The 55,442-nt window shown below is 46.4% G+C and overlaps 1 protein-coding gene and 1 pseudogene across 1 annotated transcript; one reads left to right on the top strand and one right to left on the bottom strand.

Annotated features, from left to right (window-relative positions):
* Window positions 1–14,680: 14,680 nt before the first annotated feature.
* LOC144100381 (uncharacterized) lies at window positions 14,681–20,022 on the bottom strand (annotated as a pseudogene).
* Window positions 20,023–27,659: 7,637 nt separating this feature from the next.
* LOC144100380 (uncharacterized) lies at window positions 27,660–41,133 on the top strand. The gene is made up of 5 exons (XM_077633348.1): window positions 27,660–27,794; window positions 35,196–35,353; window positions 37,756–37,829; window positions 39,925–40,008; window positions 40,999–41,133. Exons 2-5 carry the CDS (start codon window positions 35,226–35,228, stop codon window positions 41,118–41,120), a joined length of 408 nt encoding a protein of 135 aa, XP_077489474.1. The 5' UTR covers window positions 27,660–27,794; window positions 35,196–35,225; the 3' UTR covers window positions 41,121–41,133.
* Window positions 41,134–55,442: the final 14,309 nt, after the last annotated feature.

Raw genomic sequence — 55,442 nt, 5'->3', positions numbered from 1 at the left:
CAGCTCATACACGAGAATGTGTCGGAAGAATCATTACCGTAGACATAATCCTACCACAAAATGTTGGTGAAGAAGCGTGTGCCTGCCTCCAGAAGACACTGAACTATGCTACACTTTTCAACTCGCTTGATTGGTTTCCATTACAGGATAAAACTAAAGCGGTGCACATGTTCAATCGCCTTCTGTGCAACTCGCACAGCAATATTAGCTATGATTTTGAGAACGTAAAGCGTACAAGGGAGATAGGGCTCGTCTGGTTGCAGCCGAATCAGTGCAGCACTCCGCGGCAGGCAGCCGATTCAAACCGGCAGAAGCCGAACCAGCTCAGGAACAGCGTGGTCAAAGTTGGTTGCGCTTCCGTTGAACAAACGAAAGGAACCTCACCGAGTTGCAGCTTCGGATATTTAGAGCACATTTGGCACGCCCTCCGCCTGTATAACGTGACGCTCGTGGTGAACTTCTACGAAGATGAGAAACTTCTTTTCGCTGATCTCTTAAGGGGTCACGTGGACATAACGGGAACATTGACTGCAGCAACACAGTCGCAATCACGACATTTCTCGATTCCGTTCGTCCTGGATTACTTGTACGAAACGTTCTACGTGAAAGACACAGACCCGCTGCCTGTTTCCTTCATTGAGATCTTCACAGAGTCGAAGGTAGGACTCTCACTGCTTGCCATTGCAATGGCTTGCGTTTTAGCCGTGTTGACAGTAGCCGACATCAGTGACCGAGATCTCTGGTCACCGAGTGCCGTGGTCAAATATTTCATGTTCCTTCTTGCATCTTTCTTCGCCAACTCGACTCCGATTCCTGGCGGGAGGCGCTTATTGGGAGCACGTGCTATCTTGTATTCGGTTTGGATCATGGCCATCCTTCCCCTTTCCAGCTATTACCGAAGCGAGCTAGTATCCAGGCTAAGTCTCCAGACGTCCTCAAATGTCACTGACACTCTCTCAGAGCTTGAGGAAGCCATCGACCGCCATACCGTCACTCCGTGCATCATTAGAGGCACTCTCCTTGACTATGCTATTTGGAGCGAGGCTAGTAGCAGCGTCGTTTACCGGAAACTGCGATCAGTGTACAGGCGGAGCCCGAAGCGAACAGGTCTAGTGGTGGCAGACGTGAGGCAGTGCCTTTCATGCGCTGAAAAGAAAGGCCACATCTGCTTTACGCACAGTTTGGAAGAGTGTTTTGCAAAAGCCATCACACGTGGTTTTCGGCAGTCGAAAGATTGATTGAGTCCTGCTTGGATTACAGCGGTTGTTCGGAAAGATTTCCCTTCCTTAAGCGGCTACCGTGAAGTGGTGAGGAGGCTTAGCGAAGCGTCGCTTCACCCTCCAAGGAGCGCTAAGTGGTTCCAGAAGTGTGAAAGCGACGCTGGTGATGCTGAAAACGCCGCTGTCCGCTTGAATAAAATTGCCGAGCTTAAGTTTTTTTTCCTGGTTTTCGCAGTGTTCCTTGGAATAGCAGCCATCGTCTTCGTTCTTGAACTCATGTCTGGTTGGCTCTAGAGGTTTCTTAGAGCTCGGACCAGTTGTATATGAGAACATGGATTCCCTCGGTCCATGTTTGTGACAGGAGAAATTATCTATATTTTCAGATTTGGCGATTTATTCTAATTTCGTTGGAGAAGATAGAAAGTTTGTCCTACGTGGGAATAGCTCACAGTAATTAGGCCCATTGGTGTTTTGATGCAACTGGTAAGACCTGTCGTGTCCACTGGCGCACCAAATTGTGCCCATTCGAAATGGATAGCTGAGTTGAATGTTTTTCCGGCTATTTGGTGTGTGGTGTAATATAAATATTTGTATTTTTCTTTTTTTTTTTGATGGCAGGTTGTACAGAGCAGTTATAGTGGAGGACTGGAACAGATGAATGCCAGTGATGATCCATGCTGTAACTGGAAATTCTTCTAGTTCGACACAATAGGCTCTTTTTCAGGACCCATTGCCGTGCAGAAGCTTGAAAACTTTGGAAATCTGGAAAAGTGAGACAGTTTAGTTTCTCTAGATCTCTGAAATTACACCGCCGCTGTGGCTTAGTGGTTATGGCGCTCGTCTTCTGACCCGAAGGACGCGAGTTCGGTCCCTGCCGCGGTGTTCACATTTCGATGGAGGCAAAATGCTATAGGCTCGTGTACTGTGCGATGTCAGTGCAGGTGAAAGAATCCAATGTGTGAGCGAAATTTCCAGAACGCTCCCTTACGACGTTCCTCACAAGCTTAGTCGCTTTGGGACATTAATCCCTATAAACCAAACAAAATCATTTCTGAAATTAGGTAAGAATTCTCTTTTGGTGAAATTTTACTCCACAATTTCTCTGAAAAAAAGGAAGTTTACTGAATGGAATATCCTTAGTTGGAGCGCACGAAGGGGTAATGATGATTCTGTTTTCTTCATTCCGGCAGCTGCCCTCTGGCGTAAAGTAATGTCTACAGATATAAGGTGCACAATGGACTCCCGAAGGTAGTCCAGTAACGTTCGGTGGCGGGGCCCGGAAATCCAGGCTTCTACATCCGGCGGTCGTCCTGCGGCGTCTGCACCGGAGCAAGTGTTTCTGCCGGATGGTGTGCAAAAAGGGGCAGGTGCAAAGCAAGTGTTTAGTGTCGGCCCCGCAGACAGGTGCGGGGCCGAAGGGGCAGCAGTCACAGACAGGGGCATGATACTGTGTCGGCGATTACCAGGTTACCGCTGAAGTGAGGGCGACACGGAGGCGTAACCTTCGAAGCAAAACCTCTTCACATCGCGCAAGTCCGCCAGGCAGGTTGGTGCCACACGGTGGAAAAAGTGCTCGCGTGGTGCGCAGGATGTTTTTGTTTTCTTCAAGGAGTATTGCCTCCAGAGAGGCTTCGGCCTATTCAAGGGGACCTGGATGAGCTGATTCGTCACTTGCTCGACAATCCAAGGCTTGTGTGGCTTGGGCATCTTTACGGATAAGCCAAACACGTAAAGTGAGGAACTAAGCTTGCTCGCGTGACTGCAGAACTGCTCTGCGAGCTTGCCCTCTCCTGAAAGATGCAGTCCAAGTCCTTGAGCACCTGTGTTGTGGTTACTGATCTCACCCCAAGAATTCCTCGTTGCCTTGTGGTTCTGCTACTTCAAAGATGATCAAAGGAGGCATTGATACGTTGTGACTTAAGAAGGCCAGCGAGGAGAGTCCAAAAGGGGCGAGCCCATGCCGTAAAAGAAATCTTCGAGCAGCAGTTGAATTGGCTCACTGCACCAGGCAGACCTTTTTTTCTCTAGAGCGGGGCTTATACTAAGGTGAATACTTTATAGAAGGGGATGGAAGGTGAGGGCAGACACAGAGGGGGGGGGGGGGGGAAGGGGCGGGGCGAGAGAGGCGAATAAAAAAGTTCTTGCCATGGAATACGTAGGGTTGAATTCTGCTCGTAGATGCGTAAATTTTAACATGGCGAAAAAATGCAGGTGGTTGGCATGGCATGACCCGTTTTCACAGGAGTATGTAAGACGTGGACACAGTGATCACGCATTTCTAATACAAGCCTCACGAAATGGGGTCCAAAACAAAGCTTGTCTCCAAGTTCCGTAACTGTGTAAAAAGTGGGGTCTACAAGGTCCCCATTCGTTGTGGCCAGGCATATATCGACGCGACGGGAAGATTCATTAAGGACCCCACAGGTGAGCACTCCGCCTTTGTAAGGTCTGCTTAAGGCGGTAGGGTGCGTTTACTTAGACGCAGTGTAACTGAACCCCGCTGTGTCGTTATGTAGAGATTTTCAATATATCATCTCCCGTTTGCTGTGTGACATAGTGTGTTCTTTTTTTTCAGCCATACTTTTAAACCTGTAGGTGGTTGTGGTGTTCTTTTTTATGGGGGATCATGCTTAACGTTTGAGGCACAACACTTGCACTTCGTTTAAATGCTTGCTCTAGCATCGTTTGTTCTGTAGGGGTGAATGTTCCTTCAATAAACGTTGCTTCTTGTTCAACTGTAATCCTGTGTGGTTATTCCACATTTGATTTTTTTTGCTGGTTTATGCATAAATATACACTGACTGTTTTAGAAGAGAGTATTCAGAAGCGAAGCAAAACGCAACTTGGTATCTTGTGGAAAGGTCTATGTTACAAGAAATTTAGTTTGGGCTAGATCATTCTAAGAAACGGCAAGCCAGAGTGGATTCCAAGTGACGGTAAGAGTAGCGGGGGTGGCAGAAAGTTAGGTGAGCAGATGAGATTAAGAAGTTTGCGGGCATACGGTGGCCGCAGCTGCCAAAGGACAAGGTTAATTCGAGAGACATGGGAGAGGCGCTTTTCCTGCGGTGGGCGTAGTCAGGCTGATGATGATGATGATGTAGAAGCAGTGATTACATTACATTTTTCCATGCCTCACGTGAACTATAAGAAATCTTTTGCCGTTAACACTCATCGTTCGGCTTTCGGCCGTTGAAACCGAAACCGCATGAAAAAAAATTGGGTTACAAATTGTTAACGGTCGTAGGTGAATACCACAAGGTGATTAACGTATAGTAGTGTTTTCCGCATTATTGTAGCGAAGAAAACATGCCATCAAATTTAGGTGTCCCTCCTCTTTTAACGCTATCGCGTTAAATGCCCGCTCTCTCCCTGATGCGCGAAGGCGCCTTTCAGAGGACAGAAGGAAAACGCTGCAGAGCGGAGGCAGCGCGCTGCTCTGCCAACACCTGCGAGGCGCGAGGGAAGGAGGACTCTCGCTCTAGCTCGCTCGGGATTTTTCCGGTGAATGAGCAAGACCACCGCTTTTCAGCCATCGCCCCTATCCTCAATCTTTTATTACAATTATAATTTAACTGCCATGGAAAACGGAATATGCATTCGCCTACACCGACCGGCATCTGTAACGAGTGAATCTTTTTCGGTGTGTCGTGACTGTCATAACGTCACAAAGAATATAAATGTACTAAAACGGGCTGTATTGTTGCGGGAACCTCGACGTAGACGGCTTGACAGGGCTGGGAATAGCACGTACACATATTCAGCTTGAACACGTTGCGCTGCGGTCTCGTGCTGTGCACTTCCCGTGTTGGTGCGGTTGCTACCGATGTTCTTCCTTGCAGTGACCCACCTGAAAAAGGACAGCCATCCTGGCGAATCATATAACACAACAAGACACATCGGACGTAGTGCGGCTTCAAACGAGATGCATAAACAGTCTAGCCTTGTTGGAGATCCGTTCAGGTTGTGAGGTGCTCGAAGATATAACTGCGGCAATAGCCTTGAGGACATGGTAGGATCCGTTGGAAAAACGGCCTGATGTGGCAGAAAGCCCACGCAGCCAAACAAAGGAGTGTGAAAAGAGCCTGCCTTAGACATGGGAGCCATCTAAGCGGTATTTTCTGACGTTCCTTTGGAGGATGCAGAAGTGAACGAGCGATTGGGTTGACAGCACTCCTCAGGGTTTTTGGAGCCTTCAGAAGTGGTTGTGGACTTGGATGAACGGTGCCGGTCAGGAAAAATGGTATCAAGTTCTAGCCTCGAATGGTGAGAATGTGACAAATATTGGGCATTTCTGTGTAGTTGAGAGACAGCCTTGACGATGGGTACGCTCAGTTTCCTTGCAATTTAGAGTCTCCAGGGTCTCGTCAAGTAAAGGGCGAATCACAATCCGGTATTTCTGGGCGAACGTCTGCAATGGCGAGGTACAAGAGAATCCGTAGTGCATTGTTGCGCCATAAGCGATTTTCAGCACCTTCTAGGTCGATAAACTTCTATTCTTAATGGATAAAAATTCTACAGGAGAAGAAGAATTTAGTGGTTGGGGAAGTAATATCTGCGCAAAAGAGAACAAAGAGGGTGTGTGAAATGGCAGAAAGTTTGTTGAAAAATAAAGTAATTCATAAATTGTGCATGAAATTTTTAAAAATAGATATGGAAGCTTGTATAAAAACGACATATGGAGAAATATCTGTGTTAGTGAGGTTTTCAGGGAGGGCATCAGGAGGGCCCACGTGCCCGAACTGTTACTTTTTCAGCCTCCTTCTTCCCACGTGCAGCTAAGGATTGGAACGGCCTTCCCCAGCACATCGTCGACATCACCTGTCCTTCATCATTTGCAAACAATCTAAACAACATTTTTTGTTCATGATCACTAATGGCATTGTTTTGTGCCTTTTCCTGCTAATCCCACCCCTTATGTAATACCCCGCGAGGGGTCTTTAAGGTAATAAAATGAAATGAAATGAAATGAAATGTGCTTTTTTTAACCTTCAGTACGTTTCCGGCAGTCCGGAACGTGGCAAAGTGAGGAAGCCAGTTGAACTGCATTTGTGGCCTTCATCAGCGTGAAGCTGCACCAGCTTTCCTATATTTATACCTAAATCGCCACCTAAAGATTTTGCTTCTGACCACATTCCTAACTTTACAATAACAATAGAATGCGCCAGGAAACCTAATGGTCCTGAAGAAACCCTGCGGAAATTTATATATTTCCCAATTTTGGTGCTTGGATGAGGCTTGACGTCACGCCACACAGCAAGCTAAAAGGGCCACGTGGTGACTAAATACACTACGTAAACAGTTAAGTTTAATAAATCCGGATGAGATAACTTTTGCTTGAAGAATTACAAACCGCGGAAATTCTAAATTTATCAAGTGTGTTCCGAATCGTATGTATCTGCGGGCTTCCTTCTTTTTGTGTTCGCTGCAGCTTTCTATAAACAAGACAGAGCGAGTGACTTTAATCTCGAGGTTTCTATCCCATGCTCCTTAGGTCCAGAGCTATGTCTTATGGCTTACGTCTATTCATATATTAGGTTTACCGCAAAGAAAGAAGTAAACAAGATTAACTGTTTTTGAAACGCCTGCCAACATACTGGACTATCTACTGAGTGGAACCAAACTTCACTGCCCTGAGCACGAGAGTAACAAAAGGCTCTGATAGATGCTAAGGTGTAAGAAAAGGCGATAGAAGAGAACATGCCCTATGAGCTTGCACCATTATCTTCGAGCAATTGTTCAGTTTGTTTCCTGATTTTTGGACCTGGCTTCAACCAAAGAGCCCGAATGGACGCTAATCTAACTCAAGAAGTGCATTTAATCCCCCTTTCAGGAACTGAAATATTGGTGTGACATTCAAGCAAAAGTACGACCCTCGTCACCAAGCAGCCCGCGTAGAACACTACAAGAAAGCTTCGAATATTCAGAGGCTCATCGTCAGGCTTTCCGGTATCAGTGAAGTCCCAGATGTGAGCATCGCAACGACGAATGTCCCAACCAGTTTCGAAAATTCTGTGCAGCAAGGAAATGAGCTCTCGCCTCCAGGGGTAATCATTTCTCACTGGGTATCTTCCGGTTAAGGTGAACAGTGGCTTCCTGCTTCGCGCAATGCTTGATGAAAACAGGGAGAACGTTTTGTCACTCAGCTCTGGAGAAAAGAACAGGTGCGTTCCTCGGCTGGTGCGAGCCAAGCACTCCTCAAAACTGGCCCTGGTTTGAGTCTTGTGTTTAGCATGCCGGGCTGCAGCCGACGCCATGCCACTGAGGACTTCATTCCAGTTCCTAGAAGCTCTGTTCAAGGTGCCCTTGAAAAACTTGCTGCATCTTTTAACACAAAGCAGCAGAGACCCCCTCTTGAGCTCTGGTATTAGCTTCTCCGCCCTGTCACCGGCCTCCCACGTGGGCGGGGACACCAGGCTAGCTGTCAGCAAGCTTTGCATGTAGGCTGCCAACGAGAAGCACGGCAACATCCAAGAAGCCAAGACTATTCGGCTAGTCGAACTCCCCTCGTGGGCAACATGCACAGGAGAAGAAAAGGAGAGGGTAGCTGCTACCAGCCTTATCACCATGCCCCCCAAACCATCACGAGGATGATTCCCGAGGCGCACGTTAAGCAGCCCGTACATGACTGCTGAGATACCCATGGAGAGAAGCATCACGGAGTGTTCAATATAGCACGCTCACGAGGGCATCCGAGTGACTCCGCCACCTCTTCTGGACGCAGTAGGCTGTGCGCCCAAACTTGATGACGGTGTCTTTGAAAACTAGGCAGAGCTGTACAGGAAGCCCCTCTGGATATGAAATAACGTCCACTTGTCCAGTGCGAAGTGCAACATTTAGCGTAGCCCTCTTCGGACGGCCGATATTTTAATGGTGGCATTTAGATTTTTAAGTGCGTGCGTTGGTGTGTTCTTTCCAGAGGAACAGTGGTCAACTTCAAACCTTACGTGAATAATATGCAGCGGATAGAAACACTTCGGCCACCGAGCAGAGACAAGTATACTCTTTTTGACGGCAAAAAAGCAGAGCCATCACTTGGAGAGATCAAGGGATTGAAGAGCATTCGCTGGCGTATTGTGCAGCTTGGTACATTCTGTGATGCCCATGCTTTCAAGCAGCCTTCCGCCACCGAATTGTTGCGAAGAACCCAAGTCACGAAAGGGAACTTACGCAGGTGCAGTTTCCCCGATTTTTGAGACAGGACTGGGAGAGGGCAGGATTTCCTAGAGCCGCCATAACGTGGACGTAACGCAGGCATGTTTGTTCCCGCACTTCGATATAGAGCCTCCAGTTCATGCACCAAACACGACTTTGTGCGGCTCCTCGAGTTTGCGTAGTTGCAGTGTTCTAAAGAAATCTTCAGAGTAGCCATTGCAATCAGGGCGTTATTGAGAGAGGCAGCACTGCAGAGCAATGGCAAATCCCACCAGAAAAAGAAAGAGGAATTAAAGAAAGCCTTAGGAGCATTGCAAAGGGTATCAGGTGACAGCAGATCTGATCAACGAGGTAGAACGGTGGGGACACTATCCGAGAAAAACTAGTCACCCTGTATACGCAAGGCCTTGTGACCTCGAGCGTACCAAAAACTTGGAAGAAAGCTAACATAATATTAATCCATAAAAAAGGAGATATCAATTACTTGAGAAATTAGAGACTGATCAGCTTGCTGTCCGTTGCCCACAAGGTATTTACTAAGGTAGTCGCTAAAAATGTAAAGATAGCCTTAGACTACAATCAACCAAATGATCAAGCAGGCGTTCGTTAAGAATACGCGACAATGACCAAATTCCCATTATTAATCAGATTATACATAAATGCGCAGAATTTATCAGACCCGTTTATAGCCTTCATTGGTTACGAGAAAGCATTTGACTAAGTGGAAACCTCAGCAGTATTTGCAGGCATTGCGGATTCTGGGTGTAGAAGAGCATTATGTGAAAATACTGGAAGATATCTGTATACAACGACTGCACGGTCACCGTAGTGCTTCGTAAAGTCACCAATAAAATTACAATGATAAAAGCTGTCAGGAAGGAAGACCGGATTTCGCCAATGCTGCTCACTGCCTAGTTACAGCAGATGTTCAGAGGCGCTACAATTGGTAGCGGGGCGCTGGAAGTGATAAAGTAAAATCAGTTGCTGGGCGAGTTGGTTTGTCATGCTTTCATTCACAGCGCAAAGACGAACACGGAAAAGAGGGGCGACAGCACAAAGCGCTTTGTGGCTCCTCCCCTCTTGTCCGTGTTCTTCTTGGCGCTGTGAATGAAAGCATGAAGTACCAACTCGTCCAGCAACTGATTTTAAGCAAGTTCAACGGCGCTTTGTGGTGTCTCCCCTCTTGTCCGTGTTCGTCTTTGCGCTGTGAATGAAAGCATGAAGTACCAACTCGTCCAGCAACTGATTTTAAGCAAGTTCAACGGCGCTTTGTGGTGTCTCCCCTCTTGTCCGTGTTCGTCTTTGCGCTGTGAATGAAAGCATGAAGTACCAACTCGTCCAGCAACTGATTTTAAGCAAGTTCAACGGCGCTTTGTGGTGTCTCCCCTCTTATCCGTGTTCGTCTTTGCGCTGTGAATGAAAGCATGAAGTACCAACTCGTCCAGCAACTGATTTTAAGCAAGTTCAACGGCGCTTTGTGGTGTCTCCCCTCTTGTCCGTGTTCGTCTTTGCGCTGTGAATGAAAGCATGAAGTACCAACTCGTCCAGCAACTGATTTTAAGCAAGTTCAACGGCGCTTTGTGGTGTCTCCCCACTTGTCCGTGTTCGTCTTTGCGCTGTGAATGAAAGCATGAAGTACCAACTCGTCCAGCAACTGATTTTAAGCAAGTTCAATGGCGCTTTGTAGTGTCTCCCCTCTTGTCCGTGTTCGTCTTTGCGCTGTGAATGAAAGCATGAAGTACCAACTCGTCCAGCAACTGATTTTAAGCAAGTTCAATGGCGCTTTGTGGTGTCTCCCCTCTTGTTCGTGTTCGTCTTTGCGCTGTGAATGAAAGCATGAAGTACCAACTCGTCCAGCAACTGATTTTAAGCAAGTTCAAAGGCGCTTTGTGGTTCCTCCCCTCTTGTCCGTGTTCTTCTAGGCGCTGTGAATGAAAGCATGATAAAGTAATACGACGGCTTAGGGCAGGTAGTTACGACAGATCCTAAACACGTGAATGAAATAAGTGGTAGGAAATAACTGACGTAGTGCATTTGGCAGGTTCTCAGATCATTAACGTCGGCTAACCAATGTATCTCAAGAGGAATGCATATAAATACACTGTCTTGTTGGTGCTCATTTACGGGGCAGAAACGTGGAGGCTAACGAAAAGGGTTCAGCTCAGGTTAAGGAGAACGCAGCGAGCTATGGGAAGAAGAATGATAGGTGTAACATTAAAAGACCGGAAGCGGGCAGAGTGGGTGACGGAAAAAACGCGGGTGTATGACATCCTGGTCGAAACCAAGAGGAAGAAACGGGCTTGGGAAGGGTATGTAATGTGTAGGCAAGATAACCGCTGACCCTTAAGGGTAACGGAGTGGATGTCAAGAGAAGGCAAGCGTAGCAGGAGGCAGAAGAAAGTTAGGTCGGCGGATGAGATTAAGAAATTTGCGGGATGGGGTAACAGTTGCTGACACATGGCAGGGTTAAATGGAGACAGGTTGAACAGGCCTTTGCCCTGAAGTAGGCGCAGTCAGGCTGTTGATAATGTGTTTTATACTTCGTGATTTCCCCTGACGCGTCCTGCCGTCTGATATAAGCACGTATGCTGTGTGGGTACGCACCGCCAAAAAAATTATTAGTTTTCCTACGTAGTAGGCTAGATAAGGCTGTCAACTTCTGAAACCGGAGAAACCGCTCCATGTACCTACAGTTATTGGTCCCTCTTTTCAGTTGGCTTTGCGTTTTCGTACATCTTTTTTATTCCCATGTTATCCACTTTTGTGCAATTCTCCGAGCCTTAAACTATTTTCATCGCGCGCCTCCAGGAACTTACTAAAAGCAAGGTAGGCTATAGCTCGCACATAAAAGATAGAGCCATTCATTGGATGAACGCTGTCAAGGCAAACTCGACGGCAGAGTCTACATTGTGCAGGCCTGTTCGTACCAGTCTCCCATTCCTAATGCTGCTCACCGACAACACCCGCCTCTTTCCATTACTCTGTCCGTTACCACAACTCAGTACACGCCCGCCCCATTTTTCTTTTAGCGCTACAAGCCGGGGCGGCTTTCACAAAGCACCGCGTCACTTGGGCTTTTCGAATCTCTGCGTAATTTCTTAGCGTTCGCTTCTGTGGACAATGCAAGGCGGGGCTATTGATTCGAGCACTTAGAGCAGAATGATGTGTAGGTCATGCCTACTGTGAAGAGAGTGGTGTCAAAAGACTTCATAGCGTCTGATTTGATGTCTTTTGACACCAGCCCCCCTCTCGGAGGATTTGCTCCTCGGCGCTTGGCCGGGTAGTTCGAAAACTGTACAGGCAACGCGGGGCCTCTCACGTTTTTTTTAAGCGACACGGGCCTTGCTTCGCGTTTGTGATGTTAGAACGTGTGCCTTGTTTTTTGTTTGTCTTTTTCATCTGCCTCTTCCCATCATCATCATCCTCCATCGTGATCCTCTTTTGTTCCTCTTCTTCCCGTTCCCCAGTGCAGAGTAGCAGGTCAGATATTTATTTTTACGGACAACCTCTCTGCATTTCCCGTCAATAAACCCGCTCTTTTGATAAAGAGCACAGGATATGCTGTAAGGGTTCGCACGGCGCATGCAACAGTGAATATTCGGGTTTTTTGCGTGACGACCGCTGCATAAGATGTTCAGTCCAGTGTGACGAAACTAATCAGACTACTGTGCAGCAAAGGAGCATTGAACCTTAAAGAGCAGAAAAATACTGCGCTTAACTAAATTTCACGCGCATGAAAACGTGTCCGGTAATTTATCGAACACACGTTTTCATGCGTGTGCAATTTAGTTAAGCGCAGTATTTTTCTGCTGTTTGAGGTTCAATGCTACTTTGCTGCACAGTAGTCTGACTAACTTCGTCATAATCGACTCAACTGCTTATGCAGAGGTCGTCACGAAAAAGAAAACGTGTCCTGTAATTTATCGAATCTCTCTTCCTGTCCCCTCACCTCTTTCATTTCATTTCCACAATCTGCCTGCTATCCTTTATTTCCCCTGCCCCAGCTCAGGTGCTTCATTATCGATGGTAGCTGCCGGGGCTAGCAAAAATCTTTTCCTTCCTTTTAATATTATTTTATTAAAAAACCACTACCACCACCAATTTATCGAAGTTCTGATGTGTCCCGGCATTTCACGGAACAAGCAGGGAAATACCTTCGCGATAAAATAAATATTGATGCTGGCGCTGATGAATGGATTTCTAACGGCGCAAGAGCACCTCGGATAAACGCACCATGGCTAACGTGCTTGACATCCACAAAGTAGGATGAAAACTCTCAGGAGGCTAGTATTACGACCCAGAGGAAGTTGAGCTCCTTACGACCCAGAGGAAGTTGAGCTCCAGCTCAGGAAAAGCTTGTAGCCACATCAAAAGCGAATGAAGAACTGGTGACTATGGAGATCGAACACCGCACTTTCCGCATTAGAGGCGGATGCTGAAACCACTAGGCAACCTCGGCGGTTATGACAGTTATGACAGAGTGGAAGTCCACAGATACCTTATCATGAACGCCTCAACAGTGCAACGAGAATAAAAATCCCATCTATCCTTACTCCCCTCTTCCTTCTGGAAACACCTGGCTTGCCTTACAACAGCTGGATTATCACGTGGCCCTGGCTAGGCAGGTCCAAGAAATTTTAGGCGTCTGAGTGCTGTACTATGACTTAAGTCTGTTCTCTCCGTCTCTATTCTGTGTACATCTTATAATAAATTTAATTACGATTAGGCAAGTGAAAATGTCTTCCTTCGTTTGCGCAGCTGAAGGAGCATGCTCTGGATTTTCTTTCAGCCTAAGGCACGTTTGAGCTTAGTGATATGAGATACTTCAGAGATTGGCCGAAATTATGATCCCACGAGCTCCTGGATTCTAGAGCCGACAATTTTAGCATATCTTAACGCACTGCAACCCAAAATTAAAACACCACTCTGGAAGGTCCAAGAACGTAATATCCAGCACTGTTGCTGTTTGTAAGTTAAGGCTGCAGAGTAGCAAGGGTTCGCTGAAAGCATTACGTCATTTCGCCCTGCTCCATGCATCCGCGTTCTGACGCAGCAGCCGTTTTTGCTGATGAAGCCAGACGTGAAGAAGGACACGCGTTCCTTTCAGTTGCTACTCGGAAGTCCTGTATTTGTGTGTCCGCTTAGTATTTCTTTTTTGATCAATGTGCCGCATGCAACTGTGGGAATGGCATATTTGTTTTTGTCGCAATTCGTGCTGCGAGAGAGTCCCTTAGGCGGAACTGTGAAGCGCTATCGTTTATTTCATAGGTGCCAGTTACGACCGGCGCAATATGAACGGTATGCTGCTAATCCCATACCTGTGTAGCTATATACAGACGGAGGTCCTGACGCGTAATTTATGTGGCACGAATAAAGAAAATGAAATCCCCTACACGGAAAGCACGAGTCCTATGCATTCGAAAGAGTGGTTGGCGTAAATGGAGCTAGCCCATATTAAAGTAATACGCCCACGCTTTGCTTGTTCGAAACTGAGCCAAATATCTTTCCATTCACATTTGAGCAATACAGCAGCTTGAGTTTACTGAATGTTTAATGGTTAGAGTGGTTAGGTGTCAGCACTTCTTAGCGTTGTTTGCAGTCGCACTGGACATAACCCCTTGGTGCGTACTTATAGGAATTTTTCTTGGAGTATTTCCAAAAAAAATACACAAAATATTTACCCTCAGAAGGGCTTTGAATTCAGCAGAATTGCTGCTGATTGCTTCTCTTGAAGACAAACATCTTTCCTCTGCGTTATTTTGTAAGCGTTGGCGTAAAGATCGCAAACACCTTCATGTCCGGCGGCTATCACCCAGCCTGGGCCAGTATAGGCAACCAGACGGCAAGGACGAGCGAAGAGACGACGTCGAACGCAACGACAGCGTCTTCGTTCACGACGAAAACACGCCGCTCTGGGGAGGTCGCTTCGAGAGTCAAGAGACGACGTCGAACGCAACGACAGCGTCTTCGTTCACGACGAAAACACGCCGCTCTGGGGAGGTCGCTTCGAGAGTCGTTCCAGGAAAGGAGACGACCATTCGCATGCTCAGGAGGCGAAGCCGCGCTCCGTGGCGGACTTACCGACAGCGTCCCGCTCGCACCCGAAGGACGGTGTTGAGCAGCAACCGCCGATGGATCACAACCACTGTGGCCAATCAGAGGGACGAATAGTAGCAAGTCCCTTTATGGTTTTACGGTGAAATACGGCTGCCAGACCCGGCACCTACCATCAGCCGTGAAAAATGGCGGTTGTACACTGGCGCCGTATTTCTGACGCCAGCGTCAATGACAAGACACATCAAAATAAATACTTATTAAGAGGTTTATTGTGGTTTGCACTGCTTTCGCACTCACAACGGTCAGTGCTGACAGCAGACACACGTGAAAAGGCTTAACCGGCCTCCAACACACATCAGAAGGCCGAAGAACAGTCGTGAGGTCCAGAGATGATTTTGCCGACGTAATGATACTGCTCCGCAGTGATAGTTCATATGAAAGCCGCCAGGCACCACTCGTCGACAACAAACTCTCAATGACTGGAATGAATCTGAATGTCACGCGATACGCGACATTTTTGGTTGTAGACATTCTATTTTTACGTTACTTCAAATTTCAGAGCCGGCTTTTTTGGACGAAGAGACGTCAGAGTTCGACGTTGCGCGGCTACTGGTCAGAGGTCTTGGTCTCAAGCTCGTCTGGGCCGAGGAGCACTAGTAGCGATAATCTTTGAACGCGAAGAACAGGTAGGCCCCTTCCAGTCCTAGCAGAACATTCACTATGGAGTCGATTGCAGTAAACTGCAGGAAAGTACCCAGGAAAGCAACGGCCCATGGGGAGCCCATGGTAAGCGCAAGGCGAACGTAAAGTGCAGCGTGATTACGCTGTTGCCTGGCACGGCTTCCGGCATCCCCGCTCAATTCTGTTTCCTCCCGGGTGCACACCGCCGCAGAAGACGTGCTGCGGACATAGGACACCGCGCAGAAGTGGAAGAACAGGCACAGGAGCAGAAGCATAGCCATGGGCGCCAGGAAGTTTACGATGATAGCCCAGAAGGTGCTGATCCAGCAAGCAGGGTTGCCGTAGCTTGGTGACATGGACGACCAGGGCGCCGCGACTTGAACGCCGACAGCCGTTAGTACTAGGACCATAGGCAGACCCCAGGCGACGAGGCCGTAGATGGCCAAGGTCTTCTCACGGGTTGAAGAGAGCTTCACTGCCGTTACACTTCTCCAGATGTCGAACGAAAGCACGGTCGTCCAGAGGAAAGTGCAAAGGAATCCGTAGTGGATCAGAACAGCGCTGGTTGCGCAGGCGACGGGTGGAAGGCCTATGCAACCAGTGATAAGGAAGAGCAGCTGTGTGAACAAAAGTGTCACTGACAAACACAGCGTGCACTTGGATGAGAAGCTCCGTGCTTCTCGGTAGGCACAGAACACTACCATATTCATGGTGAGACAGAGTATGAATAGTGACATGCATACCTCCGTGATGTAGTGCTGTACTTTGTAGTGGATCGTTGGTTCATGCTCTGGTGTCTCTGGCGGGGTCTTCGACGAAGGCGTCTCGTTAAAAACAGCACAAATTCCTGACCTCCCCATCACGGTGTATAGACTTCTCGCGTACCTTATGTAACAGCGACCGTCGTGCTTGGCGTAGCAATTTGGAGTGCTAACCACCGGCTTGAATACGGCGGCCAAATTAGGAGGTCCTCCTGTCTTCCGGCTCGTCACACTGACTTTGCTTAAGTGCAGAAATGGGCTACAGGACAGCTGGGATAAGTTAGCGCCGTTAACATAGCGCAGTTTGCGTTCCTGTATTGAAGGCCATATGGGTCACTGGCGTCTTCTACGGGTGAGTAGTACATCTTGCATCTTCGGGACACATCCTCGGGCACGTCTGTGGAACAGTTGTCGTGCGGCGGCAGTTCGCTGCAAGGCCTGAAGTGAAACGCAGGTTGACCCTCTACGATATCGGGCAGCACAACCCGAACCCGGTCAATTGCTTGGTACCCCGTTGAGTTCCAGGAAGTGGCACTGACAATGTCTTCGTTGCACAGTGCACAGAATCCAGTCCTGCAAAAGACGAAACGTTGAGTGTTGTACATGGACACCATCGCTGCAAATAAGTTTTGGACATATGTTGTTGATCAGCTGTAACTTCTGTGTTCATCTGTTTGCCCCCGGTGCTTTCACTAAACAAAACCAAGGTTTAATATCAGCGAAACCGCTACATAATTTTATCTGTATGAAGAAACGAATTCCGTTCTCTTCTTGGCCACTGGAATCATCCCGAATAGTCAGCCACATGCATAACAGAGTGCGCACGTTTCAAAACAAACTTCATTACTGTGCTTTGCGTTCGTGTGATCATTATGCATTCTTTTTTCACACACTGATTTTCAGTTTGAATTTTCTCAATTGTTAGGTTCATCTCATGCAAATTCACGTGCACTTTTCTACCATTACAGCCTAACATTTTTGTAGCTTGGTTTGCCTGATGACTACGTGACATCCCTTTTCCAGCGCGTTTTACGAAAGCCAATGGTGAAATAAATAAAATGAAAGCGTCATGCTAAATCCTGAGTCTGCTTCGTGGCACTCAAAGCACGTCCCAACGCTGCCACTGATCTCTTTCTATCTAACCTTACCAATGTTTCAGATATCTTTAGAACTTCTTGCTTGAATGGCATTCTTCCAGTGTTTTAATATCACCTCATTATACTCCGATGTATTCATACCAAAATATTCGTGGCTCTAAATGTTAGTATGACGCTGAAGCTAACATGCTATTTACGCACCGTATGTTCGCAAAGTTCCAAACATACTGCAATAAATATTTCATTTCTGATTGCTGTTAATCCCTTGACAAACTTTTTCTTTCCTCTAGCATTGTAAAGCTGCGACGAAGCCTTTTACTAGAGTCTTCTGGTAACCGTTACAGAAAACGTAGTTTCGGAAAACAAATGCGTGTATCTAGGTGGCAATAACGAGAGCTGCAAAAGAACGCGTTCGTACTTTAGGAACCAGCGCATTAGAGACAGGAACAACCGATATTCCATAAACTTACAAAGCTTCGACGATAATGTGGATACATAAGGGGGGAGGAGAAGTTTATTTTACAGCATTGCTATAACATGACAAAGTGTAGTTGAATGTTAAACCGCTATACTGCACACCTTTACAATGTCACAAAACCGCCTATTGTACAAGGGGTTCTTCCTGTTGTACTACACGCGCTTTTGTTAACATGCAATTGATCTGTTTTGTAGCGAAAGCTGCATTGGCCATGAACTCAGTTTCGCGGTACTCGCATTCCTACCGTGGTCGCACCACACCACGTGACCAACCACGTGACTGGTCACGTGACAACTACTAGCCAGACAACCAGACTGACCTGGACTTGCAATCAAGTTTAACAAAGGCTAATCAAGCTATGCCTTAGCTTTCGTTAATTATATCCTGGCATACCCAAGCTAAGCCACTGCCAATTTTTTTACGTCTGCTTTCAGTGCCCCAAAAGAATTCTCTTCCTTGATGCCGTTGTAAACAACTTTCTAAATCCCAGAACGAGCATTTCATGATAAATCAGTTAATAACGTAAGACCTTGCTTGTATTTTAAAGGTAAGGCAGTTGGACGTCAACTGACGACAATAAGCTTTCAGTTTTCGCAACAACTATGGCCACTAGATTGTGTAAATGCCCTTCGGAGCCATGGGCGACACCTGTAAGAATTAAAAGCCTCTGTTCTAAGGACATCGTTTATTCAATGGAAACTCTGTAATTAGAACTGGAAAAACCCACGAGGTTCAAAATATTTACTGCTCAGTCCATGCCTGCAGCTCCCATGCTTGATGGCGCTGCGCTTTCTCCTGGACTTGATTTTAAGCGCCGAAAGACAGCACAGAGAGGAACGAATTGACAGGACAGTTGTCCCGTGAACTTCATTTCTACCTGTGTTTTCTTTCTGCGCCTCCAGTAAACCACGTCCAGTAATGCACAAACTAGCTTTCGAAAACGACCTCGCGTTTTTCGCGTACGCTATCACCGCCCGCTAGCAGCCGCAACATGGAGCGCTTGAGAAATTGCGCGCCCTTAGTACAGGCTTAGCATTGGTCGTTGTGCCTCCAGATTTCCATTTCACGTCCTGAACGCTTATAAGGAGGTTGTTAACGCTATAGAAACAAAGGAGTTAATAAGGCCTTTGCAGAAAGCTGGGCTAGTTGTTAATTTACTTAACGTGCGCCCTTTCTTTTTTCCTTACTTTCCTCCCGCATGCTGCGCTATAGCTTTTTCGGAAAGCGCAGCTATTCAGGAATCAAGGGGGCATAAACTAACGTATAAGTCGCCGCCGATCATAACAGTGTACAAACATGTTCCAAAACCGTTTATATATTATCCCCTATCCTGACTGGAAGCTGTTAAACGGAACTGTCAGCGGTGCGTTACGTAACACACCATGTATACAGTGAACAATTATGTACCGAAACACAGGTGCAGAATTACAGGCTCAATGAAATGCGTACTGCTCATTAATATATGAAGGCTTTCTTGTGCGAGAGAAAGGCGCACGGAAAGTGCATATGCATATTACTCTATTAAACTACGTTCTCTATTAAACTTCGTTATTACAGTAAATACTGGAAGTACAAAGTTAACGAAAAGCTTCCGCCACCCACATTCTTCGATTTTTTTTTAACTTCACGGGACTCTAAAACAGTGGCTGCCGGCCACTTTTAGCAATATTATAAGTCGTTTTTCCTGTGATATCCATAGCGTGATTTGCTCCTCCCACTGGCGCCTTTAATTTTCTTTCTTTTTCTTAAACTTTTTTGAAGCGTCATTGTAACTTTATGTCACTAAGTATAAGCCCATTGTGCTACCCGCCGGCGCGGACTGGGCGCTTTTATTTTTTCTTCCTGTCCATTCTAACTTATTTCGACAAGTTTGTTATTACTTATGCACCTTGTTGTTTAAAGGTACGGCTTGTGCAGGTCCATATTATCGTTTCAGGCCCAAGGAACGCCAGCTTGCAAATGCCGAATTTAGAGTGCAAATACAGCAATCGCAAAACCGTCCGCAATCTAGCCGTCGACGTCGCGCCTCACCTGTAAGTGACGTGGTTTTCGCTAGTCACCGATATCAGGTAGAAGGTGTCGTTGAAGGAGTCCGGCCGTTCGAACCCTTCCCTGACGTAGTCGTCAGGCCACGTCACCGGGCAGCCGACGACCATGTAGATGAACTTCTTCCGCGAAGAACCAATCTGCACTTCAACGCAAGAAATGTCCGGGAAATCGTCCGGCGAGCGTTCGCTGAGGGCGACGTCCCAGCAGCAGTCCCTGTACGTCTTGCAGTTGGGTGCACAGGAGCAGGTGGCCGCGTACGTTGCGGGACTGCAGCTCACGAGCTCGTCGGAGCACCCGTGTAGGCCTACGGGACACTGCATGAGTCTCTCGAAGACGGAGTCTGGGATGTCATCGTACTCGTCCCTCGATACAGCCCAGGGTAATGTGGTGTTGCAGGTGTCATCAACTCCGTCACCGCTTGGAAGCAGCTGTGCGCCCGTCATAGCGCAGGCCAACCATGCGAGGCAGAGGCGGATCGCGTTCATTGTTGAGTGTAGCCCGACGTTCCGGGAAGCCAGCTACATCTGGAAAGTATAGCGTGATACAATGAAACATGGTTGATTGTTCGGGTTGTTAAGACAATACTCACATGCTATGTCGGGAAGGACAACAAAGTACAGAAAACGAATCCCGGAAGATAATGAAAGATTGAACAAGCCAAACAAGAGTGAGTCAGAGCAACGTACAAATAACGATAAGAGGGAATAAAAAGGTTTGGCTGCGTTTTCTAGCCTAGGTTTTCGAGCATAGCCTGAGTATCCAAAGAGACTCAGGCTATGAGGGACACCGTTGTGAAGGGCTCCGGAAATTTCGATCACCTGGGGTTGTTTAACGTGCACTGACATAGGGGAATAAAAAGGTCAACATGTGTGTTTTTTGAAGTTTTCGAATGTCCTGTACTGTTCTAAAATTCTACAATGCGAGGTTAAAAGCTGATGACAGGTCTACAGTACGCAAGATGTTTGAAGGCAATGAAATCATAATTAGCATTGTCCCGAACGTCGATTTTTTGTAGACTAACAAAAAGCTGTGGCATTCCAATCCATTTCTCATAATAAAATTAGAAACAGACCGACAGTTTCAGTATAATTCAGGAAAATGCTTTTTCAAAACCGCAAATTGGGATGGAGGATGATATAAAGGTGTCTACACCTTTTCTGTGTTTTTTATGGCTCCCGAACTACATGCTCAGTTTACACACAAATTTTGCGTTTCTAGTAGAATGTTCGAAGGAATGAAAAATTTCTATTTGTCCACCTTGCAGGATGCTTCGCGGACCCATAAAACAATAACTGAGCACAATTTCCACGCAGAACATTTTGCAGCGAAATCAGTGGTATCTTTCTGGCCAACCTGCCTAGCTGTTTTTCATTATCGGCACAACAAGCTAAGTAAATAGCCTATCGGAAGGCCTAACGCAGCATGTGGTGTCGCTGTGCTTGACTTGAGGTGTGCATGAACCTTGTAGTCAACAAAGGTAGGTAAGACAGACGGGCGGACCTTATAACTTCCACCCTGTGTGGTCCGGCCATGAGATCTGGCTCCGCGCTGGTGACCAGAAATCGTGGCTCCGCAAAATATCAGGTTCCCCCACATCACTGGTTATTAACTGCAAAGGATACCAACATTGCCTTCTTAGTCCGACAGAGGCGCACTTGGCCAAAGCCACCACGGAAATCACAGGTATTTACGAGCACAAATAGGCTCCTATGAACGTTTGGCGGAGACGGTGCTGCTACTGAGATCACCAGCCTGTTCAAGACGAGGGCTTTTTAAGCGGTGGGCTGGATCGTTAAAGGACATGAGGATTGTTTCTCTGTCCACGTGCTGGGAACCAAACGCCATTGATAGGAAGCATCTCAAGAAAACAAAAACAAATGCAAAATGTGGTGGCTCCACCACGGCGAATTGTAAACAGAACTTTGCGTATAAGTACGGCGATGGTAGTATTCGTTTAAAGGAACAAAAAAAAAACACCTATAATTCAAATTGGCCACCCTGCTTCCTAACATTTGTTTTTTTTTTAGTCCTTTATATCGCATGCTATATACTGTTTAACGTAGCGTGCGTAACTAAACGGGCTGCCGACTCTGCACGCCTACGCTTCGTCCGCGTGTTATCTGAAATTAATTTTTTTATTAATTTAGTTGCAGCGCGGCATTAATATGACACTTGAAACCGTCCACCGACTTGCCGTTTTGTTACATACACGTGTAGACATACACATGTAAAAAGAGTGCGCGAGCTTTTCAAAGTCGAATGAATGAGCAAGTCAAACTTCGAAACGTGATTAGGGGTTCTCTTTTCCGTGCGGAGGTGAAATATTTAGCTGAGAAGTACAGTCTTTGCAAAAAAATTAAAGACCAGAGGGTTCGCTTCTAAGCCGTGTAGTAAGCCTCCTGTAGCATTCGTAGAATGCCTACCTATTGGAGGGCGCAGGAACCGAAATCTTCTTACCACACGGTGTTTATCGCAAGCAAACCTCCTGGGCTCGAAACTTTTGACAAAGGCTGTAACTGACGGCGTAACCAACTACTTGCCGAATTTATTTACCGTTTTCGGAAAGTATTCCAGTGCCTCTTAATGTTTATTGGGAGATGTAAGCCTCATTTCATGAAGTTACAGCGTGAGCTAGAAGGAAGTGGTATGACCGTGATTATTACACCTAATTGAGTGTATTTCTTCGCTAAAACTATACGCTGCTGACCCCTACAAAACAGATTGGCGGTCTCTTTAACGTTCCGCATTAAGCATTTCTGACCTTCTGCCATCCACATATAACACTCATAATTAAGGCCACTTTAAGAAAGAGAGGCCATGTACCTAATATGCCCCGAAGTGTCGCTAACAGATTTTTGCGCTTATAAGCAAACCATACGCTTAAAGCCGAACTTCACTTACAGAAAACTCGAGCATAAAACACGTGTAAAGGTGATGAATTTAGTTGAATGTCTGTGACCCTTAAGAGGAATTAAAAAGCAATAGTAGTAAAGAATAAAGAGCACATTAAATGTATTTGAAGCCAAATCGATTTTTATGTTATTTCATCCTTCTGACCGCGAGGAGCTACGACGACTGCTGTCATCCTCCAACCAGCCGCAAGCAGTGACTCTCATAGATGTGGTACGGGAAGAACTGTAATATGCACTTGGCACCCCGACGGCCACAGAACGCCAGGCCATGACCTACGCCGCTGCAGTACGCACTCCTCAGCCTCAACAACATCCCCTACGTACACTCCGAGATGAACTCCTTCTTCCAGAACGCCGCCTCTCTGCCTCCGCCCACCCAGCCTATAAGCCACGCTCAAGCGCCAGGAAACGCGTCGCCTGGAGGACTTCCGTTGACCGCTCACTGTGCTTCCAATACGGTCAGGCCGGCATATTCTTCGTCGCTGCCCGTACCGACGTATCGGTCTTCGTGGATTTGCCGTTGATGCACCACGACCACGTTTCGCCCAACGTCATCCCGTTGCCCTGAGTGTCATGGAGGAACAAGTGAGCGTTCCACCCCGTTCAAGCATTCTCGTCACCGCAGACGCCACCAAAGCCAATAACTTGATTTGGAACGTGGAAATTCTTCTAAGCGAGGAATCGGCATCGCAAGAAGCATCGCAGATTTCCGCAATTGCCGAGCTGAAGTACTGCTGACTAACTTCAGAGAAGGGACCTGATACCTGATTTATTATCTGTTCCTGGTCCGTGAACCCAATATATTAAACATCTTTTGGATTATGGCGGAGTGCTAGACGCACTCTGGCACGGGTCGGCCCGGTATTGCACTGGCTCCGGGATCAGTCCGGGGCCTATGGGCCTATTAGCGCGCGGCGCCTTTTCTTTCGATCCTTCCTCTCCAATCCTTTAACTCTCCTACTTTCAGCACGCGGCAGCGAGCGTGGCTCGGCCTTGAGCCAGTAGGCAGGCCCGTGCACTTTCCTTTCTTTCTTCCTCTCAGCAACAACAGCGACAGCAAGTATACCGGCACAGAAGAACGACGACTGCTTTCTTCGACGAAATATCCGACGTACGAGACTCTTTCGTCCTCTGCGACCCACCCGCTGTAGATTCGCCTGATCAAAAGAACTCGCCCACTTTCAACATCGACCCTTCCCTGCCCCGGAACAGACAAGACCAGATCCGCAATGTGCTGCAAAGCTGTAGCGAGTGTTTTCCGTGGTCGCCGAAGGTCCAACAAAAGCCGTTTGCCAAGCACCGCATTATAACGAAGCAGCTGGGCCAACCACTCCGCCAAAGCCTCTAGCGTGTTTCGCTCCGAGAACGACATGCCATCCGGGAGCAAGTGGAAGAAATGCTTCGCGACGACGTCATCCAGCCTTCAAAGAGTCCCTGAGCGGCATCGGTAGTTCTAGTGAGGAAGAAAGACGGCACACTTCGATTCTGCGTTGATTATCGCCGCTTGAACAACATAACAAAGAAGGAAGTGTACTCCTTCCCGCATCGATGACACACTGGACCGGCTCTGCAAAGTCAAATATTTCTCATCGATGGACCTCAGGAGCGGCTACTGGAAAATCGCAAGACCCGCCGCGGTGGCTCAGTGGTTAGGGCGCTCGACTACTGCTCCGGAGTTCCCGGGTTCGAACCCGACCGCGGCGGCTGCGTTTTTATGGAGGAAAAACGCTAAGGCGCCCGTGTGCTGTGCGATGTCAGTGCACGTTAAAGATCCCCAGGTGGTCGAAATTATTCCGGAGCCCTCCACTACGGCACCCCTTTCTTCCTTTCTTCTTTCACTCCCTCCCTTGTCCCTTCCCTTACGGCGCAGTTCAGGTGTCCAACGATATATGAGACAGATACTGCGCCATTTCTTTTCCTCCGCCCCCCCCCCAAAAAAAAAACAATTATAAATCGCGAGAAGACCGTATTCATCACTCCGGATGTTATCTTTTCAGTTCAAGGTGATGCCATTTGGTCTCTTTTCCGCCCCAGCGACGTTTCAGCGATTAATGGTCACAGTGCTGGCAGGCCGGAAGTGGAAAACGTGTCTGATATATTTAAATGACATCCTTGTCTTCGCCTCGAACTTTGAAGAGCACCTCAAAAGACTTCGAACAGTACTAGACACCATCAGGTCGTCTGGCTTAACCTTGAAAGATGAAAAGCGCCACTTTGCCTACGAAGAGCTGCTGTTTCTGGGCCACATCGTTAACGAGGAGGGATTACGCGCAGACTCGCAGAAAGCAGCTTCTATTGAACAGTTTCGACCCCCGGCCGATAAAGAAGCAGTGCGCAGATTCCTCGGACTATGCGCATATTATCCACGATTTGTGAAAAACTTTTCGCGCATCGCGGAGCCCCTGACAAAACTGACGAAGGCAGATGTGCCATTTAAGTGGGAAGCGCCTCAAGATGAAACCTTCGAAAAAATTCAGCGTCGTTTACAGTCGCCACCGATCTTCGCGCATTTTGATGAAAACGCCGATACTGAAGTTCATACCGACGCAAACAGCGGGGCCCTAGTGGCGCCTTCGTTCGAAAAAGAGATAGGTTGGAAAAAGTTATCGCGTACTCAGCCCTTTCCTTTCCAGGACTGAGGCTAACTATTCGACAACTGAGAAGGAGTGCCTTGCCATCATCTGGGCTACGTCGAAATTCCGCCCCTGCCTGTACGGACGACCGTTCAAGGTGGTCACAATCGGCACGCGCTGTGTTGGCTTGCCAATTTCAAGGACTCCTCTGGCCGCCTCACTCAATGGAGTCTGCGCCTCCAGGTGTTTCATATCACCGTCCTTTACAAGTTCGGACGCAAGCACTCTGACGACGATTGCCTCTCGCGAGCCCCTGTAGATGCATCGCCACCGGACGAAGATGAGGATGCCTTCCTGGGACCCATCAGCCTCAGCTCTTTTGCCCAGCAGCGACGCTCAGACCCCGACCTAAAACACCTCATCGAGTACTTGGAAGGCAAATTTTCTTCACCCCCCGCCTCATTCAAACGAGGGCTGACTTCTTTCTGTGTACAGAATGATGTCCTCGTGAAGAACTTCGCAGCGAACAAAACAGCCTGCCTCCATGTTGTACCTGCAAGCCTGCACGATTTCTGATCCCCACTGAATCCCCTCAAGTCTCTTACAGCAGATCGGCACGAACTTACTTGGTCCAATCACGTAGTCAGAGTCTGGACGTAAGTGGACGGTAATAGCGACCGACTACCTGACCCGTTACGCCGAGGCAAAAGCCGTGCCGTACGGAACAGGTGCAGAAGTCGCCAAACTTTTCGTGGAGTGCATTCTTCTTCGACACGGCACCCCCGATGTGCTCATCACGGACAGAGGAACAGCATTCATGGTGGAACTAACGGAAGCCATCCTACGTTACAGCCAAACCAGCCACAGGAAGACAGCTGCATACCATCCGCTGACCAACGGATTGACAGAACACCCGAAAAAAAAACCGTCGCTGGTATGCTGGGCATGTATGTCGATGTCGAACACAAAACGTGACGTCATCCTGCCATACAGCGTCTTCGGCTACAACACCGCAGTGCGCGAGACCAACCAGAGGACGCCTTTTAGGCTCGTCCATGGCAGGTAGGCGACGACCACATGAGACGCCATGCTGCCCAACGTTACCGAAGAAGAGAGCGTCGACATCGCCGCCTACCTTCAACGCGCAGAGGAGGCCCGAAGACTTCCCCGATTAAGGATCAAAGATCAGCAGCGCTCCCACGCCAGACGCTACAACCTACGAAGACACAAAGCGGAATACAAGTCAGGAGACCAAGTCTAGGTTTGGACCCCCATTGCCCGCCGTGGATCGGGTGGAATGCTTTTGCGCCGCTATTCCGGGCAGTACAAGGTTCTCCGTGCCTAGGTTAACGGGACTATGTAGTCGTCCCTGACGAAATGACTGCATCCCAGCGACGCCGCGCACGACCAAATGTTGTCCATGTCGTCCTCATAATACCCTGTTATGCGCGCTAAAAATGGTTGACGCTGTGTTTCGACACTCCTTGTCCATTTTGCATAATCCGCTTTGTTTCTAGTCGCCTCATGTTTTAAAGCATCGGGTTAACGCTTGTTTGACAGGGAAGTAATGCCTCGAATCTTTATAGTGTTTGTTTGTTCATTCTTCAAAGCCTTCGTCACGCCGCCTTATCAATTTCTTTGCAATGCGAGACGCGACCAGATTGATCTCGATTGATTGCATCGAGGCAGAGCTGATTCTACACTGTTCCTGAATGTTCTAGTAACTTTGCACGCTTTATCTCAAAAGTTCGCTACTATCTTTAAATTGAGGACGGCCGACAGCGGCGGGCATTCTGCTCGATGACCGCTGAGCACGCTTGTTGCTACGCCACCGCCGAGTGATTCAGTCCTTTGTGGTTGCTAGTCAGCCCGAATAAACAGTTTTGTTCAGACGCCGTTCTCGCTATCTTTCTGCTCTCCGGATTGCAGTCGCCACTTCGTGACAATATCCAAAATTTATGGACAAAAATTTTGAAAATTGAAAAACTGTAAGGTACTGGTATAAAAATATTGGAGGTAATGGTCCTTTCTTCCGATATGCAGGAAACTCTTTCATTTATAGTGTTTCCGTCACTCGCATCGGGCAGTAAAGATATCCTCGGAAAACGAATGGCGAACGTCATTCGGGATAGAAACAATGTGAATCGCCAAAAAAATGTGCCCCTGCCGACAGGAGACCCGCAAGTATAGTATTTGTTTTATTGAAAGCTTACAATATATGAAAAAAATTGCGTTAATAATCTTTTTCGCGTTCCAAAATGGTTTTGTCCAGAATTGTTGAGTATGAATATAGCAATTACCACTTGCGTAATCTTGCAAATATTATTTTTAAATGCAGAATATTTTGACCGGCGAACTATTTACTTAAATGAGCGAAGAAAAATTACCTCCGTTTGGTGGTCGCCGTACTGATAACTGCCAATAACACAATGCACGTGTGCGAAATGCGCTCAGGGTCGAAAACACAGGCAGGTTCAACGGATGTTGAAGCAAAAAAAAATAGTAATGCACTCCGAACAATCTACACAGGACGCACGCCTGTGCTTGAACTCAGTAAACAGGCACTGTCGATAAAAGAACCTGGCGGTGTATTTCCGGGAATGAAGACAGGAGCGATGACCGTGAACGATATAAAAACACAGGCTCCCGAAATCTGCTTATCATGAAAGAAGAGCCCTACAAGATGAGATGTTTGCGAAGCATTTAACTCTCGCTGCGCCAGTTGCTTTTGTGTTTGCTCCTCGGGCACTTGGAGTGAGCGAGAGCTTTCCTGACAACAATCCAGAGCTTGGAGCTTATCAAAACGAGGGAAATGTAAGTGTACTAAAATCTACGTGAAATTATGTTTTATGGCCGTATGGACATCACTTATCAAATCATACCACTAGTCTGGTTTGGTTTATTGGTATAAGTGGGTTTAACGTCCCAAAGCGACGGAGGCTATGGGAGACGCCGTAGTGAAGGGCTCCAGAAATTTGGACCACCTGGTGTTCTCTAATGTGCACTGACATCGCACAGTACACGGGCCTTCACAATTTCGCCTCCATCGAAATGCGACCGCCGCGGCCGGATCGAACCCTCCTCCTTTGGGTCAGCAGCCGAGCGTTATAACCACTGAGCCACCGCGGAGGCTCATACAGCTTAAGTATGGCTTGATGTATAATTGACGTTCTTCGCTTCAATTTCTAGCGCACTGCGGCCAATTTCTATACTTTGGGTTAGCGCTGCTGTTTGCTTGTGGTCCACAGCGACCAGCGGCTGTTCGAAAATTTGAGTAGCTTTTCATTTCGGTTGTGCGTCGTGAGCTTCAGTAGGAACGGTAGTAGACTAGTGTACTCACCAACCTAGCCGAACGATGGGGATATAAGTTCGCGGAAGAAGAGGCCCTCAGGGACAAGCGCGTCTGGGTGTACAGATGCGGATATCAGTAAACAGAACAAACCAATCTGTTCTGTGTGCAGTGGCACATTTAATAGCACTTAGAATCATTCTGTGGTGATGATAAACCGCAGTGGCGATCGCCATTCTGAGCATTACCGAACTCCCATTTCATTTATTGAAGGCGTAAAAAGTGTTGCGGTGCACTATCGTCCTCTATTTGCTATTGTCGGCAACTGTACTTTGAAATTCTTAAAATAGCGCAGTGCGCCTTCGATGTACGGTCTTTGTCAAAAATATTCAGCCCAAGAGTTTTGCTTGCAAAGCGTGTTGGGGAACTCTTTAGCACATTTGACAATCCTCAGCTTGGGAGAGCGGAGGACTTAAGTTCCTCCCGCCTTCGTGATATTAGGACCCCTGAGTATGCAAGAGGAGCCGTATTGCAGGGCTCAGAAGCAGACCCCTTGGGCTGCATACTTTCGACAAAGACTGTGCATTGATTCGGGCCAGCGTGTTATTTTCAGCAGCATTTTATGTGGTCTGTTTCAATGTCACGACTAAATGTCACCGAACGAGACTGAATGCTAGTCAGAGAACAAACGAGAAATGCTCTTCAAGCATAGCAAATCCGAGCTCTTTTCTACATGAACATCGGTATTGAACGCGTCTCCTGGTAAGACTAAATCCATTTGACCAGTAAAAACTGAATAAAATGGCACTTCACTGAGCGAGAAGAAATCTTGCTTTTGTTCCCAAACGGGCGAAAAGCACACGTGGAAAATGTCTCTTGTATCATTAGAGGTCGTAAGTTATGGGCTATGATTGTTCGAATGGCTTCTAATGAGTGCAGAAATAATGTCGTAAGCAAATTAGGCATTCTGCAGTAACATCAACTAAGCACCTTATTTATATGAAAAATTGCTTTGGTTTGTACACTCCAACGTTCTCGAAAAAAGACCCGACCACACAAACACTCCAAAGCGCAATAAAGAATGCGTTGAAGATAGATCTCCAGTGGAAGGGAAAATCTACAGCCATGCTCTGTGTATTTTCTGCGATACAGTGCAAACATATCCGTCGAATTAGTTCACGAAGCCAGAAGTGTCCGCGAACGTTATTTGAAGAGCACTACGAAAAAGCTCAGCAAAAGAAAAGGAATGCTGTCCACCACTGAAGATACGATTTATACAAACACAGTTGTCCCTATCACGCAGCAGTTTTATAACCAGAGTTTGGATGATAACTGATTCACTTTAACATGCTTCATATTCCAAAAATATGGTGCCGCCATGTGACTGGTTTTTGACGAAACTGAAATATACCCTTAAAGAAACACGCGTTTAGCAAATTGAGATCGAGTAGAAGGAAACGGGAAAGGTACTGTAGCAAGAAAAAGAAACTGCTCTGCTCTGGTATTAAGACCAATGCTTGATAATGCTTCATTGATGAGTAAGTTCGAGCACAGATAATGCATTGAAATAAAATGCACGAGGTTCCCAATGAGTGTAAAGTGGAGTGATTGTTCCTAATAAACTTAATATATTAACCGAAGTGCACGCGTGACATTGGCGATCGGTTTGGAGAGGCGCAATTCATTCGAACTATTTCTTTTTCATACAAGCTGCTCGTATGATGCTACGATAGTACCGCTACTGGTAAAGTTAGGTGGAATTAAGTAGGCTGCCTCGGAGTGATTGTGTCAAGCACTCACCAGCAGACTAGCGAGGAACGCTGTGTACGCGGTCACAGATGCTACAGCTAGGTCACGAAAACTTTCCCAATTCTAATGCTGTTACCAGCGTTCATAACTCAGACCACGCCGTCCACGCACGTGTCATGTTGTATTTCTCATTGCGCCTGAAAACAGTATCAGTGCACCGGTCCTCGAGAATGAAGGCCTCACTTGCCACAACTTATTTTCCTTGTTCATTTTCATTCAAAGGACATGCCTTGCCATACGTTAGCGCAAATGATGGCTCTCCATTAAGCAAGATAGTGTCATTGAACGGCATGAGCGCACTCCAGATCCTTAAGCGCATATTCATACTCAAAACGTAATCACAGCCTTGGAAACACATGAACTTTTCTGTTCCCGTGTCTTCCCGATCAGGGATGATGACCGCTAAGGGGGATTATGTTTTTGAGAATTTCTCTTGGGTGGTAACAGTTACAATTAGAAGGACCAAAGGATTCTCGTATGAGTGGTCTTGCATTAAATGTTCTGAGGTGAGAGAAACCACATCTGTCCCATTTTACAGCGTTCACCGAGATCCCTAACTTTCATTGTTTCACAGTATCAAATTGCAAGGCCCTAACATGCTGAGCAGAACAAAAAAAAAGTGATCTCTCTCGTGGCTGAGAAGATACTTAAGCATCAAATGCTTTGCTGTACCTGCGCTACACATTTAGTAACTGAACCTTGTTGGAAGGCTATGTGTATTGGCGAAGCATAACCAAACGGCCTCAGCGCTCCTCCTGAGGATAATTTGTGAGGAGGCATTGCGCCATCCTTTGGAGCGCCGCGGAACCTGTGGTAGAAAGGGAAGGTTGCGAATGGCTTTGCCTGCGGGCGCGCGCAATACGCAGCTGGCATGGGCCTCTCACTTGGCCACGTCACGAAGCTTCGCTTGCGTCGTTCGGGCTGCAGGACACTGCGTAGGCACCTTTGCATCGCGTGCTGGCTTCGCCCACTACCGTACTATCGTCATCATCATCTGACTACGCCCATGGGAGGGAAATGGCTTCTCCCATATCTCTCCCATTAACCACATCCGACATTATATTTCCCGTTAGTGACATTAACATCGTAATCTCATCCGTCCAGCTCACTCTGTGCTGCCCCCTGTTACGCCTATTTTCTCGTGTAATCCTGTCCGTTACCCTCAACGACCACTTGTTATCAAGCTTTCGCGTTACACGCCCTCCTCAAGCCACTTTTTTCTACTTTATTTAAACTAGGCTGTCGTTAACCAGCGTTAGGCCCATGACCCACTGTGTTCTCTTGCTGTCTCTTAACGTTACACCTGCCATTCTCGTTTCCATAGCTCGCTGCGTTGTCCTCAACTGAAGCGGAACTGTTTTCGTTAGCCTCCATGTTTCTGTTCCATAGGCGAGCACCCGTAAGATACATCTGACCTCCCCCCCCCCCCCCCCCCCAAGCCAGTCAAAAGCACAGGTATACGGCCCAAGGGGTGTGCTTGGAAGGCCTGGTGTATGCTTCGTTACACATTTTCAGAGACCTCCACTTCTCGAAAGAGGAATGGCTTCGTGTCCTGAATCTTCCGAAGCTTTGGACTTCTAGATGTGCTAGAGAGCTCCACTAAACAGCTTAGAAGCAAACTATTTGGCTGCATACTTTTATGATACCAATTGTAAACTGCTGTTTCCTTCAGAGACTGTTGAACATCACTTTGACTTTCTCTATAATAATTTTTAGACCTGCTGTCGTGTTCTGGCTGTCTAATCATTCATCATGCTTTGAAATTTACCCCCTCAGTGGCTTAGCAGGGCCGCGCCCTCACCGAATTGCAGATTACTAAAGTATTATCCATTAACTCTTATCCCATACTCTTCACAATTCTTGGACCTGAATTGTGAACTGTTTATAGTCGCAGAAAACTCTAAAGCAGAGTTGTATGCAACGCGTTAGAAGTAAACTATACTTGTAATTTTTTGTAATGCTGTAATTAACCGAAAACTTTTTGAAACGGTAGCATTCCGAATGATTCAGTTACTTTTTTTAATTAATTTCTAGTGACCAGTTAGTTTTTTTCCAAAAGTAGTTGTAACCAAGGGTACAGCTTTGAGAACCTCAAGCCGTCAGCAAGCGCTCCGAAGGCGGACCCGCAGCGGCGAAGCATTGTGCCCGATCATGTGCGGACCACACCTACGCCATCCCCGTCTCTGCTACGGCAGTTCTCGCCCCGGTAAATATCACGTGACCGCTCTGTAGTGGCCCCCATCCTGTCAAATGGCGCCGCAACTTACCTCCTATTACATCCAACTCGTACCCTTCCACATAAAGCACAGAGCAACAATGAAGCGTGGTGCTTGATGACGTACTTGTAGTCTAGCACCGAAGCATGGTCAACTACGAGCTGGTGGGCAAGGTTTTTATATACGTTGTAATACCTCTCTTCACCCAGCGTTTAGGTTGAGAGAATGTTCAGTGTACTTGCTGATCTCTTCCCAAGGAATCGGGCCAAAATTAGCCACAGCTTCAAAAAACAACTCCTTTCGAAAATTAACAACGTTTAACAAAATAGCAATGAAGCAGCTGTAGGTAACTGCAGTGTAAGTTGGTCTTATGACAATAAAAGTAGTCAGAAAAACAACGCAAAAGTAATCAATTTTATGTAATTGCTCAGCTACTTTTCTGGGGCTGCAATTAAACGCTGTATAAGTTACATTTCAGATAGAATAAGCGTAATTAGGCGCCGCGGTGGCTGAGTGGTTACGGCGCTCGGCTGCTGGCCCGAAAGACGCGGGCTCGATACCGGCCGTGGCGGTCGAATTTCGATGGAGGCGAAATTCTAGAGGCCCGTGTACTGTGCGATGCCAGTGCACGTTAAAGAACCCCAGGTGGTCTAAATTTCCGGAGCCCTTCACTACGCCGTCCCTCATAGCCTGAGTCGCTTTGGGACGTTAAACCCTATAAACCAATCAAACAATAAGTGTAATTATAGTGGGGTGGTCAGTTACTTTATGCGACGTGTACAACATTGATGTGAACAGGCGGTGAATACTATTGGAGGCATTGTGTCTCCCTGCCAGACACGGCTTCTTATTGGAATTTTATTGCTGTCTTCATGGACGACAATGGTGGGTGCGCAGCGTTATTAGATATTTTCCTACAGACATATATGTATAAATATCTTCCTATATATATGTGCAAAAATAGACGTTCCCAGTGCGATCCCGAAAACCATGTGTATTTCCTCGGGACTACAATCAGATATAACCTATGAACGAACCGACAAATGCCTCTTAAACGAGATCTCCAGCCAATGGCATCGACTGATTCTCAGGACGTGGTGGTAAATTGTTTTAGACCTGCTACTGCGACATCGCAGGGATTTGTTTATGAAAGAGAAATAACCATGGTGTAATCGGATTATACCTGGCATCATGAAACGCGGCCGGCGCCATTTACTGAAGGGCATTCCTTTTTTGGGGCACCTGCCGCTTAGTTCTTGAGTTGTATCCGAATGTAGCACACAGATATTTTTGACGTACGCCCTGCTCCGGCGGCAGCGCGGCATTTAGGCACCAGGGGGCGCACGAAAGTTTCGCCAAAATTCGTTTACGTTTCCTCCGTGTTCTCCCCTCAGTTTAGCGCCGTGTTCCAATATGCGTGTTGGCCCCAAGGCCACCCGCGGCGGGCCTACAACGGAAGATAAAAGCATTTGATGGCTAAAATACACGCATAACTGGTGCTGAAGGCATATAAATCATTGATTAATTTGTTCATGCTTAGAGCTGTTTAGTAGAACGTGCATGTTTATTTGTTTTTGTTTAAAATCCTTGAGGGCTCGGGGTCCTCACAGAAGGAATTCGAATGCACAAAGCACAAAAATGAGATAAAAGTACACGGCAAAAGCAAAGGGAGATACATACAAAAGTTTTAACCCAATAATGCAACAGAATACTAATTACAAAAAATATGTTGTTCAATGAGAGATGTGATTAACAGCGCGTCGGTATTTATGGCAGTTAAGCTGGGCAGGCGGTTTTATTGTTTGGCTTGCGAATAAATAATTTTAAATAATGCCGTAGTTCGCCAAAATGGCACGCCTTGGAGGGAGGTTATCTGTACGGGATGCAATGTACGATGGTAGAGAGAAGGTGTTCTTTAAGACGATTGTTTGTGTGATAGTTTTTGAGAAAACGTGACGCTAGGCACTTTGTAGCCCCGAAATATTTCGCTCTATAGGCCATGTTCTATCCAAATTGATTCACTCTATAGGCCGTGTTCTATCCAAAATGTTTCACTCTATAGACAGTGTTCTATCGAAAATGTTTCAGTGTTCCATTCAAAATGTTTCACTCTAGAGACAGTGTTCCATCGAAAGGGGCGTCGAGAAGCGTGACAGCTCCGGAAGAAAGAAATACGTGGCACGAGGTAATAAGAGAAAAGACCAAACAGGAGTAAACACTAGTGGGTCAGAGAGGCGGTGATGAAAAATAACTGGCTGTGTTAGAGATCTAATCCGAGCTAAAACAGTGCGTTATCAACCAAAATGCCGCACATACATCTCGCCAAATCAGGCTAGAAGGTGATACGAAGAATTATTGCAATGTAGTCACGCTTACCAGTGTATTATCGCAGGAACTCTTTCTGGTTTTCGGGCACGTAATGTGGAAGAAAGACGAATATATGCACAAAATTCACCATTACCACGGAGTGCTTAAGCTAACTAATGGCGGTCAACTCTAACACGATAATAAATCGTAATCCGTCAGTGCTTTAAAAGGGGCCAGTTGGTCGTTATTTTAAGGAAGCGCTTAACTTCAGAACGGTGTCTCGTGTTATATCGTCCTTTTTCTGTGTTTTGAAGTTAAGCGCTCCCCTATAAATAATAAAAATTGTAAGCCTTCAGTCATGAACTCTTCGCCATTTTACTCAATCACAAAGTGGCTACGGGTAGCCTTTAAATTCTTCGGTGTGAGAACGTTTTCGCATTCTGTAACTACGTCTCATTTTGGGCCCAGTTACCTAGAGAGGATTCAGAAAAAGAAAAATCGACGGAACAAAGAAACGGGAGCTAGAAAATGCACGTACCGTTGATGGCGTTGCTGCCTTCTTTTAAATGACGCTCTTTTTTGTTTTTATTTCAGTGTTTTCCGCTGCAGGACATCTAGTATGTAATGTACCGGAATTTCAAGGAAGACCCATTCTTTGGAGGGGATGCAAAGTGCATTGTCGTTTGGCAGGAAGGTCCTTTCGTTAACAACTCTGCCATTTTACGAGCTGAATATGGTGGAAACCACACAGTGTAAGTCATCAGACATAACTGAATGAAATTCACGATACTCGGTTAACTCGCCTAAAAAAAAAATGTCGTAGGCGACGTACCGGCTTTTGCCGTGCCCCCATACCGAATGCGGCATTGTCGCGCACCACAGCAGCCTCTGGCTAATTCCACGCCTAATATTTAAGTAATGAAATAATTATATTTTCGGTGCCTCTCCTGTACGCAAGCAAACGTCAGGAATGTGGCGCTCCTGCGTCACAACGCTTTCTTCGCCCTTTTTTGTGAAATGGCAGCCCAGACTAAAAGTAGGCAGTGGTTGAAAATATTTTATCTTGATGACTAATGGAAACCTCTAGAATAATGCGCATTAATACTAGGCCGATGGGTATGCCGCACGTCATTTGTGACTTTTATAGATGAGGTTGGTATTGGTCATACTGCAAGGCTTGGGCATAAAATCTTCAGGGCATTACGTGGCCAGCTAAAGACTTCAGAATCTCTTTCTGAAGGAAGCCATCAGCCACAGAAACAAAAAATGCCTAACGGAATATTTCTAGTCTTTTTAGTTTGAGGTGTTGATCAATGAGAGAATAATACTGCGTCTAATCAGTCGTTTAAATACAATTAATTATAAAGCAGAAAAAAAACCATGCCTCGGGTGGGATCCATACCCACCATCTGCAAATTTCCTTTCGGCGCTCTACCAACTGATCTACGGTAACGGCTGTCCAATCTTCAACTTTTAGGGGCAGTTAAGCTTGCGTGTAGCTTAATCTTGAGAGTGTTCACCAGCGCCACCCTTGTCCATAGCGGCGGACGTAGGAACGTCCTGTAATACCGCGAGTTTGACGCAGGACGTCATCGAACGGTGAGGGCGGAAGCTGTGCGAGAACCCTGTTATGTTAGCTATGGCATCGATGCTGGTGGCACCGAGACCCACTTTAAGCTGTTTTACAAGCCGATTAGACAGCCGTCGCCTTAGCTCAGTTGGTAGAGCACCGGACGCGAAATAAGGCGGTCGTACTGTACTGTACTGTACTGTACTGTACTGTACTGTACTGTACTGTACTGTACTGCTGCTGCCAGGAAGATAGAAAGCAAAGTGCACGGGCCTGCCTACTGGCTCAAGCCGAGCCACAATCGCTGCCGCGTGCCGAAAGTAGGAGAATGAAAGGATAGAACAGGAGAGGAAAGATAGATAGAAAAGGCGCCGCACGCTAATAGGCCCATAGGCCCCGGGCCGATCCCGGAGGGCGTGCAATACCGGGCCGACCCATGCCAGGGTGCATCTAGCACTCCGCCATATTCCAAAAATAAGTTCAGTATCTTGGGGCCAAGGGCCAGCAGCAGATATTAAATCAGGTATCAGGTAATCCGGGGTATGTATCAGGTAATCCGGAGCCATCCGTTCGTGGGTATGTGCTGGATATGTGCTAAAACTAGCCGCGCTGCCGCCACCACGGAAAAAGCGGAGTGGTAGTGAAGCAGGGGCACTGTGGCTGCAATCTCTCATCTGCTAATTGCATGCCTGCGTGACGTGAACCAGCGCGCCACCGAGAGCCTGCTCTCGATGGCGATAAGTCTCGTCAGAGACTGCGATCCGGTGAGAGCTGCCCGGCTTTTTCTTTCAAAGACGGCACCTACTGCTAAGATGTCTTATGCCATTGTCTAAAGCACGCAAAAAGAAACGAAAAAGGCGTAACTGATGGTCGCCATTTACGCCTCTCCCGTGTCAAAACGCTGCGACCTAAACCGATATCTTTACACTGCCAGCCTGTACTTTTTAACTTGGTGCCCCAAACCATGGCATTGAAATGTGAATTTGTTCAGCGGGTGTGAACAAAACCATTCCTTCTTTGTCACGCATCTAGTTACGAGCTATTTTTTTGAAGATTACTATTAGCTGGTCAAAGTTACGAAGCGAGCTAAAATATCAGTACGTGTGCTCCATGACATCTCCTGAGTTGAGTTGAGTTGAGGTGTTGAATGATACAGGTGGGGTTAGCCTTGCTTATTCTGCCGGCAATAGCTCCACCGTAGTGTCACTTCTTTGTTAATAATGTCCTAAAACCTGTCGAATCTAGCCCACTATGCGCACAGTCACTTATAATAGCATATATTCCACTCCCGCAGTCACCATCTATGCACACATTCACTCCACACAGTCCACATCAGAGTCCACTGCAGAAGTCACTATCTATGCCCATATTCAGTCACAGTAGAACAAAGTCCATTGCTGTGCCACAATACATAAACACATTCAGTCACAGTATAACATACCGTCTCCTCTCTACTTCGAGCTAAGCAGTGTCTATTATAGTACTGAAGTTTCTCCAATATAAACCTCCTCGAAGCGTTCTTTTCACTCGTTGTATAAATATTCGTAGGCGCTACATGAAAAGGTCGTTCTCGCTTTTATGCAGGAGCGCCAAAACAACGCTTTTGTCTTCACCTGGGTATACCGTCAAGAACGTTCTACACGCCGAGTCACGCACCGGTGAGTTTGGCGCCATGAAGCCCCAGCATTGCCTATTTGTGATGTTCGTAGTCAAGAACGCGTGTCATTGATACTAGCATAATTTGGCACGTGTTGAAGATTTTCAGGTTTTTTGGGGGTGTTTTAGCCTGTTTTCTGCAGCCAAGCCGATAGAAACTAATTCATAAAGGCACGGTGTAGGAAAACTCCTGTATACACCATAGTCCAACCAGTCTAGACATTAGCGCCAATTGCAGGAATAGCGACTCGAGGAAAGGCACCTGGAGCGTCCTATCGTTGCGTGTTCGTGGACGAATGATTAATTTTCAATCCTTAATTCTCCTGTCACCAGGTGCGCTGAAATAATTGAAACCGAAGCCACCCAAGCTTTCTAACCCTAGTGTAGCGACTAATCTAAAATTATAGTGGCAGGATGGTTTACACTGCAGAAATCTTCCAGTTAGGTTGACATAACACAGCTTCACATGTCTAGCTCTAAGTTTATTCAATGCTAGTTTTATGTTCGGCACCACATTTTTACGCTTCGATATGAAGGGAGGTCGCCAGCACTCTCGTAGTGATAATAAATCTGGCTACGGGGCTCTGTATAAATGATAATGTTCTCACGTATTTTTAACAAACTTTTGGCACACCCACTACGCAATATAAAGGACAAGCCTTTCGCTCATACGCAAACAGGCAGACGTGATTTATGTCATCTTCTAACGACGACGAAATCTCTGGGGAACAGAGAATATAGCTAGTTGATCCTTCACTGGCACCTAAAGTAGACTATAAGGCTTCATCAGAACGCAGAGCATTTTATCGCATTGAAGCGAATTTTTACAACCTCTGCCGTCCTCTAAGAATTCTAGAATTGCAGCATTTGAGGAACACGACAAGTGGTTCTGTTTGGTGGGAAAAATTTGTGTGCAGGGCGTGCAACTGTCTCTTTGAGGGAACACCTTCGCTGCACTGCACGGGGCTGAGGGAGGGGAAGTAAAGAGAAGAGGTGTTGTGAGGGATACACGTTTAGGTGGGCGGGTTGCATAAAATGCGCGAAAGTCACTCAATTTCAGAATCCCCAATGCTTAAAACAAAATCCTAGATTATTAAGCAAGGGGGTTGTACAAGAATGTGAAGCATACTGCATACATACAAAGTAAAATAAGAGGTTTTCGAGTGTATAGGAATCATTTACCGGCAACAGTTGAAACAGATGAACTATTGCATTCGTTACTGCGTTAGAAAAAAAAGGAGCAGTGTATAGTAAAATGCAGCAGAGTCGCATGTGTCATTCAAATTTTCAAAAAAAAATCTTTTAGCTGCCATATTGTAGCACAGAAGAAAAGTAAACAGGTAGTGCTTTTCAAAGAAAGCCGTAGTTCATTGGCAGGAGTGCATGTGTGATTTGGAGTCGGCCTGAAAATATGTAGTCATTATCAGTAGTTCTTTTTCCCTGGAGTCAGAATGTCGCATAATTACGAAGTTAGAGACGGTCAAGGGGATCACAAATTAGGCTTAGTGGCTTCAGACTTGGTTGGGATGTACAGGTACTGGCACGTGCTGCATCGAGTTCACAACATCGCATGGATCAGACACGTTGCGTAATATTTCGTGAGTCGTTCGTGAATCTTTTTTCCTTGCTAACAGCAACAAATAAGTGCTGTCAAAAAGAGTATCGTTTCAATGGCCTGCTATATTGCCGTTGCGTAGACAATTCTGCTGGTCAATTTTTCATGACGCATTGATAAAATTCCAGAACTCAATACTTCAGGGAATGACTGGTTGAAAATTGACGTTTGATCGTGGCGTAACAACAACATTTTTGCTGCTCGCAATACTCACACTATTATATTGATGGGAGCATTCGGCAAGACAATTTGGAAACTAATATAAAACAACTACGACAAGTAAGGAAACTTGAAAAGAGACCTTTGTCAAACGACTGGCAGACTTCGCATAGAGCAGAAATTGAATGAAGCTAGAAATTCATTGTGAATCCTGCCGAGCGTGACGTTATTAGAGTAAAAACAATATCAAAACGTATGTTGCTACGCTGGCGTTTGCGTGTGATCTCTGGCTCCGAAAAGCTTCCCCTCATTTTCTCTTCCAGTTCCGGGACTGGGCTTCAACCTGACCTCCGTGTACACAGACTGCAGCAGATGCAAGGTGTTTCGCCACAGCTACATTAAGAACGGTGATGAGCTCTCTAATTTTATACATCATGGGATGTTGCACGCTGCAACCTTAAAGTTCTATAAGTGTAAATTCATTCTCCTTCCTTTTTTCTCCCCCTGTTTGGAGATGTCTGCAAATCTGCCACTGTTTTGAAAGTATTCTTTAATAATAATATCCTGTACATCAATATTAGGTTCGTGGTTTATGGGGGTTTAGCGTCCCGAAGCAACACAGGCCATGAGGGACGCCGTAATGAAGGACTCCGGAAATTTTGACTACCTGGGGTTCCTTGACGTGCACTGACATTGCACAGTAAGTACACGGGCCTCTACAATTTCGCCTCCAACGAAATTTGACCGCCGCGGCCGGGATCGAACCCGCGTCTTTCGGGTTAGCAGCCGAGCGCCATAACCACTGAGCCACCGCGGCGGCTTGTACATCAATAATAATGAAGGCGACAGCGCAGGAATGTATAGAGGTGTTTGTAACATCTTTAGCCAAAAAAAAAAGATTGTTTGCTTGATGTACTCGACTCAAAACTAGAGAAAATACTGTTCAGACCTTACTTGAGACCGAAACTTTAACATAAAAAAAGAAACATTTTGCGGCTAGACGTCACAGCAGAGATACACTGCAGTTCTTCCGAAGTATTATTCTTTCTTTCTTGCATTTGATATCAGAAGTGGGCTTACGTGTGTACCAGCCAGATTTAGGCAAAAGGTGCGCTCTCGCACGTTTTTGCCACGAACGAATCTCAAAACGAATTTTATAGCACTATCTGGTGGCGTCGTGTAATTCTAGTAGAGTTCAAATCTGGGTAAATTGGTACATGTTCAGCAAAAAAACAGTCAAAAGACGGAACACAGCGAAGTGACGAGGCACGCACACAACGTGTGTGTGCCTCGTCTCTTCGCTGTGTTCCGTCCTTTCACTGGTTTTTTCCCTGAGCATTTAACTCTAAATGAGTAATATCATAGAGCACAAGAAGCAAACACTTTCTTTACTCCAGGAAAGGGATGCAGCCTGTGGCAACCGAAGAAGACTCTTGGAGAAGATGTATCCTGTTGCAAGTTTGTATACGACCTGATCTGCGGCGTGTCACCAAAATACCAGATCTACGACAGCTGTTGAACAAACATTCCAACGCAAATAAAGTGTTCTTGTTTGAGTGGGGTGTATTACTCAAGATCGATGCATCGGCACTTTAAAGCAAAAGAAAATTTTGACTTTATTTAAAATTGCCATTTTAACAAGGTAGCGTCAAAGACCTCGTTCTCCAGAAAATCTGCTGTCGGCGTTGTCGGCGTCGGCGCTGTGAGCGAAACGTCACGGGCAAGGCTTTTGCAGGCAGTCCCCAGAGAGCAACCAAGGAGTGCCGTGGGTCCTCTAGGATACGTGACCTTACGGCGTGATAACAACCTCCCCACCATATTGGGAGCAAAGTAGCCACCGTGGCAGGCGGCAGTTAATTAATGAATTGGCGCTTAACCCTGCACCACTGCGCTAGGCGGGGTATGAGGACTCCCAAGGCTCTATGAATAAGAAGTAGAGAACGACCTTCTGCATATAAGCGAACTGACTCTTTGCGATATCGCATCCCAGCCTCAAGGCGGAGCTTTAGTGTTCCCCCAAATTTTCTTCGCGTACGTATAGGCTGTTGGTCCACGTAAGCTCTTACGGCTTGCTAGCTTTGTAAATCTCCCCAACGCAACAAGCGGAATCATCGGATGCACAAATAACCGTGACCAGCTCAACCAATTTGACAGGATATCTTCCTGCGCAAGAGGAGAAAAATATAAACAAAAGGAGAAAAGGTGATAAATATGTGAGCAGCATAGAGTATTAAATTAGAAAAAGTTTAAGAATTGAAGCTTATATGGAATGCTTTCGTGAACGCTTTCTTTATCCTGCTGAACCAGCTTGATTCACTTTTGCACCTTATGCTATTCACATTACGCACTAGTAATGTCCTGCATCGTTTTTATGCCACCAGGAGCCTGATTGTTGAGAGAGACGCCCCCAACCTACTTTTACTGGCCGGCACCCATTGCATGTCCGCCGGATACTTGATAAGGCTATTTCCTTAAATTGCTACAGCTTCCGCTCTACTCTGGAAGCTCTCTCTGTGGAATAGTCTGGATTGCTCGTTGACCGTATGCAAAGCGCGCTCAATAGGGCTGCAACCAAAACCGGGGCAGACTTGGACCAACCGCCTCCGGATATCGGCCTACTAAATTTGGGGGCCGCTGGTCGACAAGCTCCTATCCTCCAAAAGCATGCACAAAACTAAACTTTCTCTCCTCTAAGACTCGCTGATATGAACGTGACCTATGATTGATGACGCCAGTGGCAGGCGTGGAGTGCAGCGATTCTGAACGAACTCATCGAACGCTTCGTTCGCGCGGCCGTTTCGTGCAGTAAACACGGCCGCCATCATCCCGGCCCTGCGGCCGCCGCATGCTTCGCAGGCTTCTTACCACCGGGTGATTTGGCCTTAGACACAGCGTGGAAGTTTTTCCCAAAGTGTGGACTGTTCTTTGCCTGGCACGTTTTACTGAACAAGATCAACTGCACTTGCAGCTTACGCCGAAGGCATCAAAAACCCTTTTACTATACCGCAGTAACATATATCAATGTATGGTGCTGAGTGGCAGACAACGCCAAGTCTGGATGCCATTGCGCTCTATGGGATCGTCTTGAAGTCGTGAAATGAGTTGATATGAGAGGGGTGGCGCGCATATGGCCGGTTCTCTCATATCATGAATAGCAGGTTACCAATATCCCTCATGAGAAAAGTGTACAATAGCTGTATCTTGCCGGTACTCGCCCACCACGGCGCAGGAACGTGTAGGCTTACGAAAAGGGTTCAACTTAAGTTAAGAACAACGCAGCGAGCCATGGAAAGAAGAATGATAGGTATAACTTTAAGAGACCGGAAGCGGGCAGAGTGGGTGAGGGAACAAACGCGTGTTAAGGACATCCTAGTAGAAATCAAGAGGAAGAAATGGGCTTGGGCAGGGCATGTGCAGTGAAGGCAAGATAACCGCTGGTCTTTAAGAGTAACGGAGTAGATTACAAGAGAAGGCAGGCGTAGCAGGGGGCGGCAGAAGGTTAGGTGGGCGGATGAGATTAGCAAGTTTGCAGTCATAGCGTGGGCGCAGCTGGCAAAGGAAATGGTTAATTGGAGGGACATGGGAGAGGCCTTTGCCCTACCGTGGGCGTAGTCAGGCTGATGATGATGATGATGATGAGCTTCCTCACTTACATTCCCCTTATCACGACAATCGTGTATTTAACAGCGCATGTAATCTAAAAAACAAAAGAGCAGAGACGTGAGGCTTTCAGGCCGACAGCCAGCATTTCGTGCACAACACGAGCACTCGTGGCTTAGGCTTCATTGCACATCTTGCTGCCACAGCGGCCAATAGTTCATCTTTCCTATAATTTTAAACTAACCTACAGCAATAGAAGCAGTACTCGTCGCTCATAATGAAATTACACGCTGCCAGTTCTTTGCGATCACATTTCTGAGCCCGATTTATACCTGTACCCTGACTACATCTTTTTGTAGATGCTGGCGTCCAGGTCTGCAAAGTGACAACATAAATTTGCCCCCTCCACGCTCCCTTCATAAGGCGCTTAGGTTTAAACTCAAAGAACTGCCTTCCTCCTTTCGTGCTGAATGGTTTGCCCTCCAGGGGGTGCTTTCTTCTGTGCCCTATCTGGTTAAAGAAAGGTTAAAGAAACAGAAAGAGCTCTGTGGAAAACAGGGATACGGACGAAATCGCCACTGGGAACATACAGGATCGTTAAGCAGGAAATTTCCAAAGAAAATATCTATGATAATTGTAGGGGAAGCTCTTTGTTGTTTGAGGCCAGGACGGGAGTTTTTGCGGACTAAGACATATAGAGTCAGGTACCACGAGATTGACACGTTGTGCGTTGCGAGTGGAGAGGAGGAGGAAACAGCTGAACACTTGATACTTTTCTCTAAAGGGCTTCACCCTACAGTCGAAAGCAGCGGGGCTGATTTATCCATGGCATTGGGTTTTAAGGACAGTGAAGGGAAAGTATATTTTAAGCGGGTAGAAGTAACCAAGCGAAGGTTATCTGATTGGTGGCTAAAGTCAAGACAGGAGTAAAATTTCATAAGCCAAGGCTAGGTGGCTTGAGCCACCACCCGAGTTAAGGGGTTCAGCCTTGTGCATCCACCCATCCATCCATCCATCCATTGCTAGCCATACCTCCTACGTCCCATATGCTCTCATGCGCTTCGACGCCATTCACTAAAGCCTACCACAAAACGTTACCTACGTGCGAATGTCTTGCTGAAATATTCATGGTCTGGCAGCACACATCCTTCAGAAAATGCGTATTGATGCGACGTCCTAATTCATCACAGCCACGTAGATTTTTCAACCCGTCTGGACACCTGGATCTCGAACCACCTCAACTCCTCAATCTGGATCTCACCACCCTCCTTTTGAAAAGGAAGGAGCAGCCCCGGGGCCACATATGTGCTATAATCCCTCAGTGGGCCCTAACCCGACGCGCTATCTCATCAGTGCAGCGGAAACTGAGATTCGGAAGATTAGAGTTGCGATTTACCTCTGGCCGGCAGTGACTCGGAACTGGCTTGACTTCCGACACCTGCTTCCTGTCTTGGGCCTCACGTATGCTTGTGTCAGGAAGTTTAACCAGACATTTTGAATATTCTGTAGGTTCAAAGAGGTCTAAACATACAGATTTCCGGATACTGGCCGCAGCGGGTATTTCTCTTGATAATTTTGTGTCGTATGATGCTTGGAAGCAGGGATCACATCTTAGGCTTCTCCAAGACATCATTCAGTGTACAAACCTGCTTTGAATTACCGTACCATTACGTATGCTTCATTCATATAGCCATTTCGTTGTTAGGCCCTGAGGAAATAAACATAGCTATTGTAATAAGAACACAGCACACTACTAATACAGCACACACAGCACACCACAGCACAGCACAGTAATAAGCACGGCGTCAGGAACAACCAGCGGAACCGTCCAGGCACAGAACAGAGACCGCGTTCAGTCCAGAGCACGCACGAGCGACCGAGCGTTCGGCGCTCGAGCTTGGGACTGAACGCTCTGGACTGAACGCGGTCTCTGTTCTGTGCCTGGATGGTTCGGCTGGTTGTTCGTGACGCTGTGCTTATTACTGTGCTGTGCTCTTATTACTGTGCGGTGCTCTGGTGTGCTGTGTGCTGTATTAATAGTGTGCTGTGTTCTTATTACACTATAACTGAAGAAAAAAAGTCCATCGATACAAAGATTTAGGGAACTCGGCGACGGACATAAAAAACGCAATACTTCTCGCCCTTGCACTGTTCCGACACGAGACACGAGACACAGGCAGAGGTGCCTTAGTGGAGGGCTCCGGAATAATTTCAACCATCTAGAGATCTTTAACATGCAATGACATCGCACAGCACACGGCTGTAACGTTTAGCCTCCATCGAAACGCAGCCGCCACGGTCCGGTTCGAAAACAGGAACCTTGAATCAGTAGCCGGGCGCCCTAACCTCTGAGCCACCACGGCGGGTATGATCATATCGGTTTTAAGTCCAGGGGAGTGTGCCCCTTTGTTTGTTTATGTTTTCATCAGCAAACCTGTGCCTGTCTGTACCTGCCAATATAGGACAACTCTCGAGAGAATGTGCGGTGTGGAGGGTGGTATACATGCGGTGGTCCGCAAGGCCTTGCCCCACATTGTGGGTCGGACCCCCAAGCGTCCCCGATGAAACATCGTTCCCTTGCTAACAGGCGAGCGCATGTGCACGCTCATTCACAAGGTCAGCCGACAGCCCGGAAATCCAGATGATGCGGCAGCTGCGGGTGGAAGCGCCTAGTACGCGGTTCCTTATTCTTGCTGCGCTGTGGCTGAGCCTCCCTTCCATGCAAGATTTACAAGGTTTTGCACTATAGAGGCTACCACACGCCTCACGCTATGCGCTACTACCAAAGAGATTTCCCAGGTAACGATGTCAGGCCACCTTCCCGTTCAATATGTCAAAAGCACAAGTGAAACGTGTGGGGACGCACCCCGCGTCCCCTTTACTTTAGCTTGTGCACCCTCCCAAGGCTTCACCTCGATGAGGAGGGTGCCACCTGACCCTCCCTGGCTAACTTAACTAATAAGAGAGGGCACTGGCGTTGCAGCGGGAGAGACTGCGAGCGCGGGACACAGCCCCCAGGATGACTCACTTCGGCTGGGATCGTCGGCGCGAGGGGACGTTTCGCACGCCGCTCCGCTCTTCGCCAGCGGTGCGAGGAAGTGGCGGGGAGTCTTGGTCACGTATATTCCGTCCGGCTTCGGAGTATACCGTGCCCTAGCGTGGGCGAACATTCCCTGGTAACCTTGCCGGTGAGTCGTACGACCTCGCATCTTCAGCGTATTTTGTTGCTAGCTGGCGTTATTTTTGTTTAGCAATAATTGCCTGTTTATGTAGGCCAGTGTGTCGCTCCTTTGTTCCCTCAGAGCAAGGCCAGCCGTGGTCGGCATGCGCTCGGTTGCGTACGCGATCACAGGGTGGGGTCTGGCGGTTTTCAACTGCCAGCAGCGATTAAGCGGGGAAAATGTATTTATCTCCGCTAATAAAACCCCAAAAACACTGGCGCGCCTTCTTGAGAAGCAGGGAATAGGAACATGTCATCGTCCATCGTAAACCCTAGGGCGCTTCATGCTTGCAGCGAAAGACCGCGCACTTAAGAAACGAGCGCCCGGCATCGTCGTCAACAGTCATTATGCTCGCTGTTCCGACAGCTACATGGGCAAAATGTTGAATTTTTCGAAAATGCTTCTTCAATTCAGGAACGCTGCTCGCAATGTGTTCGCACGTCCGTCATTGCGGTTGTAGAGAATTCGGTCGACTTGGATCGTCATATCGATTTTGAGAACGCGAGTGTTGCTGGCTCCAGTTGTTGCTGACTCTAGAATCCTGGCACACAGTAACCACACCCGGAATACATTAAACAGGTTTCAATGGTGCCTTCCTTGCACAGACCTATATGGCCTTCGCGACGCCACGAAATCTGCTACCCACCGCCTCCACCTTTCTTGCAAAACTCGCATTGTTGGCGCTCTCACTCAGATTACGCACATGGACGCGACCGCTTTCCGGGAACGGTAGCAGTGGGCCAAAAGAAGGTTTAAAATGCGTCTTTCTTGTCCCATCTAGAAAACCCTGAAGAAGGTGCCGAGTCGCCCTAACACATCAGTTTTCCTCTTTTAACACTCATGTGCCAATGTCACGTTCTTGTTTCTCTTAGTCGCTTCTGGACTGAGAAGATCTCTACCCGAATGTTGATGTTCCAAGCTTTAGCTATCAAGCTTTTGCGTGTATTGCAGGTTCTCTCTACAGAACAGATGACACAAGTAAGCGTAAATGCATTAGGCGACCTCATCCCAATGTAATGTAGGGACAAAACTAACACCAGATGTGTATTGACAGGTAACACCCATATGCAGTGCGTCAATGTTGAGCTCACTTTGGTCTCCAAAAGCAAATGTCGTCAAAAGAGCATGAAAGTGCTTCACGCACAGAGAGTTGCTCCCATCATTGTTGCACCTGTCTTTGACCGATCATGAGTCACGGAGCTGAAGTCACGAAGTTCAGGAGAGAGAAGGGTAAAGTGTCCCTAACAAAACAGTCACTTTCTGGGTCGTCATTTGTTTCAAGTTCTCTGTCCGCGTGCACATTCGCTTGTACAATGGCTGTCGCTGATCGTCAACTTTCCCAGCTTATCACTCTTATTGTCGATCAAACATTCACCTTGGACATCCACTATCACCGATCCGGTCGAGAGTTATGTCCGTGAGCCCTTTAGCGTTTCGAAGCCCGAAAGTGGTGACGTAAAATGTCCACGTGTAATGTTCCAGGTGTTGAAATTGTGTTTTTGACTAACACCTTAACCACGTGTTTGAGTATATAAGGCTGTTTCTTTCTAAAACTTCCACACTAATATAATGCATATTGGTTTCGACGGGCTCATGCCACTTGTTTTCGCTGTTTTTTACAGCGAGTAGCTGTTATAGAGAGACCACCCTCCCACTCCCGAAGGGATCACGTGACCATTCGCCCCCCCCCCCCCCTCTTTCTTTGCCACAAAGAGCCTCTAGAGTACCCGTTTCCGTGCCCCAGCAAAAGCGTGCAACTGACGCCAACGGCCGCTCTGTGCCGCAATTACGGCGCATGGCATGGCGAGTTTTGCACTGCAGACGCGGTACTTTTCTGAGCAGCTGTCCGCCGCTGCTCGCAAACATTCTCGTGACCGGGAGGGAAAGAGCACTGGCTGAATTATTCGTGTCAAGCCATAAGTTTAGCCGTTGCAAAATTTACTCTTTCCTGTTCTTTATCTCTTCTAGGGAGAGGATGAATAAACACAATTTCTGAAAAAGCACGTCCTGTTTTCATGCGCCCGCCATCTGGGTTTTTTTTTTTTTTGGATTGGTTTGGTTCTAGATTTACTTGCGTATAACGTCCCAAAGCGACTCAATCTATAAGGGACGCCGTAGTGGAGGGCTCCGGAAAATTCCACCACCTGGGGGTTCTTTAACGTGCACTGAAATCGCACAGTACACGGGTTTTTACTATTTCGCCTCCATCGAAGTGCGACCGTCGCGGCCGGGATCAGACTCTTGTGTTTAGGGTTAGCAGCCGAGCACCATAAGCAGTGAGCAACCACGGCAGCTTGTTCATTTGGCTCCACACGCACTGAGTGCATTATAAGAAGCCAAACCTTTCACTTCTGTACGCGTTAGAGCAGTCCGTGAAAATATCGATCAGCTTTATCAATTACCTAGATGTTCAACAGAAGTTTACTGTGTTTGAGTGTGTGCGCGCGTGCGTGCGCATGTGTGTGTGTGCGCGCGCGCGCGTGTGTGTGTGTGTGTGTGTGTGTGTGTGTGTGTGTGTGTGTGTGTGTGTGTGTGTGTGTGTGTGTGTGTGTGTGTGTGTGTGTGTGTGTGTGTGTGTGTGTGTGTGTGTGTGTGTGTGTGTGTGTGTGTGTGTATGAGAGAGAGAGAGAGAGACCGAAGAAGAGAGCTCTATAAACGCAAGACCTATATCATACTATATAATTGCGTATCAGGATGTAAGGTTGGCGTCCTGTAAAGGAACTGTGGACTGTCTTGAAAGGCTTCAGTCGGTGCATGTCGTTATTGCATTTGCACCACAGCGATGATATTTACAATGCACTGGAGGTTGATTTGCCTGCTATGCTTTGCCTTCATGCTTTTTGAGGGCGCATCTATTTTGGCACGATGTCGCCAGATTTTGTCCAGCAATAGCGCCGACGATAACCGCGTTTTCGAAATTGAGAAAGCTGATATGGCTATTACTAAAACCGGCTGCAAATCGCTAATGGCAAGCAGTTGCCTAGCGGTGATAGCTGCAGTTAATTATCAGAAATTAGTTAACCAGCTTACTGCTTAAGACAATTCACCAGCCTCCCCTTGTTCGCCAACATTGGCAATGCTATGCCGCAAAAGTCATACCTTTAACCCAAAAAACCTATTTTTGAAAATTACTGTCTTTATTGAAATGCCTGGTGTATACCAGGCACGTGGCCAGGCCCCACAACCCGGTCAGCAGGTGGGCAGCCTTCCACAATGCAGGCTTCAGACAAATACACAGACAAACAAAACAAACACACACCGGCTAATTGCGGGGAATGCCCGCTAAAGTGCTAAGGAACTAAAAACCTCGTGATAATCGTCTTGAGTGCCCTAACTTTAGTGCTATCAAACGTCCATTCATGAACGTATTGAGCTCGATGGTGCTAATGTAACAGGGCAAAAGCAATGAGGCGGCCACTGGCGGCAGAATTGCAAATGACGTCTGAAACATGTCCACGATAGCGGGCACTGCGGTTCGTAGAAGAAATGCGCACACAGAAATAAAAATTGCCAGTGGCTTAACTTGGCTAACCCAGGAATTCAGCGAAAATCAAGGACGCTTGCTAGGCGTCTGAGGCTCGTCCACGACAGCTCCGCTACACGCTCGCGACAGCCGTTCTATATACACCACCACGACCACGTGGCTATGAGGTGTTATCACATGGTCTTACGACACACCCATCGGACGTCATCACGTGGCTTCACATCACCCCATTGGTTGTTAAGGTCAAAGGTCAACCCAAAGTTCAGCCAATGTCAAAGGTCAACTGAAGGTCATGGGTCAAGGTCAGGAGCCAAGGGTCCGACACCATGACTGTGCCACATACGGTCACACACGGCTAACGTGGTTGGGCTGATGGTCGTTCAAGGCAATTCTCCGGCAAACGTGACGACTACTTTACCTAGCGTAGTGAAGCCTTCGCTTCAACAGGCGGGTTGTTAGCTGCCGAACAGCGTTTCGCTTCTGGCGTCTGGAGTCAGGTGTGATTCTGTTCTAATGCTATGCCTTGCTGGCGACTTCGCCAGGGCCCGAAAAAGAGAACGCCCATAGAGGCAACTAGAAACACGCTCAGTGTTTCGGCCTGCATGTCGGTACAGTGAACAGCCGAATTCGCTGTTTCCTGCACTTAACGCGGGCAGCTCGCAATTGTTATTCTCAAATCTTGAGTCAGCTCCCCCCGTCATTGCTTCTGCCCCTATCACATTCGCAGTGCCATCTAGCGCGGCTACTTTTAAGAGTTCAGTAGTTGAGAGCAATGCTGTCGCGGTGACACGTAAGTTGACACGTGGTTTTTTTTAATAATTTATGACCTTTCTCTCAAATGAGTAGAACAGTAATCTAAACTGCGTATCAATATGAACGCGTATGAATTATAGACTGGGGCCGCTCTACAATCGGGCCTTGAAAGTTTGGCCCGAAAAGCAATAGTCAAAAACGTTATTTTTCAACTTATTCAATTACTCAATCCGACAAAATACAGGAATATTGTGACTTTATGACAACGCGGTTGAGGTTGTGTTCAACAATTGCTGCTTCCTGTATGTTTAAACCTTTGCTAAAGTTAGCTGGGACGACACAAGGGATACAGAAATTTACCTGCCAGTATCACTTTTTTTTGTGATTAAATTTACAGGAGAGCGATACGCGCGTTGCATTCTCGGCTCAAAGCTGCTTGTCTTTTTTTTTTTAATGTAGGTGCTGCTCGGGATACTGAATGCATAACATAAGTGAAAGAAGGACGCACAAGACAGCTTCTTGCGTTTTTGTTGAGCGTCGTTCCGTCCCGTATTTATTCTATTTTATATCCCAAGCAGCGTAGTCATTTCAAAAATGATTATTGAACTGTCTACTGTGCTCTCCTTACCAGCAGCCTGGACGCCTTCTATTGAATGATTACAAACGTTTGTTTTGCATCAGGCATGTGCTTCAAGGGGTGACACAAAGTGAACTTCACATCAGTTACTGTAACATTAGCATATCTTGGATGAAGATTGCCCCCCCCCCCCCCCCCCCTGTATTTCAAATTGAAATAAATGGCACTTTGTTGGCAACACCAATGTCGTAGGTTGTAAAACTTAATTACTAAGAAATCGCCGTTGGAGAGGCCTCAGGTATATGCATGAACCCAGAATTGAAAAACGTTTGTTTCTTTGAACACTGAAAAGATTGAAACTGTTATGGGCAGTCTTTTCAGGGTGACATTACGATACCTACAGGAAGTATTTTAACCTTTGACTTCACAGTACTCCAGTAGTACCTGTCTACCCTCGTCGAGGAGTGAGATAAAAACGGTGGATAGACACAACTTTTATTATGAACCGGAACTAGAAAAAAAGGTGACATACTTTTTGAGCAGCAAAATCTATGGCAGCCCGATTTCTAGGTGCTCCAAAAACGCGTTAACCACTGTTTTTCCCATCTAGGTCAAACATTTGCATTTCCACCAAACTATGAAGCATTCTGCCTGCCCTCGTTAAGGGTACTATAATTTCATCGTCGTTCAGCAAACATACTTCCTGGAAAGTAAGAACCAAATTTTAAGTGGCATTTATTACGCCGCAACGCTCTTTGCGTCACCCGCAGTTGGAGGATAGCTAAGTAGCGTTGATCTATAGCTGCAATAGGAACAAAACTCGCACAGTAAAAGCTGGCTCTGAAATAATCGCTACACCTAAAATGAAACTTTTAGCTAGAAATCTCTTATCTCTTCAGCGTATTCGTAGGTGAGTTCCAGAAGCACTGAACGCGTTAGAATGGGCCTAACGGTTCTTTTTAGATTTTGAAACATTTTTCGCCATTTGTTGATGAAAATTAATTACTTGTAATTTATTTTCGGCTCACTAAATCTAATAAGAAATCTTTAAACCCAAAACATTACTGGTAATTTTTTTCAGGCGTGCGGAAAATTTTACGAAGGGGTCAGAATAGTTGGAAAATTGTATTGTCGAAGCTGCAGATTTTTCTAATAAGTTCTGCAGATATCGAGGTGTCGCATTTATTTTCCGCACGGTGCGCATGCCTGCCGAAAGCAAGAATAAAACAAATATTATTGCTCGTGAGAAAACTTCTCTTCTCAGTTATGTGGAAGGACATGTGGCCAGGCTATTTCGACCAGTTACGTCCACTGGAGAGGCTGCTTTGCCTACAAGCTCCTCGAAACCGCATGTATTTTGGCACGATGTACATTTACTGGGCCACAGCGTCGAGGGTAACCGCGTTTTCTAAATTTTAAAAACTGGTATTGATATTTCTTACAATGGGCTACACTGCTCTCAGTAATCAAGTTGCCATACAGCAATGGTTAAAAAGTGAACTATTCAATTATAGTTAACCAGCCTTCTAGTTAGCCCGTCTTAGCTGTAATCTGGTGTGCTACACCCATGACGATGCTATGCTGAAAAAGCGCTCTCCTAATTCAAAAAGACTATTTTTAAAACTTCTTTAAATCTTAGATTAAACACCTCGTATAGTATATGCATATGTGAAGTAGATGACAATAACATTTTATGAGTGTGAAGGGCGCAGCTTTACATGAGTCGAGCTCTTGTTCCTTTTTTTGCACAATCAGAAAAATTTCTGCCTCTTGCTTACCTGTAGAGCCCATGCGAAAATAGCGCCTACAGTTTCGTCACTGCCTTATTATACAAACCCCTTTATCGTTAATGACATTGATTACAACTTCTCTAAAAGTGCTATTATATTGTATCATGCTTCCCTTTGAAGCCGGACATTTTAAAACGCCACGTGTCGATTGCTTTCTTGTCTACACTTTTTTCCTAGTACCCTCGACTAACGAAACACTGCCTGAGATCAGGCACTCACTATCGATAAACAAGCACGAGTTTATCATGAAATTGCAAAAGAAGCATGGTTGCCTGAAGGAGAAGTCATCCTTAACGCGCCATACTGGAGTAGTTGACACGCCCCCTCAACCTCGTTCGAATCCCAAACATACGGGAGAAGTATAAAGTGCACCTTCGCTAAGGCTTGTCGGAACACTAAGAAAGCATGCTTCTATTTCACATCACGGGAGACAGATAACAATATTTCTCAACTGAGTACACAAAGTGAGAAAAAGAGGCAAAATGAATGGAGCTTTACAAGGCCTTTTTTCATAAGAACAGAGGCTATACGAGTTCGACAGGCCTATAACGACACGATTTCCAGAATGCAACGTTTAATACAAAACATAAAAATAAAGCTTACAAACTTAATTTGAGATGCAGCCTGCCACACGAATGTGAAGTCGCAAGCCGAACTAGAAAAAAAGAAAATTCAACAAAGCTTTATTATGTTTGAGTAGTAATAAATTCGACCAGAATACAAACGAAAGAGCGTAGTTTTTCCGTACGAAGAAGTGGGACGAAATGTTTACCAATCACAGGAAACTGCCAAGACAGTTGCGTTTATATTGTAATCGAAATCTCAATGCTTGGGTCGTGCAGTTTGTGCTTTCAAAATATACAAGGTTTCATTTTGCATTATATTCGGACCCTTACTCTTTCTTCTAATCTGTTCATTTCGCTGCCCTCTTTTTCCTTCCTAAATATTATTTAGACAATAATATTGTAAATGAAATTTATAGTGTTGATGAGAAAGCTTTGAAAAGTGGAGTTCTGTGTGAGCAAACGCGATGGGAGACAAATTGCACGTACAGGTTTCACCTGAAATAACAACTTAGTGATTAGTTAATTATTAATTGTCGAGCACTGCACGAAATCAAATGGGAATGGTTATTATGCAATAAAAATAATGGCTTATGAAATTATCTAAATGATCGATCAAACTAAAAGACGTTATCTCTAAATTACTTCAGTGAGGTTATTCAATGTTAGGTGTGAATCAAAATACAGCACACTGACTTTTCGTGCAGGTAACACTCGTAATGAGGGGAGTATTGATGTAGACGATTTTGTTTTTTTTCTGAAATAAGATATTCTAGATTTACGGCTATATAACAATCGTTAGTGAGCTTATACAGTCCTCCAATCATGTAGATTACCTAAGACGAGAGTGGCGATCACTAGTCGCTGACTAGTGTTAAAAGACGCAAATGGAGTTTAGCATCGTCACCACGAAACACATTTTACAGCACTACCAACGCTTATGATGTTCCAATGATACTTTTGTGTGACTTCGCAATTTAATTTCTGCTATTTTACAGGTATGAGTTTTAACAAAAAAATTTCTGACGGAGATAATGTAAGTGCCGTTTTTTCCTAACTCTAGAAATATTTTCCTAAAAGAAGAAAGAATAAGTTTCGTAAATATTGTATCATGCGCAGTGTTTCGAACATTTTACATAATTAAAAAAATCGTTAATGTTAAAAGTTTGTGCTGTACAGAATTCAATGTTTGTTCATTTTAGTTCATAAGCACTAATCCGATAGGTACCAACCCCGAGTAAAACCAACCGTTGTCTGTTCGCGTAGCCTGTTCGCATTGCCTGTCCGCCTAGCTCGAGCGCTCCGTCTCGCGGCACTGCCCGCTCACCATCGTCTTCTACCTAGCAAAAATCCTTGCTTTGGCACTGATTCGAATGTACTAAGCGTTATCTGTAGTTTTTTGGTTAAAGTGCAAGCTATCCCAAATGAGCTTTGAGAGATTTAAAATGAGAATTCGTCCCTAAGTTATGTTTACAAAAAAAAAAAGACGCTCGTTCTATTGTTTATTAAGCTTTTCCTGGATTTGGAGAAGCAGGGTAAATGGATATTTGCCTCCACTTGGGCACTTGTTGTTATAGCCTGCCTCAAAGAGGGCACTGACTTTTAATAGCAGCATCGCCGTAGCTTATATGCTTTGCGCGAAGCAGAAAATACGACTTTGCTCAAGAACTGGATGTTTAATTCTGCGGGACCTGAGTGGGCAAATTTGTATATCATCTGAATAAAGATATCTACTCTTATGAAAAATAAATCCGTATTAAATTTCATCGGCACTGGTTTGCATTAGAACGGCGGTATAACAACTGTCATGTCTGAAAGGATATAGGCGACTTCCATCATGCGGACTGTCAATT

The sequence above is a fragment of the Amblyomma americanum genome, chromosome 8 (assembly GCF_052857255.1).
Source record: "Amblyomma americanum isolate KBUSLIRL-KWMA chromosome 8, ASM5285725v1, whole genome shotgun sequence".
NCBI classification, from domain to species: Eukaryota; Metazoa; Arthropoda; class Arachnida; order Ixodida; family Ixodidae; genus Amblyomma; species Amblyomma americanum.
This window is presented reverse-complemented; position numbering and strand designations above follow the sequence as displayed.

Excerpts from the sequence above, each read along its gene's own strand:
- LOC144100380 (XM_077633348.1), top strand. The coding sequence starts at position 35,226 with ATGTACCGGAATTTCAAGGAAGACCCATTCTTTGGAGGGGATGCAAAG. Across the intron at positions 35,354-37,755 it reads TATGGTGGAAACCACACAGT|GAGCGCCAAAACAACGCTTT; the intron begins GTAAGTCATCAG and ends GCTTTTATGCAG. Across the intron at positions 37,830-39,924 it reads ACACGCCGAGTCACGCACCG|TTCCGGGACTGGGCTTCAAC; the intron begins GTGAGTTTGGCG and ends TTTCTCTTCCAG.